This window comes from Globicephala melas, chromosome 18 (genome assembly GCF_963455315.2).
Source record: "Globicephala melas chromosome 18, mGloMel1.2, whole genome shotgun sequence".
In the NCBI taxonomy this organism is placed as follows: Eukaryota; Metazoa; Chordata; class Mammalia; order Artiodactyla; family Delphinidae; genus Globicephala; species Globicephala melas.
In genome coordinates, this window is record NC_083331.1 from 44553353 (window position 1) to 44625441 (window position 72089).

Genomic DNA, 72089 nt, shown 5'->3' on the forward strand with positions numbered 1-72089 from the left:
GAATTGTGTTCCTATCTTGCTAGTCACTTGGCATAGGGTTTCCAGCACTGTATCGTGCTGGTCATTGAGTGGAGCTGGGCCTTAGCATTTAGATGCAAATCTCTGGTAGCCCTTTCACTGTTTGATATTATGTAGAGCTGGAGGTCTCTGGTGGACCAATGTCCTGAACTCAGCTCTCCCACCTCAGAGGTATAGGCCTGACACCCAGCTGGAGCACCAAGACACTGTCAGCCACATGGCTCAGAAAGGGAAAAAAGGAAAGAAAGAAAGAAAAATAATAAAATAAGTTATTAAAATAAAATACAAAAAATTATTAAAAATTAAAATATTAAAAAGTAATAAAAAAAGAAAAAAAGGAAAGAAAGAAGATACCAACCAAACCAAAAAACAAATCCACCAATGATAACAATCGTTAAAAACTATACTAAAAGAAAAAAAAGAGACCACTGATGGGGGCTTCCCTGGTGGCGCAGTGGTTGAGAGTCTGCCTGCCAATGCAGGGGTCACAGGTTCGTGCCCCGGGTCAGGGAGGATCCCACGTGTCACGGAGCAGCTGTGCCCGTGAGCCATGGCTCCACAGCAGGAGAGGCCACAACGGTGAGAGGCCTGCATACTGCAAAAAAAAAAAAAAAAAAAAAAAGACCACTGACAGACAGAACCCTAGGACAAATGGTAAAAGCAAAGTTATAGGAGAGTCTCCTGGGGGGAGGGCTGTCCTGAAGGCCACCGGCACCTTTTCCGTGAGCTTTCTTGGCCGGGTCTCAACTCCCCCTCCCACCTTCTCCCGTTGCTGGTGGGATCCCCTGCTCGCCCCAGGTGGAATGGCTCAGTCAGGGTTAGGGAGGAACCTGGGAAACTGGCATCCTGCTGAGGCCATGGATTGGGCTGCGGAGACGACAGTACTTAAGGGCCTGGGTGAGCTCTGACCGGTGCCAGTGTCCTCTTCCTGGGACAGGTGTCCCCGTGGGGGTCGGCCGGGCATTGCCAGAGCTGCCCTGAGCAGGAGTGAGAGGCGGCCCGGCCACTCCTCCTGCCCCCACGTAAGCCCTGCGACGGGCAGGGTGGGGAGCAGAAGAGAGAATTCCAGGCGCCGCAGGGGTGGCTGGAGAAGCTTCCAGGTCCCACCACTCTTCCCCTTCTGTTCCACATCTGGGTGGCTGATACGGGACACCAGGTGCCCTCTCCTTTGGCTCCCATGGGAAGGTCTAGCCAGCCATTTCTGGACCTGCTTCCATCCTTCCCTCCTCAGCGGCTACATTGTATACATCAGATACATCTACACGGGGAACTGCTCCCATAGAACACCCACTGAATGCTGGCAGAAGACCTCGGACCTCCCAAAAGGCAAGAAACTCCCCATGTACCAGGGTAGGACAAAAGAAAAAACAAAGACAAAGAATAGGGATGGGACCAGCACCAGTGGGAGGGAGCTGTGAAGGAGGAAAGGTTTCCACAAGTAGGAAGGCCCTTTGTGGGCAGAGATGGCAGGTGGCGGAGGGGGGAAGCTTCAGAGTCTCAGAGGAGAGCACAGCAACAGGGGTGCAATGGCAAAGCGGAGAGATTCCCACACAGAGGATCAGTGCCGACCAGTACTCACCAGCCTGAGAGGCTTGTCTGCTCACCCACTGGGGTGGGCTGTGGCTGGGACCTGAGGCTTGGTCGGATGCCGGGAGAGGACTGCTGGCGTGAACACAGCCTGAAGAGGTTAGTGTACCACGGCTAGCCAGGAGGGAGTCCAGGGAAAAGTCTGGACCTGCCGAAGAAGCAAGAGACTTTTTCTTCCCTCTGTTTCCTGGTGCACGAGGAGAGGGGATTAAGCGTGCCGCTTAAAGGGGCTCCTGAGACGGGCACAGCACAGACACCAGAGATGGGCATGAGACGCTAAGGCTACTGCAGCCACCAAGAAGCCTGTGTGCAAGTACAGGTCATTATCCACACTGCCCCTCCCGGGAGCCTGTGCAGCCCGCCACTGCCAGGTTCCCGGGATCCAGAGACAACTTCCCCGGGAGAATGCACTGCGCACCCCAGGCTGGTGCAACGTCATGATGGCCTCTGCTGCTGCAGGCTCGCCCTGCATCCGTACCCCTCCCTCCCCCCGGCCTGAGTGAGCCCCCGAATCAGCTTCTCCTTTAACCCTGTCCTGTCTGAGCGAAGAAGAGACGCCCTCCAGCGACCTACACGCAGAGGTGGGGCCAAATCCAAAGCTGAACCCCGGGAACTGTGCGAACAAAGAAGAGAAAGGGAAATTTCTCCCAGCAGCCTCAGGAGCAGTAGATTAAATCTCCACAATCAACTTAATGTACCCTGCATCTGTGGAATACCTGAATAGAAAAAGAATCATCCCAAATTGAGGAGGTGGACTTTGGGAGCAAGACATATTATTTTGTCCCCTTCTCCTCCTTTTGTGAGTGTGTATGTGTATGCTTCTGTGTGTGATTTTGTCTGTATAGCTTTCCTTTCACCATTTGTCCTAGGGTTCTAACAGTCCATTTTTTTTTAATTAAAAATTTTTTTCTTAATAATTCTTTCTTAGTTTTAATTTTAATAACTTTATTTTATTTTATCCTAATTTAATCTTTTTTCATTCTTTCTTTCTTTCTTTCTTTCATTTTTTCTCCCTTTTATTCTGAGCCATGTGGATGAAAGTCTCTTGGTGCTCTAGCCAGGAGTCAGTGCTACGCCTCTGAGGTGGGAGAGCCAACTGCAGGACACTGGTCCACAAGAGACCTCTCAGCTCCATGTAATATCAAATGACAAAAATCTCCCAGAGATCTCTATCTCAACGCCAAGACCCAGCTTCACTCAACAACCAGCAAGCTACAGTGCTGGTCACCCAATACCACACAACTGGCAAGACAGGAACACAGCCCCATCCATTATCAGAGAGGCTGCCTAAAATCATAAAAAGGCCACAGACAACCCAAAACACACCACCAGACGTGGACCTGCCCACCAGAAAGACAAGATCCAGCCTCATCCACCAGAACACAGGCACTAGTCCCCTCCATCAGAAAACCTACACAACCCATGGAACCAACCTTAGCCACTAGGGACAGACACCAAAAACAACGGGAACTACGAACCTGCAGCCTGCAAAAAGGAGACCCCAAACACAGTAAGATAAGCAAAATGAGAAGACAGAATAACACACAGCAGATAAAGGAGCAAGGTAAAAACCCACAGGACCCAACAAATGAAGAGGAAATAGGCAGTCTACCAGAAAAAGAATTCAGAATAATGATAGCAAAGATGATCCAAAACCTTGGAAATGGAATAGAGAAAATGCAAGAAACATTTAACAAGGACCTAGAAGAACTAAAGAGGAAACAAGCAATGGGGAACAATACAATAAATGAAATTAAAAATACTCTAGAAAGGATCAATAGCAGAATAACTGAAGCAGAAGAACGGACAAGTGACCTGGAAGATAAAATAGTGGAAATAACTACTGCAGAGCAGAATAAAGAAAAAAGAATGAAAAGAACTGAAGACAGTCTCAGAAACCTCTGGGACAATATTAAATGCAACAATGTTCGAATTATACAGGTCCCAGAAGAAGAAGAGAAAAAGAAAGGGACTGAGAAAATATTTGAAGAGATTATATTTGAAAACTTCCCTAATATGGGAAAGGAAATAGTTAATCAAGTCCAGGAAGCACAGAGAGTCCCATTCAGGATAAATCCAAGGAGAAACATGCCAAGACACATATTACTCAAACTATCAAAAATTAAATACTATGAAAACATATTAAAAGCAGCAAGGGAAAAACAAAAAATAACACACAAGGGAATCCCCATAAGGTTAACAACTGATCTTTCAGCAGAAACTCTGCAAGCCAGAAGGGTGTGGCAAGACATATTTAAAGTGATGAAGGAGAAAAACCTGCAACCAAGATTACTCTACCCAGCAAGGATCTTATTCAGATTTGATGGAGAGATTAAAACCTTTACAGACGAGCAAAAGCTGAGAGAGTTCAACACCACCCAACCAGCTTTACAACAAATGCTAAAGGAACTTCTCTAGACAAGAAACACAAGAGAAGGAAAAGACCTACAATAAGAAACCCAAAACAATTAAGTAAATGGGAATAGGAACATACATATCAATAATTACCTTAAACATAAATGGACTAAATACTCCCACTTAAAGACACAGACTGCCTGAATGGATACAAAAACAAGACCCGTATATATGCTGTCTACAAGAGACCCATTTCAGACCTAGAGACACATACAAACTGAAAGTACGGGGCTGGAAAAGAAATTCCATGCAAATGGAAATCAGAAGAAAGCTGTAGTAGCAATTCTCATATCAGAAAAAATAGACTTTAAAATAGAGACTATTACAAGAGACAAAGAAAGACACTACATAATTATCAAGGGATCAATCCAAGGAGAAGATATAACAATTGTAGATATTTATGCACCCAACATAGGAGCACCTCAATACATAAGGCAAATACTAATAGCCATAAAAGGGGAAATTGATAGTAACACAATCATAGTAGGGGTCTTTAACACCCCACTTTCACCAATGGACAGATCATCTAAAATCAAAATAAATAAGGAAACACAAGCTTTAAATGATACATTAAACAAGATGGACTTAATTGATATTTATAGGACATTCCATCAAAAAACAACAGAACACACATTTTTCTCAAGTGCTCATGGAACATTCTCCAGGATAGATCATATCTTGGTTCTGAAATCTAGCCTTGGTAAATTAAAAAAAATTGAAATCGTATCAAGTATCTTTTCCGACCACAATGCTATGAGACTAGATATCAATTACAGGAAAAGATGTGTAAAGAATACAAACACATGGAGGCTAAACAATACATTACATTTTCTTTTTTCTTTTTTGCGGTACGCGAGCCTCTCTCACTGTTGTGGCCTCTCCCATTGTGGAGCACAGGCTCCGGATGCACAGGTTCAGTGGCCATGGCTCATGGGCCTAGCTGCTCTGCAGCATGTGGGATCTTCCTGGTTCGGGGCATGAATCTGTGTTGCAAGCATCAGCAGGCAGACTTTCAACCACTGCGCCACCAGGGAAGCCCCAATACACTACTTAATAATGAAGTGATCACTGAGGAAATCAAAGAGGAAATACAAAAATACCTAGAAACAAATGAAAATGGAGACACAATGACCCAAAACCTATGGGATGCATCAAAGGCAGTTCTAAGAGGGAAGTTTATTGCAATACAATCCTACCTTAAGAAAGAGGAAACATTTCAAATAAACAACCTAAACTTGCACCCAGAGCAATTAGAGAAAGAAGAACAAAACCCCCCAAATTTAGCAGAAGGAAAGAAATCATAAAGATCAGATCAGAAATAAATGAAAAAGAAATGAAGGAAACGATAGCAAAGATCAATAAAACTAAAAGCTGTTTCTTTGAGAAGATAAACAAAATTGAAAAACCATTATCCAGACACATCTAGAAAAAAAGGGAGAAGACTCAAATCAATAGAATTAGAAATGAAAAAGGAGGGCCTTCCCTGGTGGTGCAGTGGTTGAGAGTCCGCCTGCCGATGCAGGGGACATGGGTTCGTGCCCCAGTCCGGGAAGATCCCACATGCCACGGAGTGGCTGGGCCTGTGAGCCATGGCCGCTGAGCCTGCGCATCTGGAGCCTGTGCTCCGCAATGGGAGAGGACACAACAGTGAGAGGCCTGTGTACCGCAAAAAAAAAATTAAATAAATAAATTTAAAAAAAGAAATGAAAAAGAAGTAACAACTGACACTGTAGAAATACAAAAGATCATGAGAGATTACTACAAGCAACTCTATGCCAATAAAATGGACAACCTGGAAGAAATGGACGTTTTCGTAGAAAAGCACAACCTGCTGAGACTTAACCAGGAAGAAATAGAAAATAAAAATGGACGAATCACAAACACTGAAATTGAAACTGTGCTTAAAAATCTTCCAACAAACAAAAGCCCAGGACCAGATGGCTTCACAGACGAATTCTATCAAACATTTAGAGAAGAGCTAACACCTACCTTTCTCAAAATCTTCTGAAATACAGCAGAGGAAGGAGACTCCCAAACTCATTCTATGAGGCCAACATCACCCTGACACCAAAACCAGAAAAAGATTTCAGAAAGAAAGAAAACTACAGGCCAATATCACTGATGAACATAGATGCAAAAATCCTCAACAAAATACTAGCAAACAGAATCCAACAGCACATTAAAAGGATCATACACGATGATCAAGTGGGATTTATTCCAGGAATGCAAGGATTCTTCAATATATGTAAATCAATCAACGTGATACACCATATTTACAAATTGAAGGAGAAAAACCATATCATAATCTCAATAGATGCAGAGAAATCTTTCAACAAATTTCAACACACATTTATGATAAAAACCCTGCAGAAAGTAGGCATAGAGGAAACTTTCCTCAACATAATAAAGGCCATATATGGCAAACTCACAGCCAACATCATGCTCAATGGTGAAAAACTGAAACCATTTCCACTAAGATCAGAAACAAGACAAAGTTGCCCACTGTAACCACTCTTATTCAACATAGTTTTGGAAGTTTTAGCCACAGCAATCAGAGAAGTAAAAGAAATAAAAGGAATTCAAATCGGAAAAGAAGAAGTAATGTTGTCACTGTTTGCAGATGACATGATACTATACATAGAGAATCCTAAAGATGCTACCAGAAAACTACTAAAGCTAATCAATGAATTTGGTAAAGTAGCAGGATACAAAATTAATTCACAGAAATCTCTGGCATTCCTATACACTAATGATGAAAAATCTGAAAGTGAAATCAAGAAAACACTCCCATTTACCATTGCAACAAAAAGAATAAAATATCTAAGAATAAACCTACCTAAGGAGACAAAAGACCTGTATGCAGAAAATTATAAGGAACTGATGAAAGAAATTACAGATGATACAAATAGATGGAGAGATATACCATGTTCTTGGATTGGAAGAATCAACATTGTGAAAATAATTCTACTACCCAAAGCAATCTACAGATTCAATGCAATCCCTATCAATCTACCACTGGTATTTTTTACAGAACTAGAAGAAAAAATTTCACAATTTATATGGAAACACAAAAGACCCCAAATATCCAAAGCAATCTTGAGAATGAAAAATGGAGCTGGAGGAATCAGGCTCCCTGACTTCAGACTATACTATAAAGCTACAGTAATAAAGAAAGTATGGTACTGGCACAAAAACAGAAAGATAGATCAATGGAACAGGATAGAAAGCCCATAGATAAACCCACACACATATGGTCACCTTATCTTTGATAAAGGGGGCAAGAATATACAGTGGAGACATGACAGCCTCTTCAATAAGTGGTGCTGGGAAAACTGGACAGGTACATGTAAAAATGTACCTGTACATGTAAAAGTATGAAATTAGAACACTCCTCAATACCATACACAAAAATAAACTCAAAATGGATTAAAGATCTAAATGTAAGGCCAGACACTATCAAACTCTTAGAGGAAAACATAGGCAGAACACTCTATGACATAAATCACAGCAAGATCCTGTTTGACCCACCTCCTAGAGAAATGGAAATAACAACAAAAATAAACAAATGGGACCTAATGAAACTTAAAAGCTTTTGCACAGCAAAGGAAACCATAAAAAAGACCAAAAGACAACCTTCAGAATGGTAGAAATTATTTGCAAATGAAGCAACTGACAAAGGATTAATCTCCAAAATTTGCAATCAACTCATGCAGCTTAATAACAAAAAAACAAACAACCCAATCCAAAAATGGGCAGAAGACCTAAATAGACATTTCTCCAAAAAAGACATACAGATTGCCAAGAAACATATGCAAGAATGCTCAACATCATTAATCATCAGAGAAATGCAAATCAAAACTCCAATGAGATATCATCTCACACCAGTCAGAATGGCCATCATCAAAAAATCTGCAAACAATAAATACTGGAGAGGGTGTGGAGAAAAGGGAACACTCTTGCACTGCTGGTGGGAATGTAAATTGCTACAGCCATGATGGAGAACAGTATGGAGGTTCCTTAAAAAACTAAAAATAGAACTACCATACGACCTAGCAATCCCTCTACTGGGCATATACCCTGAGAAAACTGTAATTCAGAAAGAGTCATGTACCAAAATTTTCATTGCAGCTCTGTTTACAATAGCCAGGACATGGAAGCAACCTATGTGTCCATTAACAGATGAATGGATAAAGAAGTTGTGGCACATATATACAATGGAATATTACTCAGCCATAAAAAGAAACGAAATTGAGTTATTTGTAGTGAGGTGGATGGACGTGGAGTCTGTCATGCAGAGTGAAGTAAGTCAGAAAGAGAAAAACAAATACCGTATGCTAACAAATATATATGGAATCTAAAAAAAAGAAAACCAATAAAGGTCATGAAGGACCTAGTGTCAAGATGGGAATAAAGATGCAGACCTACTAGAGAATGGACTTGAGCATACAGGGAGGGGGAAAGGTAAGCTGGGACAAAGTGAGAGGGTGGCATGGCCATATATACATGACCAAACGTAAAATAGATAGCTAGTGGGAAGCCACCGCATAGCACAGGGAGATCAGCTCGGTGCTTTTTGACACCTAGAGGGGTGGGATAGGGAGGGTGGGAGGGAGGGAGATGAAGAGGGAAGAGATATGGGGACATATGTATATGTATAACTGATGCACTTTGTTATAAAGCAGAAACTAACACACCACTGTAAAGCAATTATATTCCAATAAAGATGTTAAAAAAAAAAAAAAGGGCTTCCCTGGTGGCACAGTGGTTGAGAGTCCGCCTGCCAATGCAGGGGACATGGGTTCGTGCCCCGGTCCAGGAAATCCCACATGCCGCCGAGCGGCTGGGCCCATGAGCCATGGCAGCTGAGCCTGTGCGTCCGGAGCCTGTGCTCCGCAGCGGGAGAGGCCACAGCAGTAGAGGCCCGTGTACCGCAAAAAAAAAAAAAAAAAAGCAAAGCTTTACAGACAAAATCCCACAAAGAAGCATACACCTACACACTCACAAAAAGAGAAAAAGAAATATATATATATCTTTTGGGAAGTCTGAGCTCTTCCGCCAGCACTCAGTAGGTGTTCTTCAGGAGTTGTCCCACATGTAGATGTATTTCTGATATATTTGTGGGGAGGAAGGTCATCTCCACATCTTACTCTTCTGCCATTTTGACAGTATCTTGCTGCTGCCTGCAGTCCAGCCTTCGGTCGCCGCTGCTGTCCTTATGTCCTGCGAGCCTTGGAGGGAGGACGAAAGAGGTGTCCCCATGGCTGGGTCAGGCTGTCAGAGAGGCTATGGGAAGGACCTGAGTGAGGAGCCAAGGCAGCTACGGCTGCTCGTGCCGTGGATTCTGCCAATTTCCCTGGGCTGGAGGTGTCGGATAGGCCGTGTCCTCAGGATTGCGGCTCCCTGAGCACAGCTCTCGCCTCTGGCTCTGCGGCTGAGTGCCGGGACGTGGTGGGCTGGGGTGGCGAGGCTGGGCTCCTCAAAGATGCTTTTTGAAGAATGTTATGGAAGATAGGTCTAATTCAGCCCTCGATTTCCCTTCATACCAGTTATTGCATTTTTAATTTATTTATGTCTTTGTGTATTTTTTCACTCTGACTCCTTCAGTAGACTGTATGTTTCTTAAGAGTGGCAATTTCGGGACTTCCATGGTGGTCCAGTGGTTAAGACTCCACACTCCCAGTGCAGGGGGCCTGGCTTAGATCTCTGGTCAGGGGACTAGATCCCGCATGTCAGGCATAAGCAAGGCAAGGGAGATCCTGGGCGAGGGGTCCCACCAGGTCACGTAGACTCCTGGACTATCTGATGTCCTTTTATTCCTTTGTAGTTACTCTAGTTTCACTTGCTCATAGGGAGCTGCGTGAAGAGGCCTCGCAGCTTCTCCTTCAGAATGGAGTCGCTTTACTACTTTTTATTCCAAATGTTTCACAAGTTCAAAAGTAAAGTTCTATAGGGCTTCCCTGCTGGCGCAGTGGTTGAGAGTCCGCCTGCCAATGCAGGGAACACGGGTTCGTGCCCCGGTCCAGGAAGATCCCACATGCCGCGGAGCGGCTGGGCTCGTGAACCATGGCCGCTGAGTCTGTGCGTCCGGAGCCTGTGCTCAGCAACGGGAGAGGCCTCAACAGTGAGAGGCCCGTGTACCGCAAAAAAATAAAGTTCTATAAATATATGAACAATTCAGATCATATTTTCAATGAAAACACCTAGGTCACTGAAGGAAAGATATACACTTTACTTAAATTGTTGTAAAGTTAACATTTTTTTGGTTTTACTTAGTTTTTTCAAAGACTGGGCATTTGGTGCCATCATGAATAGGGACTGTGCAGTATGCAGGAAAAACTAAAATGAATAATAAAGGCTGACCAGCTAATCAAGTCTCTCTTATGCTAAATCTCCTAAATCCATTTCACTATTTCAGTCTCACCATAGCCATTGTATTATGTCTGTTCTTTTTTAATAAAGAAACTTGGAATAAAAAATAAGCAAAATGCCAAATGTCTCATAACTAGTCAATAGAAGATCTAGAATCCAAACCCAGGAATACATAATTCCACACTTCTACACAAATATGTAATTTCAATTATTTGAAAGTAGGTGGGAAACCAATATAACTTTTAATTTTTAATTCATTTGCTAAGTCTACATGATTTGGTACATGATTATATCAAATAATCATTAAATATTAAGAAATGTTAAATTAATGAATTTAGGATGAATATACAATTATGAACTTTTATAAACTTTCCATTTGCAAATGACATCTTCCTTTATATTTTGTTATATTTTTTCTAAATTAAGGGAAAACGAATGCCTTGGCAATAATATTTTAAAGATGATAACCTTTTATTTTCATTATGTGAGTAATATTTTTATGCAGCTAACAGTCCAAGATTGCAAAGAAAAAATATTAAAAGGGATAAAAGTATCTATTTGTGGTTTCAGATTCTGCTTCTTTTGAATTTCTGTTATAATATGTTGAAAATGTAAACCACAAGGCTTTTTCTTTCACCTTTGAAAATGTTGCAACTAACATCTAAGAAAAAAAGATATTTAAACATAATTATATTTTTGTGAGTGCTTGATAAGAATGTGGTTTTCAACTACCTTGTGAAATTTTAATACGGTTAGGAAGAGTTTAAAAAAAAAGCCACATATCATATATTTTATTCTTTCATTACTGCATAATGTACAGACCAAAATCCTGTTCTCTCTACTATCAGTTAATAAAACATTTCCTGAATTATTTAACTTCCTTACAAATTCAAACCATTTTTATGTTTTTATCATTTTTCTGTCAACAGTCAAATCCCAAAGGGAAATGCTATTTATGTTCATGTTTGCTTTTATTTAAAATTGTTTGATTTTAAAAGGTGTAGCATGAGCAGTACAGTGTGTGTTCGACTCTGGCTGATATATGTTATTACGGGTTGACTTTGAGTAAATTGCCATCTTGTTTGCTTAGAAAAAGAAAGATAGAGCTAATTGAATGAAAACACCATACAAAGGATTACAATAGTCCATTTTCTTTATTTGAAATATGTCAACACTGAAATATGAATATAAAAGTACTATATGGAAAATATAGCAAAGATTAAAATGGTTCTTGAAGATATTTCTTTTAAAATATGGTAATTTACATGCAAGCAATCATTAATTTTCAGTGCCATGAACATTTTATATTTCAGAAGAAAGTTATTGACTTAATATTCATAGAGGCACTTTTTTCATTTCAAATCATTGTATTATCACTGTTGCTATAGTCTGTTAATGTTTTCTTTATATTAATCAGAAGCTTGCATATTAAATATGTTTACTATCAAATTCCCTTATAGTTAATAAGATAATATTATTCTACAGTTTATTAGGAAATATTTCTCAAGGTTATGACTTTTAAAATTTGATAATATTTCAATTTGTTGCAGAAATTTAAAAACAAAGTTAAGTGATAAAGAGATCAAAAAGATGATGGCTTTTTAAAAGATGTATAATACTGGGAAAAATAAGCAATATCTTTAATAGTCTTTATACTATTATACATTTTCAGTTCATATCACAAAATGTATCAGTTTAAACAACATCCCACACTAATTGTTCTAAATAACTCATTTTTTTGTAAATAAATGTCTTCTTTTAAATAAAATAATATTTTAAACTGCTACAGTAACTATTATTAAAAATGAGAAATTTGAAGAAACAATGAATAATTTGCACTGCAAAATACTTCAAACTTTTATGATTAATTTTTCTCCCTCCATTGGGTTCTCTGTATTGACCAAATGATCCAATCAACCAAGGAAACTACTGTTTATTTAAACTACGTAGGTTCAGATTCAACCCAAATATTGTCTCTTTGGTTTGTAGACACATATTATGCACAAGCATTTCCCTAGACAAACGTTGTCCCCTGAATGATCTTTTCTCCTCATCTTTCTCTTCAGTGTCATTATGTTCCACTTTATTTAAGGTCTCCTCCAGCGCTAGTCTTCTGTAGGGGGGATTTAATTTTTTCTCTAATTTTTTTCTAACCTTGAATTGGTAGAGAATTCTACTGGAATTTATTTTATTTTGAACTTATTTTTTAAATATGATTAATTTTCCTATGTGTTTCTAAATGTTAATGTTTATAATGGATTATTATATCATTTGAAGCAGTAACATATTTGCTCTAACTTATATTTGTATCTAACTTATTCCTAGTCCTTGGATAGAATCAAGGTAAACTGTAAGGAGAAGTATTTGGAGACTGGAGACTCCTTCCTTGCTCTACCCTATACCCCATACTCAGGTACTTAGAGATATTGGTACTGCTGTCAGGCAACCCTAGTGTCTGGGAGAGTTTTAAGACAGAAGTCAGCATGCACTATGGGAGGTCCTCAAGACAGAAACTTCACCATGATCAAGACTCACGCACGTCCTGTCTTATTAACTGCTCTATCCTCTCACATGTATTTCTTCTTTAAATAACATGTATTAAATATAGATAGATTCTGTGTAAAGCATTAAAAAAAGACCTGGATCTTCAGTGTTTATGATAATGAATAAGAAAACCCAGTGTTTCTTTCAAACATATTCTGTTAACTAGAGGCATAATCCTGGATATCCTTGGTCAAAATCACCCTCATAAGTGTAAAGTTTTCTAACACTCACTGTACAATAGGAAACAAAAGAGATTGAAAACATCATGTGATGATCTGTGTACACAGATCTCCAAGATGACAAATTTCACATATTGCAATAAATTAGTACATTTTATAATGTTCCTATGAACAATCTCTCTGCACCCAAATTTGGCTTACTGAAGCAGAAAGCAGGGCCTATTGCTCTAACCCCTCAGTGCCTCATGTCACAGAAGAGTGTCCTGAGCAAAAGTGAATAGAGAGGTTTACTGACTTCTTCAGCCTTATAGCAAGTAAGACAGAAATTGAATTCAAATGTGTTTGACTCAGGCTTTAAGAGTCTTAATTTCTGATTTGGATGGATAGATAAATGGAATAGGCTGAAGGATAAACAGATGACTATAGGTTTGTGTATATCTGTATACATCCACAGAAACACACTCCTGGAATATATAGATCTATAAATGGGCTTATGGATATATAGCATATTTATATATTTTCAGAATAAAGTAATACGATGAACAATAAATACTTTTTGAACAAGTTATATTTAAACATATTTGAAGCCTGGTTTTTAATTTCAATTATTATTACTTAAGTCTATGATTTAGAGGGTATGAAATGGTAGAGAAAATGTGAACAAAATAATTGAAGTGTTTAAGCTGTTTTTATAATATAAGCTTGTGACCTCCCTGAACACAGGATAATGTCTTAGCATTCCTCTGCCTCTAATGTCCAGCATAGTCAATGACATATAACAGGAAATTAAAGGATATTTGGACCCCCATAGACTGGTGATTATATTGTCTATTGAAACACTTTGGAACAAATTCTACAGGCTAACTAGTAATTTTGAATTGAATATTCCAAAGGGACTCCAATTAATACTATCCTTTTATAGGCTATATAAAAATGTGAGCAGAAATTGAGTTCATGGGATCCTCTATTTGGTGAGTACAGAAGCATTTTTGTAAGAAAAGTAATACCATTTACATAATGCCGGTCTTTTCCTGCCTGCTTAATTCACATTTGTTTTACATATTTATTATTTAATTCCAATATTTATCGGTATAAGTGAGAAAACTAAGTTTTAGATGACAAAACTATGTTTAATCACAGTATCTTCAAATCTTAGTGTCAGGCAGTAAACATCACAATCCATATTACATTATGTAAAACAAAAGGCTTTTCATTTCCAGGGATAGTTCTCAGATAACTGAGACTTTAATAACTCTCCAGTAGTTTTTTCAATAGACTTTAATAACTCTCCAGTAGTTTTTAAAAACTACTCAATGATAGAATTGTGTGGATATATGGTCACAAATGCCTATTTTATCATTTGATGATTATGAATTAATGTATTTTATAATCATCAATTCCAAAGTTTATTACTGAATATAGAACCTCTTTTCAAGATAAGATAGTTACAGATTTGTTTTAAAAAGATACTCTGGCATCTGACAAAGGTCATGGTTACATTTAAAAGCAAAACTAAACAAAAAAAAGAGAATAATGTAAAGGAGAGCAACCTGCAATCACACAGAAGACAGATCCATCAGGCTGCATTGTCAGATTTCAGCTCCGGATCAACTAGGCTGCAGGAATCATTATAAATATCTGACATATTTAGGTTAAAGCAAATGTTTGCACATGACAATGGCTAGGAAATAACAGTTGACTGTGTACATGTACAGTACAACTTTAATGCTCAGTATTGTCATAATTATATTAGAATTGTCTTGATACTCTTAAAGAAGGAAATATTACATCTTAAATTGGAGTTAAAAGATTTACATTAGATGTTAGATATTCAAGTAATGAGATTATTTAAGAAGAAACATTGCTTACAATAAGAGAGATTGTCTTTTTTGCTTAATTTTGCCAAATAAATATTTATTTAGTTAAGCATTTTCATAATAAAATGTGTTTTAGATTTGGATACTTTATGAACAAGTGTTTTCCTCCTCAAATACTATGTGTGAGGATAAAGGCAACAAATAGAAAGATTAGCAGTGTCAGTAAAATTCTACAATGTCAGCACATTAGAAAAGTCCTTATATCCAGCTTGCGTGAGAATTCTACAAATCTATATTTCTTTGAATGCTGAACTTCTTTGAGAGAAGGAGCAAAAATCTTTTTGTGTTTATGAGGGGATTTAGGTTCGTTTTTAAAGATCTCTTTTAAAAAGAGAGAGAGATTGTTTAAGACTATAAATATCTTTATTGGAATTATGCTCTTACCCTCATTTATTTTAACAAGATTTGTAATGCATTCTGGCCTTTGATCTCTTAGTTTGAAACACTGCCTGTTGTTCCATTATTCCGCCATCCATTTGCAGATAACAATACATCAGAACCTTTTTCTTGCAACAGAAACAATGCCCTTTGAGAAAGGACATTGTTTTGACAGATAAAGTAGGCATTTGATAAATTGAAACAGGTTCTGAATTATTTTGAGGGGAATATGTGCTACATCTGTCTGCTGATTTTCCACTGAAGTAGTGCTTAACTTTCTTGTCTGTATGTGATTTATTGAGCTACAGAAAAGGTTAGGAAAATTTCATGCCTCTTCTCTTATAATTTGTAAGTGAATCAAACAGCATTTGTTAATGTTTTTGATACTTAAAAGGCAAAATTACTCCTAAACACTTATTCACAATAGATATTGTAGTGACAACTAAAACAAAAGGAAATAGTAAACAAATTGTTATTTCTCCATTAGCAAATTCCATGCTGGAAAAAAAGGAACACCAAGGTAAAACTATCATCCCAGACCAGTAATTTTAAATACTATGGAATTTCACATTAGGTCTCATGTTAATAATTTACTCTTGGAATAATTCAGATATATCAAACTATGAGAAAAATACTAAATGCTACCAGGAGTGACCTCTCAGATTTTAAGAGCTTTGAAAAAATATATTAATAGTTTATATTCTTTTTTTGCTAAATGAGTTTCTAACTTTCAGAATTCTTCCTTTAATAATACTAAAGATTCTACCTGAAAGGGCAGTTATAGCCAAAGACAAAAAGCTTCCCAATTATAAAATCATTTAAAGTGCTAAACAATCCAAAAATCACAAAATTGTATATAGCATTTTCAGGTAAATTAACTGCTGTCTCCCAGAAAAGTGAAAATTAACTCTAACACAGAAAATGGGTTTAATATACAGTATAACTGTATGCTCATAAAGTTAACTATAAAGCATTCAAAATATAAACATCTACTTTTAAAAGTTATTTTTGGATCCAGTAATCCAGTCAGTCTTTGTGTTAATAGAGACAGATTTTTATACCCATTCAGCAGATGAAGACATTGAGGGAGAAAGAAAGAAAGGTCACAGAGTCATGTTAAGGTTCTGTGCTGACACACTTCTGACCTTCTTTTTAATACTCCTTTCAGGGGACACACTGCCAAGAGTTTCTCCTTAAATCTTAAGAATTAGAATCTCTAAATGGACACTCTATAAGAATTGTTAAATACCTGATCTGCAAAGTAGATTGTTGTTTGTATCTTTATGCCAGAAAAAAATAGGCAAAATGTAGTACCTTAATTGTTCTGGCTCCTGGAACATAGCTCTTTGTTTTTTTTTTTTTTGTTGTTGTTGTTGTTGTTTTGGTAACAAGCCAAAAATGCACACTTTTTTTTTGGATAAAAAGCCAAAATTAATACACAAAAATCAAATATTTAATTTGCTATATAAAATATCAAAGTGTACCATACTTTTCAATAAAAAAGTAGGATAAGTTTACAAATAGTGTTATAAGAGGAAAAATTTCTTAGAAAGATTTCCTTTAAGACAAGACTGAGGAATTAAATAAAGAGTAAGTTAAAGTATGATAGCATTGCTGTGATAAGATCTCTTCAATATGTATACCCAATGTATATATTTTGCAAGTCCCTAATACAATACACAATAATATGCCTATAGAGTGTACTTAGCAGAAAGAAAGAAGATATTTCCTATTGCTTTTATATCTTCTTTTTTCTCTATTTCTCTTATCAGAGCACGTCTTTATGTCTCTCTCTCTCTCTCTCTTCCCCTCCCTTCCCCCAACACACACACACACACACACACACACACACACACACACACACTCATGATCCTGAAAATCACAGTCATAGTTTAGCTGAGGTAATTTATTCCCAAAGATCCAAGCATGACTAAATTGTTATCTTTATATTCTTTTTGAATCACTTGTACATAATGTAACTTATTGTATAGTTAATACATTTGTTACCCAAATAGGCAGTCATCAGTGATGTAATTACTGATTATTTTGTTGCCCCTTCCTACCCCTGGCAAATTTTTTGTATGCTCACTAAAGTATGGGAAGCTGGGTGAGGCTGGGTTATTCATTCAATTAATGAATAGTTATTGAACACTAACATGTATCAGACATACTTCTAGTTACTGGGAATTCAGCAGTGCTCAAAGGAGTGAAAAGCTTGCCCTCATAGAGCTTAATTCTGAGCTTTTAACAGATATAACTTCTCCATTTCCTTCCTCCCTCCCTTCCTTCCTTCCTTCTTTTCTTCCTCTTTTCCTTAAATTTCCTTTCCTCTCCTTTCTCTTTTTTTTTTTACTGATCATTTATTTATTTATACAGTCATTCAGTAAGTATTTACCAGGCACTGTGTAAGACACTAACTTAAAATATAGCACCATTGAAGGTAACTAGTAGTGTTTTAAGTACATGTGTCACATATAGAATCACTTTTTAAAAATTTTATGGGCTAAAAGAGAAGTGCTTTTCCTTCCACCTCTTTATCTGGGGCCTAATAAGCAGTTCATCAGATCAGCTTCTTCTAAGATTGCATATTGTGAAGCAGGAGTAGATGTTATCATGTGATGTGGGAGCCCATGATCTATTTCTGATAAAATAAAATAAAATTTGAATAAGTGCACACAAACACACACACACACACACACACACACACACACACACACACACACACACCCCTCTATTGACTTTTGACCAAAAATAATAGACTACATATTATTAGTGACATTTCTCATTTAGTTTCTTTATATTTTAAGATCATGGTATCATTTTACTGAACTACCTATATATCTGTTAATTTTTGTTTCTTTAGAGGACTTAAAGACCCATTCTTATTTTAACATTCTACTACTTTACAAAAAGTGCTGTACTGTACAGAAACAAAGATGTGTCTATTAAAATCTATGCTGCCCTAAAACACAGGCTCTTTTTTCCTCTCTATAATTCAGTGGGCACTCTTGCTCCTTCTGTGCCCAATCCCTCTATACCCATCTAGCAGTTTATAATTTCATAAGTCAGTAGAATGTTTTCCTCCATGTATTTATTCCTTTTGTTTATAATGCCTCTAACCTATAGACTCTCAACCTTGACACTATTGACATTTTGGAACAGGTAATTGTTTTTATTGGGGGGGGATAGGTGGATCTGCTTTTAGGGTGGTAGGATGTTTAGCAGCATCCCTGACCTCTACCCAGTAGATGAGAGTAGCACACACAACCATTCACTCTTGGCAATCAATAATGTCCCCAGACAATGCCAAATATCTTTTGAAATGTTGGATTTGCAGATTGTTGTGAATCACTGTTCTAATCCATCTTCATCTGCCTGGACAACAACTACCCATTTTTTAATATGCACCCTAAATATAAGTTCTGTGAAGCCCTTCCTGGGCTTTCAATGACAAATGAAGAGTCCAGGCTCTGGGCTTCCAATGTAAATTTTTTGCTTTCTCTTGTTTCACTTATTTATTTAACTGTACCCTATACAAGATTACAAGTTTCTCAAGCGAACACATATTTTCTTATTTATTTTTGCCTCCCCAAACTTGTTAGCTAATAAATGTTCATTGCTCACATTCATACATGAGACAAATAAAAAAGAATGAATGTGACTTAAAGATGCAGAAAGAATGAAATGAAAGAATGAAAAAGAAAGAATCCTGTAAACAAATTGTTACCCAAGTCCATGAGTTCATGGATGTACTATTTTTTGATAGCATGATAAGGCTTTGAAAAGTGTAAGGTGCTCTACAAAACAAAGCAGTTTTTACAATGTAACTACCAATGTCTCTTCCTGGACAGTTTGTTATGGAACCAAAAAAAAAAAAACAACAAAAAAAATCAACCAATTTCTATATGTGTTATGTCAGAAGAAAATGTTTCAGATCCCCAGGCTACCTAAAATATTAGCTTCATTGGTGGAAACACTCAAATGGTCTTAAAATGTGTGTGTGTGTGCCTGCACACGTGTATGTATGGGTGTACAAGGAATGGAATTGGCAATTGTAAGTATTAAAATGGCCTGTTGTTATTTAGTTAGGAAATTTGAATTAGGCTATGAGAAAATATCTAAACAGAATTTTCTAGCTTAACTACTGTTTACTTGGCTACTAATAACGTGTTTCTGTGATATATCTCTTACAAGAAATAATTTTTTTGTACTATATTCCCATCAGGTATAAAAGACAAATATGAACCATCAACTGATGAATACTAATTTCAAATTGTTTTCAGCTCAAACTAATGTGGAAACCAGAGTTGTAATCATAAATTGCAACTATTAGGACTCTTAGCTCTAATTTTATATATTTCCTGTGAAGTAGATAATCATTTTTAAAGATTTTAATATATTTGGTCAGGTATCTCTGTAGCATTATCTTTCAATTAATTTTCCATTTTTTTTATTTTCAAAAAGCAACATTTTAGCAATAATTTGCAGTTTTCCTCTCTTAAACAGAGTCACATGACTAAATTCTAAATAGTATTATTCTATGAGAAAGTTACTATTATTCCCTCAAATTTTAAAAATTATAATCATTTTTTGTGCCTCAATATTTTAAGGAAAGTTTCTATAATTGGCTTATGTTCAAAGGGTATAAAAATGTATTCATTAAGATGTCAATTAAATTTCAGAAATAATTTTAGAAGTGGAAAACAGAACAAGCAAGAATTTTGAAAAATGTAATTAGAAACATTGGCCAAGATTGCTGTTGAATGAAATGTCAAGCTGAATTCCCAAAGAATTCCCAAAGCAAGTTGTTTAAATGTTAAATTATTTATGAAGCATTGTAAAGAATAAATATGTACAGAACTTATGATGAATAAAACTATTCAGGATTTAAACCTTATTCCAATAAATTTTAGTAATTAGTCTTCATCTTTCCCTAATGATAATACTATGCAAACTATCAAAGTGAGCGATTGGCTTTGCCATTGTTTCTGAAAATTCTCTCACAGTCAAAAGCAAACCAAAAAAAATGTTTTAAGAAAATTTGAAAGGCTCAATATTCTTAACAAAAGAGTTTTCTTAATATACTTCTCATTTTACTTAGAATCAGATATTGAGTTTAATAACCTTATACTGATTAAGTTTCACTCATTGAATGGCCACCAGCTCTTCCAGTCAACCAGAATATTTAGTTCCATTTATTCTGGAAACTGTTATTTTCCAGAATGAGCTTTCAGCATAGACAGGTGATTTCAGTTGCACCTACACCTGGTTACAAAATTACAAAAATTAGTTCTATAGGTTGCAATCTTTCTGAGAAAAAAAAATGAACATGCCAAAATAATCTTGAATTTTTAAAGATCTTGGAGACATTTTATGCAATCTCCCATTTAAGGTAAAAATCTTATTTCCAACATTCTGAAATTCAGAGATGGCAAAGCAATTTCTTACATAACTGGACAATATTTAAAAAATTTAATTTCATTGGAGCACAGTTGATTTACAATGTGTGTTAGTTACAGATGTACAGCAAAGTGATTCAGTTATACATATACATATATTTATTATTTTTTAGATTCTTTTCTCATATAGGTTATCACATAATATTGAGTAGAGTTCCCTGTGCTATACAGTAGGTCCTTGTTGGTTATCTATCTTATACATACTACATAGTATTGTGTGTGCATTCATCCTAAGCTCCTGATTTATCTCTCCTCCTCCATGTTTCCCCTTTGGTAACCATAAGCTTGTTCTCAATATCTGTAAGTCTGTTTCTGTTTTGTTAATAAGTTCATTTGTATCTTTATTTTTTAAGATTAGATTCCACATATGAGTGATATCATATGACCTTTGCCTTTCTCTGTCTGACTTCACTTAGTATGATAAATAACCTCTAGATCCATCCATGTTGCTGCAAATGGCATTATTTCATTCTTTTTAATGGCTGAGTAGTAGCTCATTGTATATATGTACCACATCTTCTTTATCCATTCCTCTGTTGATGGACACTTAGTTTTCTTCCATGTCTTGGCTATTGTAAATAGTGCTGCACTGGACATTGGTGTGCATGTATCCTTTTAGAAAATGGTTTTCTCTGGATATATGCTCTGGAATGGGATTGCTGGATTATATGGTAGTTCTATTTTTAGCTTTTTAAGGAACCTCCATACTGTTCTCCATAGTGGTTACACCAATTTGCATTCCCACCAACAGCGTAGGACGGTGCCCTTTTCTCCACACCCTCAGCATTATTTATTGTTAGTAGACTTTTTGAGTTTTATTTTTTTAACATCTTTATTGGGGTATAATTGCTTTACAATGGTGTGTTAGTTTCTGCTTTATAACAAAGTGAATCAGTTATACATATACATATGTTCCCATATCTCTTCCCTCTTGCGTCTCCCTCCCTCCCACCCTCCCTATCCCACCCCTCAGGCCGTCACAAAGCACCGAGCTGATATCCCTGTGCCATGCGGCTGCTTCCCACTAGCTATCTACCTTACCTTTGTTAGTGTATATATGTCCATGCCTCTCTCTCGCTTTGTCACAGCTCACCCTTCCTCCTCCCCATATCCTCAAGTCCGTTCTCCAGCAGGTCTGTGTCTTTATTCCTGTCTTACACTTAGGTTCTTCATGACATTTTTTTCCTTAAATTCCATATATATGTGTTAACATACGGTATTTGTCTTTCTCTTTCTGATTTACCTCACTCTGTATGACAGACTCTAGGTCTATCCGCCTCATTACAAATAGCTCAATGTCGTTTCTTTTTATGGCTGAGTAATATTCCATTGTATATATGTGCCACATCTTCTTTATCCATTCATCTGATGATGGGCATTTAGGTTGTAAATAGAGCTGCAATGACATTTTGGTACCTGACTCTTTTTGAATTTTGGTTTCCTCCGGGTATATGCCCAGTAGTGGGATTGCTGGGTCATACGGTAGTTCTATTTGTAGTTTTGTAAGGAACCTCCATACTCTTCTCCATAGTGGCTGAACCAACTCACATTCCCACCAGCAGTGCAAGAGTCTTCCCTTTTCTCCACACCCTCTCCAGCATTTATTGTTTCTAGATTTTTTAATGATGGCCATTCTGACTGGTGTGAGATGATATCTCACTGGAGTTTTGATTTGCATTTCTCTAATGATTAATGATGTTGAACATTCTTTCATGTGTTTGTTGGCAGTCTGTATATCTTCTTTGGAGAAATGTCTATTTAGGTCTTCTGCCCATTTTTGGATTGGGTTGTTTGTTTTTTTGTTATTGAGCTGCATGAGCTGCTTGTAAATTTTGGAAATTAATCCTTTGTCAGTTGTTTCATTTGCAAATATTTTCTTCCATTCTGAGGGTTGTCTTTTGGTCTTGTTCATGGTTTCCTTTGCTGTGCAAAAGCTTTTAAGTTTCATTAGGTCCCATTTGTTTATTTTTGTTTTTATTTCCATTTCTCTAGGAGGTGGTTCAAAAGGACCTTGCTGTGATTTATGTCATAGAGTGTTCTGCCTATGTTTTCCTCTAAGAGTTTGATAGTTTCTGGTCTTACATTTAGGTCTTTAATCCATTTTGAGCTTATTTTTGTGTATGGTGTTAGGGAGTGATCTAAGTTCATACTTTTACATGTACCTGTTCAGTTTTCCCAGCACCACTTATTGAAGGCTGTCCTTTCTCCACTGTACATTCCTGCCACCTTTATCAAAGATAAGGTGACAGTATGTGCGTAGGTTTATCTCTGGGCTTTCTATCCTGTTCCATTGATCTATCTTTCTGTTTTTGTGCCAGTACCATACTGTCTTGATTACTGTAGCTTTGTAGTATAGTCTGAAGTCAGGGAGCCTGATTCCTCCAGCTCCTTCTTTCATTCTCAAGATTGCTTTGGCTATTCGGGGTCTTTTGTGTTTCCATACAAATTGTGAAATTTTTTGTTCTAGTTCTGTGAAAAATGCCAGTGGTAGTTTGATAGGGATTGCATTGAATCTATAGATTGCTTTGGGTAGTAGAATTATTTTCACAATGTTGATTCTTCCAATCCAAGAACATGGTATATCTCTCCATCTCTTTGTATCATCTTTAATTTCTTTCATCAGTGCCTTATAATTTTCTGCATACAGGTCTTTTGTCTCCTTAGGTAGGTTTATTCATAGATATTTTATTCTTCTTGTTGCCATGGTAAATGGGAGTGTTTTCTTGATTTCACTTTCAGATTTTTCATCATTAGTGTATAGGAATGCCAGAGATTTCTGTGCATTAATTTTGTATCCTGCTACTTTACCAAATTCATTGATTAGCTTTAGTAGTTTTCTGGTAGCATCTTTAGGATTCTCTATGGATAGTATCATGTCATCTGCAAACAGTGACATCTTTACTTCTTCTTTTCCAATTTGGATTTCTTTTATTTCTTTTTCTTCTCTGATTGCTGTGGCTAAAACTTCCAAAACTATGTTGAATATGAGTGGTGAGAGTGGGCAACCTTGTCTTGTTCCTGATCTTAGTGGAAATGCTTTCAGTTTTTCATCATTGAGGATGATGTTGGCTGTGGGCTTGTCATATATGGCCTTTATTATGTTGAGGAAAGTTCTCTCTATGCCTACTTTCTGCAGGTTTTTTTTAATCATAAACAGGTGTTGAAATTTGTCAAAAGCTTTTTCTGCACCTATTGAGATGATCATATGGTTTTTCTCCTTCAATTTGTTATTATGGTTTATCACATTGATAGATTTGTGTATATTGAAGAATCCTTGCATTCCTGGATAAAACCCCACTTTATCATGGTGTATGATCCTTTTAATGTGCTGTTAGATTCTGTTTGCTAGTATTTTGTTGAGGATTTTTGCATCTATGTTCATCAGTGATATTGGCCTGTAGTTTTCTTTCTTTGTGGCATCCTTGTCTGGTTTTGGTATCAAGGTGATGGTGGCCTCATAGAAGGAATTTGGGAGTGTTCCCCCCTCTGCTATATTTTGGAAGAGTTTGAGAAGGATAGGTGTTAGCTCTTCTCTAAATGTTTGATAGAATTCGCCTGTGAAGCCATCTGGTCCTGGGCTTTTGTTTGTTGGAAGATTTTTAATCACAGTTTCAATTTCAGTGCTTGAGATTGGTCTGTTCATATTATCTATTTCTTCCTGATTCAGTCTTGGCAGGTTGTGCATTTCTATGGATTTGTCCATTTCTTCCAGGTTTTCCATTTTATTAGCATATAGTTTCTTGTAGTAATCTCTCATTATCTTTTTTATTTCTGCAGTGTCAGTTGTTACCTCTCATTTTTCATTTCTATTTCTATTTATTTGAGTCTTCTCCCTTTTTTTCTTGATGAGTCTGTCTAATGGTTTATCTATTTTGTTTATCTTTTCAAAGAACCAGCTTTTACTTTTATTTATCTTTGTTATCATTTCCTTCATTTCTTTTTCATTTATTTCTGATCTGATTTTTATGATTTCTTTCCTTCTGCTAACTTTGGGGTTTTTTTGTTCTTCTTTCTCTAGTTGCTTTAGGTGCAAGGTTAGGTTGTTTATTCGAGATGTTTCCTGCTTCTTAAGGTGGGCTTGTATTGCTATAAACTTCCCTCTTAGAACTGCTTTTGCTGCATACCATAGGTTTTGGGTCGTTGTGTCTCCATTGTCATTTGTTTCTAGGTATTTTTTTATTTCCTCTTTGATTTCTTCAGTGATCACTTCGTTATTAAGTAGTGTATTGTTTAGCCTCAATGTGTTTGTATTTTTTACAGATCTTTTCCTGTAATTGATATCTAGTCTCATGGCATTGTGGTCGGAAAAGATACTTGATACAATTCCAATTTTCTTAAGTTTACCAAAGCTTGATTTGTGACCGAAGATATGATCTATCCTGGAGAATGTTCCATGAGCACTTGAGAAAAATGTGTATTCTGTTGTTTTTGGTTGGAGTGTCCTATAAATATCAATTAAGTCCATCTTGTTTAATGTATTATTTAAAGCTTGTGTTTCCTTATTTATTTTCATTTTGGATGATCTGCCCATTGGTGAAAATGGGGTGCTAAAGTCCCCTACTATGAATGTGTTACTGTCAATTTCCCGTTTTATGGCTTTTAGCATTTGCCTTATGTATTGAGGTGCTTCTATGTTGGGTTCATAAATATTTACAATTGTTATATCTTCTTCTTGATCATTATGTAGTGTCCTTCTTTGGCTCTTCTAATAGTCTTTAGTTTAAAGTCTATTTTGTCTGATATGAGAACTGCTACTCCAGGTTTCTTTTGGTTTCCATTTGCATGGAATATCTTTTTCCATCCCCTTACTTTCAGTCTGTATGTGTCTCTAGGTCTGAAGTGGGTCTCTTGTAGACAGCAAATATATGCGGCTTGTTTTTGTATCCATTCAGCCAATCTGTGTCTTTTGGTGGGAGCATTTAGTCCATTTACATTTAAGGTAATTATCGATATGTATGTTCGTATTCCCATTTTCTAAATTGTTTTGGGTTCATTATTATAGGTGTTTTCCTCCTCTTGTGTTTCTTGTCTAGAGAAGTTCCTTTAGCATTTGCTGTAAAGCTGGTTTGGTGTTGCTGAACTCTCTCAGCTTTTCCTTGTCTGTAAAGGTTTTAATTTCTGCATCAAATCTGAATGAGATCCTTGCTGGGTAGAGTAATCTTGGTTGCAGGTTTTTCTCCTTCATCACTTTCAGTATGTCCTGCCACTCCCTTCTGGCTTGCAGAGTTTCTGCTGAGAGATCAGCTGTTAACCTTATGGGGATTCCCTTGTGTGTTATTTGTTGTTTTTCCCTTGCTGCTTTTAATATGCTTTCTTTGTATTTAATTTTTGATAGTTTGATTAATATGTGTCTTGGCGTATTTCTCCTTGGATTTATCCTATATGGGACTTTCTGTGCTTCCTGGACTTGATTAACTATTTCCTTTCCCATATTAGGGAAGTTTTCAAATATAATCTCTTCAAATATTTTCTCAGTCCCTTTCTTTTTCTCTTCTTCTTCTGGAACCCCTATAATTTGAATGTTGGTGTGTTTAATGTTGTCCCAGAAGTCTCTGAGACTGTCCTCAGTTCTTTTCATTCTATTTTCTTTATTCTGCTCTGCAGTAGTTATTTCCACTATTTTATCTTCCAGGTCACTTATCTGTTCTTCTGCCTCAGTTATTCTGCTATTGATCTCATCTAGAGTCTTTTTCATTTCATTTATTGTGTTGTTCATCATTGTTTGTTTCATCTTTAGTTCTTCTAGGTCTTTGTTAAATGTTTCTTTCATGTTGTCCATTCTATTTCCAAGATTTTGGATCATCTTTACTATCATTATTCTGAATTCTTTTTCAAGTAGACTGCCTATTTCCTCTTCATTTGTTAGGTCTGGTGCATTTTTATCTTGCTCCTTCATCTGCCGTGTGTTTTTCTGTCTTCTCATTTTGCTTATCTTACTGTGTTTGGTGTCTCCTTTTTGCAGGCTGCAGGTTCGTGGTTCCCATTGTTTTTGATGTCTGCCCCCAGTGGCTAAGGCTGGTTCAGTGCGTTGTGTAGGCTTCCTGATGGAGGGGACTAGTGCCTGTGTTCTGGTGGATGAGGTTGGATCTTGTCTCTCTAGTGAGCAGTTCCACGTCTGGTGGTGTGTTTTGGGGTGTCTGTGGACTTAGTATGATTTTAGGCAGCCTCTCTGCTAATGGGTGGGGTTGTGTTCCTGTTTTGCTAGTTGTTTGACATAGGTTGTCCAGCACTGTAGCTTGCTGGTCGTTGAGTGAAGCTGGGTGCTTGTGTTGAGATGGAGATCTCTGGGAGATTTTTGCCTTTGATATTACATGGAGCTGGGAGGTCTCCTGTTGACCAGTGTCCTGAAGTTGGCTCTCCCACCTCCGAGGCACAGCACTGACTCCTAGCTAGAGCAACAAGAGCCTTTCATCTGCATGGTCAGAATAAAAGGGAGAAAAAGTAGAGAGAAAGATTTAGTAGAAGTAGGAAGAAGGAAAGAAAGAAAGAAAGGAGGGAAGGAAGGGAGGAAAGAAGGAAGAAATAAAGAAAAAAAGAAGAAAAGAAGGAAAGAAGGAAAGAAGGAAAGAATGGAGGGAGGGAGGAGGGAGGAAGGAAGGAAGGAGGCAAGGAAGGAAAAAAGAATGAAGATACAGTAAAATAAAATAAAATATAATAAAGTTATTAAATTAAAAAATAATTATTTAGGAAAAAAAAAGGTCAAATGGAACCTTAGGACAAATGGTGGAAGCAAAGCTATACAAACAAAATCTTACACAGAAGCATATACATACACCCTCACAAAAAGTGGTAAAGGGGAAAAAATCATAAATCTTGCCCTCAAAGTTTACCTCCTCAATTTGGGATGATTCGTTGCCTAAAGGAGTGAAGGGAGGAAAGAAAGAAAGAAAGAAAGGAAGAAAGAAAGAAAGAAAGAAAGAAGTAAGGAAAGAAGGTAAAGTATAATAAAGTTCTTAAAATTAATTAAGAAAAAAATTAAAAAAAAAAAGGACCGATAGAACCCTAGGACAAATGGTGGAAGCAAAGCTATACAGACAAAATCTCTCACAGAAGCACACACATACACACTCACAAAAAGAGGAAAAGGGGAAAAAATCATAGATCTTGCTCTCGAAGTCCACCTCCTCAATTTGGGATGATTCGTTGTCTATTCATGTATTCCACAGATTCAGGGTACATCAAGTTGATTGTGGAGCTTTAATCCGCGCTTCTGAGGCTTCTGGGAGAGATTTCCCTTTCTCTTCTTTGTTCTCACTGCTCACAGGGGCTCAGCTTTTGATTTGGCCCCGCCTCTGCATGTAGGTCACTGGGGGGCATCTGTTCTTCCCTCAGACAGGGCGGAGTTAAAGGAGCCGCTGATTCGGGGGCTCTGGCTTACTCAGGCCGGGGAGAGGGAGGGCCGCGGAGTGCGGGGCAAGCCTGCGGCGGCAGAGGCCGGCATGACGTTGCACCTGCCTGAGATCCGCCATGTGTTCTCCCTGGGAAGTTGTCCCTGGATCCCGGGAACCTGGCAGTGGCAGGCTGCACAGGCTCCCCGGAAGAGGGGTGTGGATAGTGACCTGTGCTCACACAGAGGCCCCTTGGTGGTGGCAGCAGCAGCCTTAGCATCTCCCGCCCGTCTCTGGGGTCCGCGTTTTTAGCCACGGCTCGCGCCCGTCTCTGGATTTCCTTTAAGCAGCGGTCTTAAACCCCTCTCCTCACGCACCAGGAAACAAAGAGGGAAGAAAAAGTCTCTTGCCTCTTCAGCAGCTCCAGACCTTTTCCCGGACTCCCTCCCGGCTAGCCGTGGTGCACTAACCCCTTCAGGCTGTGTTCATGCAGCCAACCCCAGTCCTCTCCCTGCGCTCCGACCAAAGCCCGAGCCTCAGCTCCCAGCCCCGCCTGCCCTGGCGGGTGAGCAGACAAGCCTCTCGGGCTGGTGAGTGCCGGTCAGCACCGATCCTCTGTGCGGGAATCTCCCCGCTTTGCCCTGCGCACCCCTGTTGCTGCGCTCTCCTCCGCGGCTCTGAAGCTCCCCCCTCCGCCTTCCGCAGTCTCCGCCCGCATAGGGGCTTCCTAGTGTGTGGAAACCTTTCCTCTTTCACAGCTCCCTCCCACTGGTGCAGGTGCCGTCCGTATTCTTTTGTCTCTGTTTTTTCTTTTTTTCTTTTGCTCTACCCATGTACGTGGGGAATTTCTTGCCTCTTGGGAGGTCTGAGGTCTTCTGCCAGCCTTCAGTAGGTGTTCTGTAGGAGTTGCTCCATGTGTAGATGTATTTATGATGTATCTGTGGGGAGGAAGGTGATCTCCGTGTCTTACTCTTCTGCCATCTTCCCCTCCGCCCCTATTTGTAGACTTTTTGATGATGGCTCTTCTGACCTGTGTGAGGTGATACCACATTGTAGTTTTGATTTGCATTTCTCTGATAATTGGTGATGTTGAGCATCTTTTCATGTGCTTTTTGTTCATGTCATTACTGGACAATTTTAAATGTTAAAGAAAACAGCTGTGTTTAAAATAACTTTTCACATGTCCTCTACTCACTGGTCTTGGATCTTTCATGTAGAACGTTGAAGATATCCCTAAAATTACAACTTTTAATCTTAATTCTAAATAACAATTGTAACTGCTTTTTGGTTTAATTAATCTTTTCCTTTTGCCTGACAGATTATTTTTTTAGAGTATTGTAGGCAAGGACACATTGTTATACATTAGGGCAAAATGCCAGAAGAATGCTAACTGTGCAGTATTATTATGGTTCCTATTACCTCAGTTTGGTTGTTCACATATATAATTCATAGGAGTTGGGATCTTTTACCCCCGGATACAGAAGATTGATCTAAACCAGTTTTTAAACATAAGATAACACTGATGATTTCAAATTACTCCATTTGCTTCATATTAGATCTAGATCCACTATGATTCCTGTGTAGAAATTGTTGAGTTTTCTAACTTTCTTCCTCAAAATTCTTGCTATCTTAGGATAATAGATCAGAGACCCATATTACCCATGACTTGAGCCATATTTAAGCAATATGGAACTAATACAAAAGAAATTCTAGAATGAAAATTTAAACTAAGGACAGACTTGCAGTTGACCCATGGTTTTTACAATTTTTCAAGGTATTTTGTCGTATGTATTATCGTGTGTTTGTATTATCCTTACTAGCTATTTGAAATCTCAGAATTTACCAGATTTCACCAAATTTCAGTCTCATTATCTATGAAATGAGGAATAGAGACATCAGCTCTTCAGGACAAACTAAAACTTGAGTGGGTGCAGAGATTAATAGTGTCCCTGTACAAGGTAAAATGAAAAGTTGTAGAAAATTCTTTATATTTTAAAAATAAATAAATGTTAAAAGAGATGTGAGAGTGGGATACACACTTGTCAGCATGCTCCTCTGCAAGGGTCTACAAGAAAATGTTCCTAGCCAATTTCCCAAAGCCCTCTAAAATTACTTGCAAAACTTTGAACTTCTTATGTTGATCTGTATCCACATGACTCACCCATGTCTTGATCAATGACATCAACATGTTTCTTCCCTGTTGTACTTCCCTTGCTCCTTTCTCCTTCCTAAGATATACTCAGATGCTGAGATAGTCATTGTGAGATTAGGACAAACGTCTACCAAGAGTAGATTCAGTTCCCATATGCTCTAAGCAGGCCCTACCCACAACTTCTGGATGTAAGGATCCTTGAACAAGAGAATGTCTTCTCCAGACATTGTCAAACACCAAACCAGATGTAGACATATTATTTTAGCCTTCTGCTAAATGCCCAAAGAGCTGGTATGCATACTTCCTAGATAGTCAACATACTCAAACACAATCACTGAAGCATTAAACACATCAAGGACACAGAAGGGTTTTCTAGGGCCTTCCATCTGCAGTGATCCTCCATTTCTCTGTCTCCAGATATTGCCAATGCGTTTACTCCAGAATAAATAATAAGCAGGAGAAATACTGCTTATTCCTCTAACTAGAGTACATGTTTCTCAAAAAATACAATCTTTTACTAACATTCTTTTTTCAGTAATATGCAAGAATAAGATTCTCAAAGCCATGCCCTAATTTTGTGTCACTTTAGAACATGGGAGAGTAGGTGGTAGCTTCTAAATCTGTGTGAAAATACCTGACTAAATCATCATAACTTCTAGGGAGCTTTGATGTCTCCTTCTAGGAATGAGGATATTTATTTTTAAGAAGATTTTATAAAAGAGTCTGACCTTTATCTCAACTTTCATGGGAAAATAATTTTTTTTAAATTCAACTTTAGTTAAATAGCAGCAACTAAAGTAAATTTATTGATTTATTAATATACCTAAGATGTTCAAAAGAAGGATCTGGCTTCAGAAAGTACTTCAAGTATGTCTTCCAGGATCTGTGATGCTCTCTCTCTCTCTCTCTCTCTCTCCCTCTGTTTTCTCTGCTTTCTTCTGTGATAGCTTTATTCTTAAGCAAGCTCTCTTGTTGCAGTGGCTAATATGACCACCTGCAGATCTAAATTTATGTTTTTCTTCCAACTAGTATCCCCAGAAAAAAGAAACATCTCTTTTTTGATAGTTTGAGGGAAAGTCCTGGGTATGTACTTTGTTCAGCTCACCTTGGGTTATGTGCTCATGGCTGAGATTCCACATTTTAACTGCTCTTAAGTGATAGAGATGAAGAGGGATAATAATATGGAGAAAGCTAATAATAATAATGATACTAATGATGGTGAAGATATTTCCATTTGTTTGTGCCTTTCTTTTTTTGAAGATTTTCAATATGCATACATTATTTGAACCTAAAATAGCACTACCAATACATAGACTAAAATTGTAACTCCAGCAAGGATAAGGAAATGTTAATGAGAGTTGTGTAATTTGTCCTTAGTCACATAATTGATTTGAGTTATTTGCATTTAGTGGTGTTATTTCTGAGTTATTTCTACAAGTTTGACTGTGCTGTTAAGGAGAAATTTGGGGAAAGTTAGGAATGTGTGGATCAGAGCACCCTGAACAAATGGACTGCTACCCCCTGTTTCAAAGTGAGCAGCCCCCAGTTTTATTGTGATTTTTAGTATTAGATTTAATAAATGAGTGTGTTAGGTGAATATGAGATACAAACAGCCTTCATTTTTCCAGTAAAGGATTCATGATTCTTTTATGTATTTATTGATAGATTGATTGCTTATTCATTTGTTTTTCTGGTTGGATAGAGTAACTTGGGCATTGACAGATGACTAGCTGTCTTTCAAGACAAATAAAGTGAAAGACAAACACAGGCTGTACAAAAATATTTGTAAAGGATTAATAATCATGATAAATAAAGAACTTCTAAAAATCAATAAGAAACCATATAACCATATGATAAATACATATAAATCAGGAGTGAAAAAGATGAAAATAAAATAAGAAATAGAAACCGCAATGGCCAATAAATATACAATGTTTACTAAACTCAATAGTATTTAGGGAATTGAAAGGTAAACCTTTATGAAATACTATTTTATATTTTTAAGTTTGGCGAATTTTTAAAATTTGTGAAAATATCAGGTGATGGTAAGAGAAGGTGGAGGAATGTGTACCAGAAGGAAAATTTAAAACTATACTAAAAATATTCAAAAAGCCTAATACCATAGAGCAGTCAAAATAAATAAATGTTACATATGCTAACATGGGCAAATGTCAAAAGCATAATGATGAGGGAAATAGAAACATATGGAAAAATATAAGACTTTAGAGCATACAAAATAATAACAATTATTATTTATAAATGCTTGCATGCATGGTAAAATATGTAATATCCATAAAAGTGATTAATATCAAACTTAGGGAAGTGGTTATATTTAGAATGGAGAAAGATGAATGAAATTGATTTGGGGTAAGTAAAGCTTCTCATTAAATTCCTAATATTTTTAAAAGATTAGAAGCAAATCAAAAAAAGTTGCATGTTTAGAAGTAAAAATAAAAGCTGGGCATTTTATATATATTTTGCTGTTTACTGAAATATTTCATTGTAAAGAAAAAGCTAGGTATCAATTTGTAGGTGGAGATTTGAAATCACCACACTTGACAGCATAAGATATAAAACAGATTTAATCCTTTTAGTGTGGCATAATGTGGTAATCGGAGCAAACCAGACTTTTCTGCACCCAAAGAATTCTGTTCCTCTCTTGAGAAATTAAGATCCCTTGGCTTTGGCTGCTATAGTCTTGGTATCCAGAGCCATCTGAGGATAAGATCATGACTAAAATGGCTGTCCTCTAGCAATTGTCATGCTGCTCCAGGTAATAGGCTCTGAAACAAGACCACGTGGATTAGAAACCCAAGCCTTCCTTTTCTTAGCTATGTATCCCTTGGCCAGTTACTTAACAGTTTTATGGCCCATCTCACATTGTTGTAAAATGGTAACAGCGTCAAAGTGTCTTTCTTCCTTGGATAAGCTCCTGGTCAATCTCCATCCCTGACTTTAACCACCTTCTTTGTTTCCAGTTTTATGCAAAAATCCACTCACTCCCCAAATCAGAGAAAAGTAAGCCCACTCCCAACCCCTGGTATAAAAACTGGTTATTCTAAGTCAAGCTATGGTATTTCTCTAGGCTCTGTTATTCAACCATAGTGAGCCTATAGCCTAAGCAGACCAAATCATACTGAAGGAAAGCATTATACTTCATTGACCCTTGAACAGGGGCGCAGATCCTCCAAGCAGTGGAAAATCCATATGTAACTTATAATCAGCCCTCCATATACTGCAGTTCCTTCATATCCATGGTTCCATATCGGCAGTTCAAACAACAATGGACCATGTAGTACTGCAGTATTTACTATTGAAAAAATCCATGTATAAGTGAACTTGTGCAGTTAGAATCCATGTTGTTCAAGGGTCAACCGTATATACTTGACTTCCTCCTGTCCTTCCTACATGGAGCCATTTGCCTTCAATTTCCATTGGTGATCACCTTCTACCATGAAAGAAACTAGACTGAAGTAAGATGAAGGGTTAACAAAGCAGAGCAGAGGGGCAGAAAGATTGTGAGTTTTTGATGATATAAGTAAGCCCCAGACAGAACTGCACCCAAAGTCTGCCTTATCTCTGAAATTCCAATTATGGTGAGATATTAAATTTCTTTAATATTTAAACCAATTGACTTAGTGTTTTCTGTTACTTGCAGAAGAACACAATAACTGATACACTATCTCATATATTGAACTGAAAAAATAAATGAGAAAAAATTTCAAATGCACCCAGCAATGTGCTCAGCACATGGCTATTTTTAGCTAGAACAGGTTGGCCTTTAACCCTCCTTTGTCAACACATTTCTTCTGAATTTTAGGTAAGTAGCTTCTATCACTTAGCCTGTTCTTCATATAACCTTTGCCTTCTTCCTCAGTTTTAACTGTCACTATACATATTATGTTTTATAAACATTATTATTGACATGCAGTTAGCTTGTATTTTGTAATTCAGTAGCTGAAATAGTATTGGACACAAAGAAAGCACTCAATATATATTTTTAAAGGAATGGTCTTATTTGCCTACATCTAGCTTACTAAGCCTCCTCCATGGAAATATTTTATTTATACATAGTATCCTATATTGGAAATAAAAGAAATGGATAATTAATTATATATTTACTGATACAAAAGCTTTTAAAAGCTAATATTTTATCATACAAACTTTGAATCTTTGTACAAGTTTGTTCTTCAATTCTGATATAGTCACACACTAAAACTTATCCTCCGAAGCCATAGCTTAATGAGAGGTTATTCTACTATTGTTAACTTTCCTTCTTTAATTTAAGATCAAAGTTAAACAGGATAATTAGATACTCAGAAATGTCTAAGGAAGAAGTATGTCCTGAATAAAAACAAAAACAAAACAAAATTTTATATATAAGCAGTATTTGGGAAATTTAATAATAAAATATTAATTGTACCAGCTCTTAATGCCACTTCCTAGAAGGAGTTACAAGCTATAATTTAAGAAAGAAGAAAAAATATGGTATATGAAACTAAAATATTGAAAATACTATTTTAATGATAGCAAGCACAAAAACACTTAGCATGTTCACTCAAACACAAATGTTTAATCCCCCTGAATTCTTTAGATCTCTGATCTCCTTTGGGAATGAAAGAACTTCAGGGCTCAATTTGTACTGGTAGCTTAATGATTAAAGATGAAAAAGTCTTCGCCTATGCATCTGATTTTTATATGCCTTGTTTTACTGCAAATCCTATTAAAATAAACTCCGCTTTTAGTTGCTGTGAGTAATTGGATCCAGTACTTCAGAATTGAAAACTGTTGGCTTCCAATTTTAATCTTTTTTACTAAAAGATGACACTAGAAAACAAGAGTGCTGTAAGTACTCTAGAAGATACAGTTGTTGAAATAAAGTGTAGAAATAGTCAACTCAGTTTGTAAATTGTGTCTGGCTATATGTAAGGGACAACTCAAAACCATTTGCAACAGTACTTTTTTGTTTGCTATAAATAAAATGAATGCTGCACTTTTTCTATTTAATTTTCTGTCAATAAAGTAACAACACATTTTTAGGCCCAGAATAAGGAATCTAATGCTGATCTTTGTGCTGTATGTTTCATATCCTAACAAATAGCCTGATTTAAACATAATTCTGTACTGTCTGTGTGGGTACTTGTGTGAAAGAAAGACTTACCTTGATTTTGCTCACTGTGTGCACCAATATTTGACATTTAGAATGTCTTTTTTTTTTTTTTTGCCAGAATCTTTGTGCAGGGAATAAAAACTTTTGTTTAAAATGACTGAACACATATTATGTAAGGAGAAATGTATGCTGGTTCCTGTGTACAAAATTGTAGGTGATACACAGGTGGTTCTGATAGCAGATTCTAGTTCCTTCCATAAGAGAACACGGACCAGTCCCAGTGTGTGCAGGACAGTTCAGTCCTTTACTTTCTCTCTGGTTTGGTATCTCTTCTGCATATTCATATTGCCCTTGTCCCGTTTAGTCTTGTCTTTTCTAGAATAATCATTTCCTCCTGCCTCACCTTTCTTATTATATCTTTGTTTTTATTGTTTCCCTCATTTAAATAAATTTGTAAGCAATGAATCTCTCACAATTTCTCCTTGCTTTTAAGAGCATGAGATCATCTTTTTTAAAAAATGTTACTTCTTATATATAATTCAAGCAGTATAGCAAAGTACAAAGAAGAAAATAAAGGACACCCTCAATCCCACCAAACAGAAATAACCATTATTAAATTTTTAACCATTATTAAATCTTTAAACCATTTTAAAATTAAGACATAAGACAGATATGTCTTAATGCCTAATAAATTGATGGATGGATAAATAAAATAGATTAGTAGTTCTTAAAGTTTACTTTGCAATGCCGTGTGTATATTCAGGGATCATTTTAGGGAATAAAAAAGCCCAAACCATTTTTATTATAACACTGAGACAATATGTGCCTTTTTTACTGTATGGTCTTTGAACTGATGATGCTAAAACAGGGATCAATGAAACTGTTGCCTCCTTTTCACAAATTAAGGCAGTGTCTCCAAACAGCATTTGCAGTCATTGTATTCTTCACCACAATGCACTAGCAGTTAAAAACAAATCCAGCTTCACTTAAAAATGTTCTTGAAAAAGGAGCATATTGAATATCCTCGTTACCTCAAAGTAAAGCTTTTGTGTACTTATATGAGTTTGCACTACCCTAGCCCCATTTTCCATGGAATTTTTTTTTTTTATCTAAAAGAATGACTGACAGACAAAATAGGTGGAAATCTGCCTCTGTGAAACTTACAGCATCCTTGTCCTTGTAGATATATCTGATGAGGATGAAGGCAAAATTAATGTGATTTATTTTTATTTTGTTTAGGAAAATGTTAATATTAAGAACTATATAACTTATCAATATTTTCAAAATGATCAACACATGGTATTACAAAATTTTGCATTTTAGAGTTATTCAAAGTATAAGACAGACAAGTGGATTTTAATGTGACAGTTTATGAAAAGTTCATTGATATCATTTCACATTGCAACTAGTCTTTGAGAAACTTCCTCTTGTTGAGTTTTAGTGTAGTATCAGATGTAATTATTTTTCTCATTTTTCCAACTACATATCTCTATGAGGTTGGAGTTTCTTTATCTATTTCAGATACACACAAAGGTTGCAACAAATTCATTGCAGAAGCTTTTTTTTTTTAATCAGACATTATGGAAAATTATAAAAATATAAGAAAATGCCACTCTTCTTACTAAATATTTTTGTTTTGGAAAATATAGTTATTTTTCATAAAAAATATGTTAACATTTGAGGTTTTAATTTTACATAGGTTAAATAGATTACATATATTAAAAAAATATATTTTTGAATGCTCAGGTTTGTTTTCCAATATGATAAATAACTATAGATAAAAGTCACATAAACAAAAGACTTTTGGTGTTCTCAATAATTTTTTAGTGGAAAGAGTTCCTGAGAACAATATGTTTGAGAACCATTGGAATAAGTAGGTATGCTAACATATTTTAAAAATAAGAAAGAAAGAAAGAGAGAAAGAAAAAGAAAGAGAGAAGGAAAAGAAGGAAAGAAAGAAAAGAAGGAAAGAAATAATACTATAAAGAGGGTAAATTTTTGTATATTATATTTTAATAAAATATTTAAATGTAATATTTTTCCACTTTATCAAAGTCAAAAAAAGGTGAATTAAATTGAATAAATTCCTCAAATTAAAAAAAGTTTATGTATATAAGAAATATTTCCTAAAATTTACAAGGATAGATAGGAAAAGAAATTGCAAAAAGTGTTCAGAAGTTGAAGGAGTTTTAAAAAAATTATTTCAATTTCAGATAATATTGGTTGATTTATGTTTGAAAAGAGGAGAATATTAGAATTTTTCACATCTTCCACTTACTGACCCACAAATTTTTGGTTACATATGATTTTATTATTTACTGACAAGGTTTAAACATTCACAGTAGGTCCTGAAACCACAATTGCCACAGTTATTTCACTCACAAAGGGATTTGGTATTTACCAACACTGCTTCTCCATTCTCCATGAGCTTTTTAAAAAATTTTTTCTCATTATCAGAACATTTCAAGAAAGTTACAAAATTACCCTTAATTATTGTGGCTAAACCAGTAGTGTCTGTGCTTCCCCCTCACCTGCTTGGGACTACTGTTTCTCTTTCACATTATTATTCATACTATACTAACTTTTTACGTTGCAGTTAAATTTTCTTCTATTTGAATTTTGAACAACTTTTGTTTCATTCTCCAGATTTTATCTCTATTTATGCCTCATATCTGTATCGTCTCCTCATTACATTAATTTCTCAATATTATTCATGGGTATTCCCTTTTATTACCACAAACATTTTATGTCAGTAATTTGAATTGTAGTTCCTCTAGATTTTTCTAATGTGTATGTTAATTTTATTATGCTGATATCAATTTCCTTTAGTTTATTTTGCTTCACAATCTTCCCTTTTATTCCAGTTTTTTGGTTTGTTTGTAATGTGATTTTTAAATTATTGTTACACTGAATTATCTTAATGTTTCCAATTATATTACAAAACACTCATCAAAAAATTTCTTCTTACTTTGGGTTATATTTTCTTTGAAAATTAGTTATTTTGTGAATTTTTTTATGTTATGTATTTTCCTCCATCCTTTTCTTCTTTCTCTTTCTTTCTCCTCCTTTTCCCTCCCCTCTTTTCTCCAAATTCATCTTATTCTTGCTACATTTGCTTGGTCTTTTTCTTTGCTTGATTTATATAATTGTCATATCATATCCTGTATCTTACTTGTGGTTAAACTGAGAAGATACATCAACCAGAATCTATTTGGTTCCCTTAAATCTTTCTGAGACAAATTTCTTTACCTATGTCACTTTTCTACAGCCCAAACCCAAACTTTCTTGGAGGCCTAAGGTTCTTCTCGTTTGGTGTATTCTTCTAGTATGGCCTGTATCTCATATTTATAAGACAAAAGATAAAATTTCATAGAATTATGAATTTTTTCCCTTCATTGTAATACACTGTATCTTGTGCTTCCATCAGTGCAAGTAAATTTAGGTTGTCACATCCCCTGTTTTATCAGTCTCTTCTCCCATCTGGTCCTTCCCTTCTGTCCCAAGGTTACAGAAAGAAAACAATAAAGAATATTGATGGCTCATCATTTTCCATATTAGGGGCCTTAATGAAACCTTTCAGGTTTCTGTTGACTCTGTATTCTCTGTTCTGGAGAGTGGAGTTTGGGTTGGGAACTGAGCCTTGTCTCTGGAAACTAGAATATTCTGTTTTCTTTTGCTGTTGTCCTTGAAATGTTATGGCATGATGTTGCCCCATTCCTCTCTTGGATGCTGCTTCTGCTTTTTCTTTTTCCATTAGTGCTATTTTTAATTTCTATTAGATGTTGGAGCAAGAAATATTTATGGCCTATTTTATTATAGGTTTTATAGAAATTTCCCTCTCAAACTTCAAATTAATTTTTGAAAGCTTAACTTCAATTTATTTAAAGTATAAATTCTGACCATCTTTTTTTTTTTTAACCGTAGAAAAGACTTAGTTATTGTCTCTCCAGTCAGAATGCTCCATGACTCTTGGACTTTATGTCATTGTTGAGTTGATGGTCTAGTGTCATCAGTTTCATCTATAGGTAAATATTATGGGAGACTGGAGAAGGGCTAATTTCCAAACTTCTTTGGAAAGAGACTACTCTTCTCCTCTAGTTTGGAATATAACCCCAAAGCAGATTTTTTCTGTTATCTTAGCACCTTGAGACATACCTTATAATATTAAGCTTTTCCCACACAATAATAACACAGGATGCAACCATTTTATGTAAAAATGACTTTGTGGGTTTTACATGTACATGCACAATGACATGGACAATTAAGTAATTCTTTATATAATGCTTGCCTTTGGACCTGCAATGCTCAGGTTTATTTACCAATAAAAATCCAATTCATTACATATTTTATACATTTACAATTCATTTTGTTGAGTGTTGACACCTTTTCAAGATCTAAGAAAATGTTTGGATGGAAGAACATATGGATTACTCTCCTAAGGTTGAAAGTTAAAATCCTGTTCAATGTTTAAAATATAAACTGGCTTTTGAAGTAATGAAATTACTCTGAACAGATTTAATACACTTGTTCTTTTTAATGTAAGGGCATTATATATTTTGTGAAATAAATGTAGAATAAGTTTTAAAATAAATATACATGGTTCATTTACAATACTCCAGTGAAATACATGGGTGTTTCACGACATGTTTCACTGACAAAAAATAATCACATAAATCTTCCACACACAGCTGCAATTTAGTAAAATATGCAGTTTTCTGTTTTCTATTACTGTATACAGTATAAATTCTTCTGCTGGAAGACAGATTGTGACAAATTTGCAAACAGCATCTGTATTCATACATTTGAAACATTAATTTATCCAGCTATAAAAACTTTGATTTCCCAAAAGGAGAGTCATGTCTGAGAACTAATGCCTATTTTTGAGACTTAACTGAGTTTTCAATGTTAGTCATTTTCTCATGAGTTACGTGCTCCCATGGAAAAATATACAACTTAACAGCAAGCACAGAGAGTTAAAAGGGTCACACAAAACATAAATCTGTATGCCTAGTTTATGTTTGTGTATAATTCATATAAATAAATTTTTGACTACCTACAGTTTCCATTGTGGAAAATGCTTTTGTTAGCAATGATATCAAAGGAATAACAAGGAAAGCTCTATAATATATACACTAAATTAAATGCTTATGTACTACATTTTTTGAAATGATAAATATTTCTCGGGGCATAATAGTGAAACGTTTTGAAAGTGAAGAATAAAGCCTATGTTTTTTGGCTGATCCTATGGTTTATTTCTAGATATAGTATTTTCAAAAGAACTATATAAAAATAAAACAAAGTAGAGTTCTGTAAATGCAATTCTAACTATTGAAGGTGCTTTTTAAAAAAATTACTTGGAAACTTACATATCATTCAACAAGAGCCACTTTCAAACTCCCAGCTTTATAAATAATGCCACAGCATATAATTTCAGCAATAAAGAAACTGTTCATTTAGACAATTTCTATTTATTTTGTTTTGTTTCTTGTTTTTGTTTCTTCTTCCTCAGTATCAGTTATTTACATAGTTCATTCCTAAGATCTCCTTGAGGTTATTTGATTTCTTACCAATTTCTTTTCATTCAATAACTGATTTACAAAGAAAAAAGATATTTGACTAGGTTACTTACAGCAATTTTAAGAATACTTACTTACCAATATAATTTTCTCAGGAAACAACCAATCTCACCAAAACCTAAGTGAACCAACCTCTAACAGCTCCCCACAATATAACATGCAAAGATCAACCTTATTCTGATTTTTTCTGTTTCTACTGTGACCTTATAAACATTGATCAAATCATATTTAAATACATGTAAAAAATCTTTTAAATGACATACTATGAGGTTTTAAAATTCAAACAGCTTTCTCAGCTATTTGAATAGTGAGGATCTGAAATTTGCATCCATGCTGCTTTTTTAATTAAAATTTTACCCAAAGGAAAACAGTATTTAACAGTTTGTGAGCTTCTTCTCTCTAGAAATTGGGTAGTGAATTGTCTGCTCATACCATAAGGTGCTCCAGTGTCTTGGGCTTTTGCTTTACTGTCAGATCTTTTTTTTTTTTTCCCACTGCTGTTACACTTTTGACCTAATTTAATTGACAGAGGCAACAGCATTCACATTGTTCTCTGATTGATTACCTGAACAGGTAGTGAAAAAAAAGGCAAGCCACAATGCTGGCTGGAACAACCATTTCAGTCACACTAAGTGGCAGAGAGGGAGTCTCACTCAGAGAGAGCCTGAAGAAACTTTACTTGCAGGAAGGGAGTGACCCGAGAGAATTCTTCAAACTGCACGTTTATACATTTCTTTTCTTTTCTTTTTTTTTTTTTTTGCAGTATGCGGGTCTCTCACTGTTTGGCCTCTCCTGTTGTGGAGCACAGGCTCCGGACACGCAGGTTCAGTGGCCATGGCTCACAGGCCCAGCCGCTCCGTGGCATGTGGGATCTTCCTGGACTGGGGTACAAACCCGTGTCCCCTGCATCGACAGGTGGACTCTCAACAACTGCGCCACCAGGGAAGACCCCAACATTTCTATTTTTAATTAATTTCTATTTTCAAGTCAATACATTTTCATATATCATTGTCTCAGCACTGCTGTAGGAATAGAAAAATCTGAACTGCTTCACTGTTGGCATATGTGTTAGAGGTGTCTCACTCTCACCTTTTATACTGGAGGTGAATGTAATATTAACATCTCATTTTAAGAATTTATCACTTATTTCTCTTCATTGATTTCTACTTACTCTAAAAATCAAGGAATCAGGAGGGGTTTGTTTGCATTGGTTTAGTTTTTGTTTTCTTTTCTTTCTTCCTTTCTTTCTTTAATATTCTTTTTGTTAGCCATAAAGAGAATTAGAAAATAAACTAAGTTTTCCTGGTTCTTTATAAAATTCCAATTCATCACTTACAGTTACCTGAATTTAATGCATTGTTTAGCTATCTTAAGCTTCCTTAACTATGGGAACAACTTTCCATAATTTGCGTTTCATCATTCTTTCAAGAAATAGAACATGAGAAAAATGCATTCATTACAACATGAATGCACTTTGTTATTTTATTTTTTTATTTTTTGCACTTTGTTATTTTAATGATGGAGGAAATTCTTATGAATGCATTGCTTAAATTAAGGTAAGCTTATGTACGGATTGAGTTAAGGGACTTTAGGGGCCCTTAGAAAGGCAATATTTTTCCCAAACGCCTGCCTTAGACTTGGGTTATTTGCTGTATTGCCCTCAGAGCTGAGCAAGAGGTTACAGCATCTGGGATCCATGCATTAGAGGACCTTGCTCTGACCTTTCTCTGGCTTTGCCATTCACTATAGAAGTAATAATTTAGAGGAGCCAATGGGTTGTGTCTACTTAGTAGAAACCCAACCCCATCTGCACCATTCCAAGCACCTAGGACTCCAGAATTTCCTACCAAATGTCTCCGAGCCCATGTCCAGGACAGGTATCAGCTACAACTCAATCCCATCTGCCCCACTCCAAGCACCTCTGAGCCCATTTCAAGGGCAGGTACAGACTTTTCCCCATGGGTCTACACTACAAAGGGCAGATTGTACCACACCATAAGGAGAAGCAAAGGGGAGTGACTGTGGCCAGAAACTATTGATAAAGGAGAGAGGAAGGGGGTGTTAAGATCCCCTTTGATAGATAACTTTGTAACATGATCTATAACGTGAAAATATTTAGACACTTAGTCAACTGCCCTCCATTTATACACGTACCTAGATGAACATTAGGGGAGAGCTGCCACAAAGTCTATTTTATTGTTTGTATTAAGTCAACTACTCCAAATTGTGTCAAGATGATATAAAGGGGGAAAAAAGTCATCCTAGCATGAAATGGATTTGAGTTCAAATGTTTTCCTTACACCTCATAAATTCTGTATAAAAGGATGAAAAACCTGAGAAGTCCAGATAAGGAAATTCATATACACAGAAAGAACAACAGAGGTTGCTAAGAGAGAAAGGGGAGTGACCACTAATGTTTACGGAGCTTTGAAGGGAGATGAGACATTCTAAAGTTAAATAGGGAGGAGCTTCAAGACAGTGGAAGAGCAAGACTTGGAGATGACCTTCCTCCACAGAAATACATCTACATGTGGAACAACTACAGAGCACCTACTGAATGCTGGCAGAAGACCTCAGACCTCCCAAAAGGCAAGAAACTCCCCACATACCTGAGTAGAGCTAAAGAAAAAACAGAGACAAAGGAATAGGAATGGGAACTGCTCCAGTGGGAGGGAGCTGTGAAGGAGGAAAGGTTTCCACACACTAGGAAGCCCCTTCCTGGGTAGAGACTGCAGGTGGCAGAGAGGGGAATCTTCAGAGCCATGGAGGAGAGCTCAGCAACAGGGTTGCAGAGGGCAAAGCAGAGAGATTCCCACAGAGAGGATCGGTGCCAACCAGCACTCACCAGCCTGAGAGGCTTGTCTGCTCACCCGTCGGGATGGCTGGGGGCTGGGAGCTGAGGCTCCGGTTTCATAGATCAGATCCCAGGGAGAGGACTGGTGTTGGCAGCATGAGCACTGCATGAAGGGGGCTAGTGAGCCACAGCTAGCCAGGAGGGAGTCCGGGAAAAAGTCTGAAATGGCCAAAGAGGCAAGAGAATTTTTCTTGCCTCTTTGTTTCCTGGTGGGCGAGGAGAGGGTATTAAGAGCACCACTTAAAGGAGCTCCAGAGATGGGCGCAAACCACGGCTATCAGCATGAACCCCAGAGACCAGCATGAGATGCTAAGGCTGTTTCTGCAGCCACCAAGAAGCCTGTGTGCAAGCACAGGTCACTATCCACACCTCCCATGCTGGGAGCCTGTGCAGCCGGCCACTGCCAGTGTCCCATGATCCAGGGACAACTTCCCCAGAAGAGCACATGGGGCACCTCAGGTTGTTGCAACGTCACTCCAGACTCTGCCACTGCAGGCTCGCCCCTCACTCCATACCCCTCCCTCCCCATGGCCTGAGTGAGCCAGAGCCTCCGAATCAGCTGCTCCTTTAACTCCGTCCTGTCTGAGCAAAGAACAGATGCCCTCAGGCGACCTACATGCAGAGGCGGGGTCAAATCCAAAACTGAACCCCAGGAGCTGTGCAAACAAAGAAGAGAAAGGGAAATTTCTCCAGCAGCCTCAGGAGCAGTGGATTAAATCTCCAAAATCAACTTGATGTAACCCGTATCTGTGGAATACCTGAATAGACAACGAATCATCCCAAATTGAGGAGGTGGACTTTTGGAACAATGATATATATATTTTTTGCCCTTTTCTCTTTTTGTGAGTGTGTATGTGTATGCTTCTCTGTGTGATTTTCTCTGTATAGCTTTGCTTTTACCATTTGTCCTAGTGTTTGGTCTGTCCATTTTTGTTTCTTAAGGATTTTTTTAGTATAGTTTTTAGTGCTTGCTATCATTGGTGGATTTGTTTTTTGGTTTGATTGCTCTCTTCTTTCCTTCTTTCTTTCTTTTATTTTACTTTAAAAAAATTTTAATAATTAATTTTTATTTAATAATTTTCTTAAATTTTTTCTGGTTCTTTCTTTCTTTCTTTCTTTCTTTCTTTCTTTCTTTCTTTTGTGGTATGCGGGCCTCTCACTGCTGTGGCCTCTCCCATTGGAGAGCACAGGCTCCAGATACGCAGGTCCAGTGGCCATGGCTCATGGGGCCAGCTGCTCCGCGGCATGTGAGATTCTCCCAGACCGGGACACAAACCTGTGTCCACTGAATCGGCAGGCAGACTCTCAACCTTTGCGCCACCAGGGAAGCCCTCTTTCTTTCTTTTCATTTTCCCTTTTATTCTGAGCCTTGTGTATGACAGGATCTTAGTGCTCCAGCCAGGCATCAGGGCTGTGCCTCTGGGGTGGGAGAGCCAAGTTCAGGACATCCATCACCCTGATACCAAAACCAGACAAAGATGTTACAAAGAAAGAAAACTACAGGCCAATATCACTGATGAACATAGATGCAAAAATCCTCAACAAAATATTAGCAAGCAAAATTCAACAGCATATTAAAAGGATCATACACCATGATCAAGTGGAGTTTATCCCAGGAATGCAAGGATTCTTCAATATACGCAGATCAATCAAAGTGATACACCATGATAACAAATTGAAAGAGAAAAACCATGTAATCATCTCAATAGATGCAGAGAAATCTTTCAACAAAATTCAACACCAATTTATGATAAAAACCCTCCAGAAAGTAGGCATAGATGGAACTTACCTCAACATAATAAAGGCCATATATGACAAACCCACAGGCAACATCATCCTCAATGGTGGAAAACTGAAACCATTTCCACTAAGATCAGGAACAAGACAAGGTTGCCCACTCTCACCACTATTATTCAACATAGTTTTAGACGTTTTAGCCACAGCAATCAAAGATGAAAAATAAATAAAAGGAATCCAAACTGGAAAAGAAGAAGTAAACCTGTCCCTGTTTTCAGATGACATGATACTATACATAGAGAATCCTAAAGATGCTACCAGAAAATTACTAGAACTAATCAATGAATCTGGTAAAGTAGCAGGATACAAAATTAATGCACAGAAATCTCTTGCATTCCTATACACTAATGATGAAAAATCTGAAAGTGAAATTAAGAAAACACTCCCATTTACCATTGAAGCAAAAAGAGTAGAATATCTAGGAATAAACCTACCTAAGTAGACAAAAGACATGTGGGGGCTGGGAACTGAGGCTTGGGCTTTGGAGTTCAGATCCCAGGGCAAGGACTGGGGTTGGCTGTGTGAAAAAATCCTGCAAGGTGTAGTGCACCACAGCTAGCTGGGAGAGAGTCCAGGAAAAAGTCTGGAACTGCCTAAGAGGCAAGAGACCATTGTTCAGAGAGTGCGAGGAGAGGGGATTCAGAGTATCACCTAAACAAACTACAGAGATGGGAGTGACCATGGCTATCAGTTCAAACACCAGAGAAGGGCATGAGATGCTAAGGCTGCTACTGCAGCCACCAAGAATCCTGTGTGCAAGCACGGGTCACTATCCACACCTCCCCTCCTGGGAGCCTGTGCAGCCCACCACTGCCAAGGTCCCTTGATCCAGGGACAACTTCCCCAGGATAACACCTGGTGTGCCTCAAGCTGTTGCAGCATCATGCTGGCTTCTGCCACTACAGGCTGGCTCTGCATTCTGTACCCCTCACTCCCTCTGGCGAGAGTGAGCAAGAGTGCCCTAAGTAGCTGCTCCTTTAACACCATCCTGTCTGAGCGATAAACAGACACCCACAGATGACCTAAATGCAGAGGTGGGTCCAAATCCAAAGATGAACCCCAGGAGCTGTGCAAACAAAGAAGAGAAAGGGCAATCTCTCTCAGCAGCTGCAGGAGCAGCGGATTAAATCTCCACAAACAACTTGATGTACCCTGCATCTGTGGAATACCTCTTTAGACAATGAGTTATCCCAAAATTGAGGAGGTGGACTTTGGGAGCAAAGATATGTATTTTTTTTTCCATTTTCATTTTTGTGAGTGTGTATGTGCATGCTTCTTTGTGTAATTTTGTCTGTATAGCTTTGCTTTTACCATTTGTCTTAGGGTTCTGTCTGCACATTTGTTTGTTTTTTTCTTAGTATAGATTTTAGCACTTGCTATCATTAGTGGGTTTGTTTTTTGGTTTGGTTGCTCTCTTCTTTCTTTCATTTTTTTTCTTTTTTATTACTTTTTAATTTTTTATTTTTAAAAATTATTTTTTTATGTTTTATTTTAATAACTTTATTTTATTTATTTATTTTCTTTCTATCTTTATATTTTCTCCATTTTATTCTGAGCTGTGTGGTTGGCACTGTCTTGGTGTTCCAGCCAGGTGTCAGGCCTGTGCCTGTGAGTTGGGAGAGCCGAGTTCAGGACACTCGTCCACCAGAGCCCTCCCAGCTCCATGTAGTATCAAATGACGAAAGTTCTCCCTGAGATCTCCATTTCAGTGCTAACTCCCAGCAACACTCAATGTCCAAAAAGCTACAGTGCTGGACCACAATGCCAAACAACTAGCAAGACAAGAACACAACCCCACCCATTAGCAGAGAGGCTGACTAAAATCATAATAAGGACACAGACACACTAAAACACACCACTGGATGCTGTCCTGCCCACCAGAAAGCCAAGATCCAGCATCATCCACCAGAACACAGGCACCAGTCCCTCAACCAGGAAGCCTACACAACCCAGTGAAACAACCTTACTCCCTAGGGGCAGACACCAAAAGCAACACAAACTACGAACCTGCAGCCTGTGAAAAGGAGACCCCAAACACAGTAAGTTAAGCAAAATGAGAAGACAGAGAAATACACAGCAGATGAAGGAGCAAGGTAAAAACCCACCAGACCTAAAAAATGAAGAGGAAATAGGCAGTCTACCTGAAAAATAATTCAGACTAATGATAGTAAAGATGATCCAAAATCTTGGAAATAGAATGGAGAAAATACAAGAAATGTTTAACAAGGACCTATAAGAACTAAAAAGAAAACAAACAATGATGAACAACAAAATAAATGAAATTAAAAATTCTCTAGAAGGAATCAATAGCAGAATAACTGAGGCAAAAGAAAGGATAAGTGACGTGGAAGATAAAATAGTGGAAATAGCTATTGCAGAGGAGAATGAAGAAAAAAGAATGAAAAGAATTGAGGACAATTTCAGAGACCACTGGGACAACATTAAATGCACCAACATTCAAATTATAGGGGTGCCAGAAGAAGAAGAAGAAAAGAAAGTGACTGAGAAAATATTTGAAGAGATTTTTTGAAAACTTCCCTAATATGGGAAAGGAAATAGTTAATCAAGTCCAGGAAGTGCAGAGAGTCCCATATAGGATAAATACAAGGAGAAGCACTCCAAGGCACATATTAAACAAACTATCAAAAATTAAACACAAAGAAAAAATATTAAAAAGGAAAAACAACAAATAAAAAAGAAGGGAATCCCCATAAGGTTAACAGCTGAACTTTCAGCAAAAACTCAGCAAGTCAGAAGGGACTGTCAGGGCATATTCAAAGTGATGAAAGGGAAAAACCTACAAACAAGATTTCTCTACCCAGCAACGATCTCATTCATATTTGACAGAGAAATTAAAAACTTTACAGAGAAGCAAAAGCAAAGAAATTCAGCACCACCAAACCAGCTTTACAACAAATACTAAAGGAACTTCTCTAGGCAGGAAACACAAGAAAAGGAAAAGACCTAGAATACAAAACCAAAAACATTAAGAAAATGGATATAGGAACATACCTATCGATAATTATCTTAAATGTAAATGGATTCAGTGCTCCAAGCACAAGACATACACTGGCTGAATAGATACCAAAAAAAGACCCATATATATGCTGTCTACAAGAGACTAATTCTGGCCTATGGACACATACAGACTGAAAGTGAGGGTATGGAAAAAAATATTCCCTGCAAATGGAAATCAAAGGAAAAATGGAATAGCAGTTCTCCAATCAGACAAAGTAGATTTCAAAATAAATACTATTAAAAGAGACAAACGACACTACATAATGATCAAGGGATCAATTCAAGAGGGTATAACAATTGTAAATACTTATGCACCCAACATAGGAGAACCTCAATACATAAGACAAACGCTAACAGCCATAAAATGGAAATCGACAGTAACACAATCATAGGAGGAGACTTTAACACCTGACTTTCACCAATGGACAGATCATCCATATTGAAAATAAATACGGAAACACAAGCTTTAAATGATACATTAAACAAGATGGACTTAATTGATATTTATAGGAAATTCCATCCAGAAACAACAGAATACACTATCCTCTCAAGTGCTCATGGAACATTCTCCAGGATAAATCATACATTGGGTCATAAATCAAGCCTTGGTAAATTCAACAAAACTGAAATCCTATCAAGTATGTTTTCTGACCACATTGCTCTGAGACTAGATATCAATTACAGGAAAAAATCTGTGAAAAACAAAAACACATGGAGGTTAAAAAATACACTACCTAATAACCAAGACATCACTGAAGAAATCTAAGAGGAAATTTAAAAAATACCTAGAAGTAAATGACAATGAAAACTCAATGACCCCAAACCCTTGGGATGCAGCAAAAGCAGTTCTAAGAGGGAAGTTTATAGCAATACAATCCTACCTCCATAAACAAGAAACATCTCAAATAAACAACCTAACATTACACCTAAAGCAATTAGAGAAAGAAGAACAAAAAAACTCCAAAGTTAGCAGAAGGAATGAAATAATAAAGATCAGATCAGAAATAAATGAAAAACAAATGAAGGAAACAATAGCAAAGATCAATAAAACTAGAAGTTGGTTCTTTGAGAAGATAAACAAAGTTGATTAGCCAGACTCATCAACAAAAAAAGGGAGGACTCAAATCAATAGAATTAGAAATGAAAAAGGAGAAGTAACAAATGACGCTGCAGAAATACAAAGGATCACGAGAGAATACTACAAGCAACTATATGCCAATAAAATGGACAAGTTGGAAGAAATGGACAAATTTTTAAAAAGCACAATCTTCTGTGATTGAACCAGGAAGAAATAGAAAATATAAACAGACCAATTCCAAGCACTGAAATTGCAACTGTGATTAAATATCTTCTAAAAAACACAAGCCCAGGACCTAATGGCTTCACAGGCAAATTCTATCAAACATTTAAAGAAGAACTAACACCTGTCTTTCTCAAACGCTTCCAAAATATAGCAGAGGGGGAACACTCCCACACTCATTCTATGAGACCACCATCACCCTGATACTGAATCCAGACAAAGATGTCACAAAGAAACAGAACTACAGACCAATAACACTGATGAATATAGATGCAAAAACCCTCAACAAAATACTAGCAAACAGAATCCAACAGCACATTAAAAGGATTTACACCATGATCAAGTGGGGTTTATCCCAGGAATTCAAGAGTCTTCAATATATGCAAATCAAACTGTGTGAGAAACCTTATTAACAAATTGAAGGAGAAAAAACATATGATCATCTCAATAGATGCAGAAAAAGCTGCTGACAAAACTCACCACCAATTTATGATAAAAACCCTCCAGAAATTAGGCATAGAGGGAACTTATCTCAACATATTAAAGGCCATATATGACAAACCCACAGCCAACATCGATCTCAATGGTGAAAAACTGAAACCATCTCCTCTAAGATCGGGAACAAGACAAGGATGTCCTCTCTCAACAGTATTATTGAACATAGTTTTGGAAGTTTTAGCCACAGAAATCAGAGAAGAAAAGGAAATAAAAGGAATCCCAATTGGAAAAGAAGTAAAACTGTCACTGTTTGCAGATGACATGATACTAAACACAGAGAATCCTAAAGATGCCACCAGAAAATTATTAGATCTAATCAATGAATGTGGTAAAGTAGCAGGATACCTAATTAATGCACAGAAATCTCTTGCATTCCTATACACTAATGATGAAAAATCTGAAAGAGAAATTAAAGAAACACTCCCATTTACCACTGCAACAAAAAGAATAAAATACCTAGGCTAAAACCTACCTAAGGAGACAAAAGGCCTGTATTCAGAAAACAATAAAACACTGATAAAAGAAATTAAAGATAATACAAGCAGATGGAGAGATGTAGCATGTTCTTGGATTAGAAGAATCAACATTGTGAAAATGACTGTACTACCCAAAGAAATCTACAGATACAATGCAATCCCTAACAAACTACCAATGTCATTTTGCACAGAACTAGAACAAAAAAATTCACACTTTGTATGGAAACACAATAGACCTCAAATAGCCACAGCAATCTTGAGAAAGAAAAACGGAGCTGGAGGCCTCAGGCTCCCTGACTTCAGACTATACGGCAAGGCTACAGAAATCAAGACAGTATGGTACTGGCACAAAAACAGAAATATAGATCCGTGGAACAGGATAGAAAGCCCATAGGTAGGGCTTCCCTGGTGGCGCAGTGGTTGAGAGTCCACCTGCCGATGCAGGGAACACGGGTTCATGCCCTGGTCCAGGAAGATCCCACTTGCCATAGAGCGGCTGGGCCCGTGAGCCATGGCCACTGAGCCTGCATGTCCAGATCCTGTGCTCTGCAATGGGAGAGGCCAGAACAGTGAGAGGCCCGCGTACCGCAAAAAAAAAAAAAGAAAGCCCAGAGGTAAACCCACACACTTACGTTCACCTTATTTTTATTAAAGGAGGGAAGACTGTACAATGGGGAAAAGACAGCCTCTTCAATAAGTGGTGCTGGGAGAACTAGACAGCTCCAAGTAAAAGAATGAAATTAGAACACTCCCTAACACCATGAACAAACATAAACTCAAAATGGATTAAAGACCTAAATGTAAGGCCAGACACTATCAAACTCTTAGAGGAAAACATAGGCAGAACACTCTATGATATAAATCACAGCCAGGTCCTTTTCGACCCACCTCTTAAAAAAATGGAATTAAAAACAAAAATAAACAAATGGGACCTAATTAAACTTAAAAGCTTTTGCACAGCAAAGGAAAACATAAATAAGACAATAAGACAACCCTCAGAATGGGAGAAAATATTTGCAAAAGAAGCCACTGACAAAGGATTAATCTCCAAAATTTATAAGCAGCTCATGCAGCTCAATATAAAGAAACAAAAACCCAATCCAAAAATGGGTCAAAGACCTAAATAGACATTTCTCCAAAGAAAATATACAGATTGCCAATAAACACATGAAAGGATACTCAACATCACTAATCATTAGAGAAGTTCAACTCAAAACTACAATGAGGTATCACCTCACACCAGTCAGAATAGCCATCATCAAAAAATCTACAAACAATAAATGCTGGAGAGGATGTGGAGAAAAGGGGACCCTCTTGCACTGTTGGTGGAAATGTAAATTGATACAGCCACTATGGAGAACAGTATGGAGGTTCCTTAAAAAACTAAAAAGAGAACTACCATACGACCCAGAAATCTCACTACTGGGTATATACCCTCAGAAAACCATAATTCAAAAAAACCTAGTGTACCACAATGTTCATTGCAGCTCTATTTACAATAGCCAGGACATGGAAGCAACCTAAGTGTCCTTCGACAGATGAATGGATAAAGAAGATATGACACATATATACAATGGAATATCACTCAGCCATAAAAAGAAACAAAAGTGAGTTATTTGTAGTGAGGTGGATGGACCTAGAGTCTGTCATACGGAGTGAAATAAATCAGAAAGGGAAAAACAAATACCTTATGCTAACATATATATACGGAATCTAAAAGAAAATATGGTTATGAAGAATCTAGTGCTGGACAGGAATAAAGATGCTGACGTAGAGAATGGACTTGAGGACATGGGTAGGGGGACATGTAAGATGGGACGAAGTGAGAGAGTGGCATATGTAATGTAAAATGTAAATGTAAAATAGATAGCTAGTGAGAAGCAGCCGTATAGCACAGGAAGCAGCCGTATAGCACAGTTCAGTGTTTTTTGACCACCTAGAGGGGTGGCATAGGGAGTGTGCAAGGGAGACGCAAGAGGGAGGAGATATTGGGATATAAGTAAATGTATAGCTGATTCACTATGTTATAGAGCAGAAACTAACACAGCACTGTAAAGCAGTTATACTCCAATAAAGATGTTAAAAAAAAAAAAGATGGGTGAAATTAACAATATCTGCATCTCTTGTTATTTCTTACATCCAACCATAAACAATTTGTTGTGACAACCCTAGGCTGGGATTATGGCATTTCGGATGAGGTCTTGTTATAGCTAAAAATAGACTCGTGTATTGAAAATCCACATAAGAATAATAAATTGAAATTTTGTGAAAAAAATAATTTTTATGGCATACAATATTACAGTCAATAATACAGTATTGAAAACATTGTTATATTTTTTAAAAATGGAAACGTTATATTTTTTTAAAAAAACACCTGTGATCATAGGCTTATACACAGTTTCTCCAAATAAAAGAGAGAGAGGCATTCTACAAGGTAACGTAAGTGTTTGAAAACAAAGTAAAACAATAATAAAACTAACCTATTATTAATTTTATGTTAAATATAGCTCCCCTTTTGTCTATGTAAGGATAGGCTACCCACTTCAATGGCATTCTTGCACACAATATTCTACGCATACATTTTTGTATATTTATTGAAAAAAATCCATGTATAAATGGACCTATGCAGTTCAAATCTATGTTGTTCAAGGGTCAACTGTATATACTGCTTAAGAGTTCTGTTGTAGGTTGGTTTCCCCTAGAAACAGTCTCTAAGATAGAGATTAGAATGCACTCAGGGAGTGCCTTTGGAATCACCACCTATGGATAGGCCAGGAAGGAAGTGGGATTTGGCAGAGAAGTAAACTGAGCTTGATGTATTCCCAATGATGAGTTAGCCAACCTTATATGTTGACTTCAACCTTATAGGCAGCTTGAACTTGGCATGGCCCTTCAGAGTTTTCCTAAGTTGGGGGAAAGAAGGGAGTCATCTATGTTGATCAGGCACTGGATACCACTGTCCCATGAAAACAGGTATGACTTTGGATAAGGAAGATGTATTTAGGTGAGGCAGTCCTCAAACAGGCTGAATCTGAGAGACATTTTCTATTATACTAATAGCAGTTGAGGACAAATAATTTCATTCCTGAAAGGGGATCTGGGCAACACATCAGAATCTACCATGTTCTCTTAACCAGTATTTCTTTTGTTAATGATAGCATAGACATAATTCAATGAAAGAATGTAAGTCCAAAGGAATGAATATATTATCATTGAGAATTGAATGAAATAATTTGTGTTGGAGATTAATGGGAGATATACTTAATATGTACTATTGGAACTGACTTTAGGGTTATAAAATCTGGAAGAGGAAGTTGGATTTGATACAAGCAAGCAATATAGTGGTCCTCGTGCTTTCATGATCGGATTATTACAACAGTGGAATGTTGATTAAGTTGAAGAACAGAAGACTGGAAGTCAGGAGATCAAATAAATGACTCTAACAGTAACAGGTTTTAGTAAATGTAGGTATAGACTTGTTAATATTGATGATAAAAACAGAAAACACATATATGAGAAACATTTTAACAACCAAAAAGGCATAGCAAGAAGAGAGAAACAATGATTTGGATTTTGTTGTTACGTTAATAGGAAAACTTAAAAGATATTGGCACCACTGAAAAGACATTTGTATTTTTATAGACTTTGACATTAAAAAATGAAATTCTAATGTTGAAAATTGCATTATCAGGGGGATGGAAATTTTGGATATATTAAAGCAAGGGATTTTTAAATAGCATAATATAGATAGATTTCTACAACAATTATATATGGATGGCATTCCAATAAATTGATTTTACAGTGTGTTTAGGACAGGCAACGCCAGGATTGATTGCTTTTAGAGGAAAAGACACCAGTAGATATTAATAACCCATGCCTTAGCTGTGTTGCATCAGAAGTTGATTATGCAAGGCTCAGTAGCTGCCAGGAAAAAGATTATATCCACAGACCCACTGCTTCTTTTCCTGTATTATAAGACAGGTCCACTAGGCTCTGAATGAGTAAATGATAACAGGCTATATAAGTAGCTGATGCATTTGGGATTTTTCCAGAATCTTCAGTGAGGATTAGGAGATATTGTTCTCTTAGCTACCATGTAGTAAACTATAAAAACAGCACTGTGCTACACAGTCAGAAGGAAAATGACTGTCCACATTGAAATATATTTATTTCACGGAGTGAATTTAAATTGAAATTTCTACCAAGGTTCAATCTATTCTTTGAAGTTATTTTTTAAAATAACACCACTATTGAGATAAAATTCACATATAAGTTACTCTTTTAACCATTCAACTTAATGGTTGTATTATTATTCATAAGGTTGTTCAATAATCAGCAGTATTTAACTTTAAAAATTTTTTTTATTATTATTTTTAGGTTTACAGTATTTATTATTTACTTATTTTGGAATTGATATTTGAGTGACATTTTTAAATTTATGTAAACTATCTGGTTTGGATAAGTACAGTCATTTCAAGATAATTTACTTTATCAATAAAATTCAGCAAGAAAAGTCTTAAAATAAACAATGATCTATAAAAAGACCAATATTTTCACCTGTTATTCTTCATGTATTAAAAATTCTAGCATAAACAATTTTCCCAGAATTTTCTAATGATCTTTCAATAACTGAAAACTATTCAGTACTTGAGCACTTATTTTTATAAGATTATATATTTATTTTAATTAATTAATTATTTATTTTTTTGACAGTTTAGGTATTTATTTTTTTTAACATCTTTATTGGAGTATAATTGCTTTACAAGGGTGTGTTAGTTTCTGCTTTATAACAAAGTGAATCAGCTATACACATACATACATCCCCATATCTCTTCCTTCTTGCATCTCCTTCCCTCCCACGCTCACTATCCCACCCCTATAGGTGGTCAAAAAGCACCGAGCTGATCTCCCTGTGCTATGCAGCTCCTTCCCACTAGCTATCTATTTTATATTTGGTAGTGTATATATGTCCATGCCACTCTCATTTGTCCCAGTTTACCCTTCCCCCCTCCCTGTATCCTCAAGTCCATTCTCCAGTAGGTCTGTGTCATTATTCCCATCTTGCTCCTAGACAATTCATGACATTTTTTTTTTCTTTCTTAGATTCTATATATATGTGTTAGCATACGGTATTTGTTTTTCTCTTTCTGACTTACTTCACTCTGTATGACAGACTCTAGGTCCATCCACCTCACTACAAATAACTCTATTTCGTTTCTTTTATGGCTGAGTAATATTCCATTGCATATATGTGCCACATCTTCTTTATCCATTCATTTGCTGATGGACACTTAGGTTGCTTCCATGTCCTGGCTATTGTAAATAGAGCTGCAATGAACATTGTAGTACATGACTCTTTTTGAATTATGATTTTTTCATGATATATACCCAATAATGGGATTGCTGGGTCATATGCTAGTTCTGTTTTTAGTTATTTAAGAAAATCCCAAACTGTTATCCATAGTGGCTGTATCAACTTACATTCCCACTAACAGTGCAAGAGGGTTCCCTTTTCTCCACACCATCTCCAGCATTTATTGTTTGTAGATTTTTTGATGAGGGCCTGTCTGACCAGTGTTAGATGATAACTCATTGTAGATTTGATTTGCAATTGTCTAGTGATTAATGATGTTGAGCATTCTTTCATGTGTTTGTTGGCAATCTGTAACTCTTCCTTGGAGAAATGTCCATTTAGATCTTCTGCCCATTTTGGGATTGGGTTGTTTGTTTCTTTGATATTGAGCTGCATGTTTTGCTTGTAAATTTTGGAGACTAATCTTTTACCAGTTCCTTCATTTGCAAATATTTTCTCGCATTTTGAGGATTGTCTTTTTGTCTTGTTTATGGTTTCCTTTCCTGTGCAAAAGCTTTTAAGTTTCATTAGGTCCCATTTGTTTATTTTAGTTTTTATTTCCATTTCTCTACGAGGTGGGTCAAAAAGAATCTTGCTGTGATTTATGTCATAGAGTGTTCTGCCTATGTTTTCCTCTAAGAGTTGGATAGTGTCTGGCCTTACATTTAGGTCTTTAATCCATTTTGAACTTATTTTTGTGTATAGTGTTAGGGAGTGTTCTAATTTCATTCTTTTACATATAGTTGTCCACTTTTCCCAGCACAAATTATGGAAGAGGCTGTTTTTTCTCCACCGTATATTCTTGCTTCCTTTAGCAAAGATAAGGTGACGATATGTGTGTGGGTTTATCTCTGGGTTTTCTATCCTGTTCCATTGATCTATATGTCTGTTTTTGTGCCAGTACCATACTGTCTTGATTACTGCAGCTTTGTAGTATTGTCTGAAGTCCAGGAGCCTGATTCCTCCAGCTCCATTTTTCTTTCTCAAGATTGCTTTGGCTATTCATTGCCTTTTGTGTTTCCAGACAAATTGTGAATTTTTTTTTCTAGTTATGTGAAAAATGCCACAGGTACTTTGATAGGGGTTGCTTTGAATCTGTAGATTGCTTTGTGTAGTGTAGTCATTTTCATAATGTTGATTCTTCCAATCCAAGAACATGGTATGTCTCTCCATCTCTTTGTGTCACCTTTAATTGCTTTCACCAGTGTCTTATAATTTTCTGCATACAAGTCTTTTGTCTCCTTAGTTCGGTTTATTCCTAGATATTTTATTCTTTTTGCTTCAATGGTAAATGGGAGTGTTTTCTTGATTTCACTTTCAGATTTTTCATCATTAGAGTATAGGAATGCCAGAGATTTCTGTGCATTAATTTTGTATCCTGCTACTTTACCAGATTCATTGATTAGCTCTAGTAATTTTCTGGTAGCATCTTTAGGATTCTCTATGGATAGTATCATGTCATCTGAAAACAGTGACAGGTTTACTTCTTCTTTTCCAGTTTGAATTCCTTTTATTTATTTTTCATCTTTGATTGCTGTGGTTAAAACATCTAAAACTATGTTGAATAATAGTGGTGAGAGTGGGCAACCTTGCCTTGTTCCTGATCTTAGTGGAAATGGTTTCAGTTTTCTTCAATTGAGGATGAAGTTGCCTGTGGGTTTGTCATATATGGCCTTTTTTATGTTGAGGTAAGTTCCATCTATGCCTCCTTTTGGAAGGTTTTTTATCATAAATGGGTGTTGAATTTTGTCAAAAGATTTCTCTGCATCTATTGAGATGATCATACTGTTTTTCTCTTTCAATTTGTTATCGTGTTGTATCACATTGATTGGTTTGCATATATTGAAGAATCCTTGCATTCTTGGGATAAACCCCATTTGATCATGGTGTATGATCCTTTTAATATGCTGTTGGATTCTGCTTGTTAATATTTTGTTGAGGATTTTTGCATCTATGTTCATGAGTGATATTGGCCTGTAGTTTCTTTCTTTGTGACATCTTTGTCTGGTTTTGGTATCAGGGTGATGGTGGCCTCATAGAATGAGTTTGGGAGTGGTCCTCTCTCTGCTATAGTTTGGAAGAGTTTTAGAAGGATAGGTGTTAGCTCTTCCCTAATGTTTGATAGAATTCGCCTGTGAAGCCATCTGGTCCTGGGCTTTTGTTTGTTGGAAGGTTTTTGATCACGGTTTCAATATCAGTGCTTGTGATTTGTCTGTTCATGTTTTCTATTTCTTCCTGGTTCAGTCTTAGAAGGTGTGCATTTCTAGGAATTTGCCCATCTCTTCCAGGTTTTCCATTTTCTTGACATATAGTTGCTTGTTGTACTGTCTCATGATCCTTTGAGTTTCTTCAGTGTCAGTTGTTGCTTCTCCTTTTTCATTTCTAATTCTATTGATTTGAATCTTCTCCCTCTTTTTCCTGATGAGTCTGGCTAATGGTTTATCAACTTTATTTATCTTCTCAAAGAACCAGCTTTTAGTTTTATTGATCTTTGCTATCATTTCCTTCATTTCTTTTTGACTTATTAGAGATATGATCTTTATGATTTCTTTCCTTTTGCTAACTTTGGGGTTTTTTTATTCTTCTTTCTCTAATTGCTATAGGTGTAAGTTTAGGTTGTTTATTTGTGATGTTTCTTGTTTTTTTGGTAGGATTGTATTGCTATAACTTTCCTCTTAGAACTGCTTTTGCTGCAACCCATAGGGTTTGGGTTGTCGTGTTTTCATTGTCATTTGTTTCTAGGTATTTTTTGATTTTCTCTTTGATTTCTCCAGTGATCTCTTGGTTATTAAGTAGTGTATTGTTTGGCCTCCATGTGTTTGTATTTTTTTCCACTAATTTATATCTTGTCTCATAGATTTGTGGTTGTAAAAGATATGGGATACAATTTCCATTTTCTTAAATTTACCAAGTCTTGATTTGTGACCCAAAATATGATCTATCCTGGAGAATGTTCCATGAACACTTTAGAAGAAAGTGTATTCTGTTGTTTTTGGATGGAATGTCCTATAAATATCAAGTCCATCTTGTTTAATGTATCATTTAAAGCTTGTGTTTCCTTATTTATTTTCATTTTGAATTATCTGACCATTGGTGAAAGTGGGGTGTTAAAGTCCCCTACTACGATTGTGTTACTGTTGATTTCCCTTTTTATGGCTGTTAGTATTTGCCTTACAGTATTGAGGCAGAGTATTGAGGTGTTCCTATATTGGGTGCATAAATATTTACAATTGTTATATATTATTCTTGGATTGATCCCTTGATCATTACGTAGTGTCCTTCTTTGTCTCTTGTAATAGTCTTTGTTTTAAAGTCTCTTTTATCTATGAGAATTTCTACTCCAGCTTTCTTTTGATTTCCATTTGCATGGAATATCTTTTTCCATCCCATCACTTTCAGTCTGTATGTGTCCCTAGGTTAGAAGTGGGTCTCTTGTAGACAGCATATATACGGGTCTTGTTTTTGTATCCATTCAGCCAGTCTACATCTTTTGGTTGGAGCATTTAATCCATTTACATTTAAGGTAATTATCTATATGTATGTTCCTATTACCATTTTGTAATTGTTTTGAGTTTGTTATTGTAGGCCTTTTCCTTCTCTTGTGTTTCCTGCGTAGAGAATTTCCTTTAGCATTTGTTGTAAAGCTGGTTTGATGGTGCTGAATTCTCTTAGCTTTTGCTTCTCTGCAAAGGTTTGAATTTCTCTGTCAAATCTGAATGAGATCCTTGCTGGGTAGAGTAATCTTGGTTGTAGATTTTTCCCCTTCATCACTTTAAATATGTCTTGCACTCTCTTCTGGCTTGCAGAGTTTCTGCTGAAAGATAAGCTGTTAACCTTATGGGGATTCCCTTGTGTGTTATTTGTTGTTTTTCCCTTGCTGTTTTTATTATTTTTTCATTGTATTTAATTTTTGATAGTTTGGTTAATATATGTCTTGGCATGTTTCTCCTTGGATTTATCCTTAGGACTCTCTGCTTCCTGGACTTGATTAACTATTTTGTTCCCCATATTAGGGAAGTTTACAATTATAATCTCTTCAAATATTTTTTCAGTCCCTTTCTTTTTCTCTTCTTCTTCTGAGGCCCATATAATTCAAATGTTGATGCGTTTAATGTTGTCCCAGAGGTCTCTGAGACTGTCCTCAATTCTTTTCATTCTTTTTTCTTTATTCTGTTCTGCAGTAGTTATTTCCACTATTTTATATTCCAGGGCACTTATCCATTCTTATGCTTCAGTTATTCTGCTATTGATCCCTTCTAGAGGATTTTTAATTTCATTTATTGTGTTTTTCATCACTGTTTGTTTGCTCTTTAGTTCTTCTAGGTCCTTGTTAAGCATTTCTTGTATTTTCTCTATTCTATTTCCAAGATTTTAGATCGTCTTCACTATCATTAATCTGAATTCTTTTCAGGTAGACTGCCTATTTCCTCTTCATTTGTAAGGTCTGGAGGTGGGGCTTATTTGCTGCTTCATCTGCTGTGTGTTTCTCTGTCTTCTCATTTTGCTTAACTTACTGTGTTTGGGGTCTCCTTTTTGCAGGCTGCAGATTCGTAGTTCCTGATGTTTTTCATGTCAGGCCTCAGTGGCTTAGATTGGTTCAGTGGGTTGTGTAGGTTTCCTGGTGGAGGGGACTAGTGCCTGTGTTCTGGTGGATGAGGCTGGATCTTTTCTTTCTGTGGGCAGGTCCTCATCTGGTGGTGTGCTTTGGGGTATCTGTGACCTTATTATGATTTTAGACAGACTCTCTGCTAATGGGTGGGGTTGTGTTCCTGTCTTGCTAGCTGTTTGTCATGCGTGTCCAGCACTGTAGTTTGCTGGTCATTGAGTGGAGCTGGGTCTTTGCATTGAGATGGATATCTCTGGGAGATTTTCACCATTTGATATTACATGGATCTGGGAGGTCTCTTGTAAACAAATGTCCTGAACTTTTCTCTCCTAACTCAGAGGCACAGCCCTGATGCCTGCCCTGATAACAGCACCAAAGTCCTGTTATCCACACGGCTCAGAATAAAAGGGAATATATAAAGAAAGAAAGAAAAAATCAGATAAAATTTAAAAAGATTATTAAATACAAAATAATTATTAAAAATAAATTTTAAAGTAATAAAAAAAAGAAAGAAGGAAAGAAAAAAGCAACCAAACAAAAAACAAATCCACCAATGATAATAAGCACTAAAACTATACTAAAAAATCCCCCAAGAAAAAAAAATGGACAGACCGAACTCTAGGACAAATGGTAAAAGCACAGCTATACAGAGAAAAATCACACACAGAAGCATACACATACACACTCACAAAAAGGGCAAAAAATATATATATCATTGTTCCAAAATTCAACCTCCTAAATTTGGGATGATTCATTGTCTATTCAGGTATTCCACAGATGTGGGGTACATCAAGTTGATTTTGGAGATTTAATCCGCTGCTCCTGAGGCTGCTGGAGAAATTTCCCTTTCTCTTCTTTGCTTGCACAGCTCCTGGGATTCAGTTTTGGATTTGACCCTGCCTCTGTGTGTAGTTCACCTGAGGGCATCTGTTCTTTCCTCAGACAGGACAGAGTTAAAGGAGCAGCTTATTCAGGGACTCTGGCTCACTCAGGCCGGGGTGAGGGAGGGGCACAGAATGAAGGGTGAGCCTGCAGCGGCAGAGCTTGGAGTGATGTTGCAACAACCTGAAGTGCTCCATGTGTTCTTCTGGGGAAGTTGTCCCTGAATCACGGGACACTGGCAGTGGCGGGCTGCACAGGATCCCAGCAGGGGAGGTGTGGATAGTGACCTGTGCCCCCACACAGGCTTCTTGGTGGCTGCAGCAGCAGCCTTAGCATCTCATGCCGGTCTCTGGGGTTCGTGCTGATAGCCGCGGCTTGCGCCCTTCTCTGGAGCTCCTTTAAGCCGTGCTCTGAATCCCCTCTCCTCGCGCACCAGGAAACAAAGAGGCAAGAAAAATTCTCTTGCCTCTTCGGCCATTTCAGACTTTTCCCCGGACTCCCTCCTGGCTAGCTGTGGTGCACAAATCCCCTGCAGGCTGTGTTCACGCAGCCAACCCCGTCCTCTTCCTGGGATCCAATCTATGAAGCCCGAGCCTCACATCCCAGCCCCCATCCATCCCGACGGATGAGCAGACAAGTCTCTCGGGTTGATGAGTGCTGGTCGGCACCGATCCTCTCTGTGGGAATCTCTCTGCTTTGTCCTCTGCACCTCTGTTGCTGCATTCTCCTTCGCGGCTCCGAAGCTTCCCTCCTCCACCACCCACAGTCTCCACCTGAGAATGGCCTTCCTAATGTGTGGAAACCTTTCCTCCTTCACAGCTCCCTCCCACTGGTGTAGTTCCCGTCCCTATTCCTTTGTCTCTGTTTTTTTCTTTAGCCCTACCCAGGTATGTGGGGAGTTTCTTGCCTTTTGGGAGGTCTGAGGTCTTCTGCCAGCATTCAGTAGGTATACGGTAGGAGATGTTGATGTATTTCTGATGTATTAATGGGGAGGAAGGTGATTTCCACGTCTTACTCCCCCATAAAAATGTTATAAAGATTCTTTCATTAGCGTACAAACTAGGCTACCATTAGGCAATTGTATTAATTACACTAGGCGAGGGGAGACCTGCAAGATGAGACCTGCAAATCAATTACACTAGGTGAGGGGAGACCTGCAAGATGAATGAGGAGTAAGACGTGGAGATCACCTTCCTCCACACAAATACATCAGAAATACATAAACAACTCCTACCGTATACATACTGAATGCTGGCAGAAGACCTCAGACCTCCCCAAAGAAAAGAAACTCCACACTTACCTGGGTAGGGCAAAAGAAAAAAGAAAAAACAGAGACAAAGGAATAGGGACCGGACCTGCACCAGTGGGAGGGGGCTGTGAAGGAGGAAAAGTTTCCACACGCTATGACGCCCCTTCATTGGCAGAAACAGGGGTTGGCATGGGGGAAGCTTTGGAGGCATGCAGGAGAGTGCAGCAATAGGGCTGCAGAGGGCCAAGAGGAGAGATTCCCACACAGAGGATCTGTGCCAACCAGCACTCACCAGCCTGCGAGGCTTGTCTGCTCACCTGCCAGGGCGGGCAGGGGCTGGGAGCTGGGTCTCGGGCTTCGGAGGTCAGATCTCAGGGAGAGGACTGGGGTTGGCTGCATGAAAACAGCCTGAAGGGACTAGTGTGTCACAGTTAGCAGGGAGGGAGTCCAGGAACATGTCTGGACCTGCCAAAGAGGCAAGAGACCATTGTTTCGGGATGCGCGAGGAGAGGGGATTCAGAGCACCGCCTAAATGAGCTCCAAATACTGGCACAAGCCATGGCCATCAATGCGGAGACCAGAGACAGGCCTGTGACACTAAGGCTGCTGCAGCCACCAAGAAGCCTCTGTGCAAGCATGTGTCACTATCCTCACGTCCCCTCCCGGGAGCCTGTACAGCCCACCACTGCCAGGGTCCCTTGATCCAGGGACAACTTCCCCACGAGAATGCACAGTATGGCTCAGGCTGGTGCAACGTCACACCAGCCTCTGCTGCTGCAGGCTCACCCCACATTCCATACCCCTCCCTTGCTACAGCCTGAGTGAGCCAGAGGCACCTAAGCAGCTGCTACTTTAATCCTGTCCTGTCTGGGCAGGGAATAGACACCCTCAGGTGACCTACACGCAGAGGCAAGGCCAAAACCAAAGCTGAACCCCAGGAGCTGTGCAAACAAAGAAAAGAAAGGAAAATTTCTCCCAGCAGCCTCAGAAACCTCAGATTAAATCTCCACAATCAACTTGATGTACCCAGTATCTCTGGAATACTTGAATAGACAATGAATTATCCAAAAATTGAGGCAATGGACTTTGGGAGCAACTGTAGACTTGGAGTTTGCTTTCTGCATCTAATTTGTTTCAGGTTTTATGATTATCTTAGTTTAGCATTTAGAGTTTATTATCACTGGTAGATATGTTTATTGCTTTGGTTGCTGTTTTCTTTTTTTTAATGTATAGATATATAATTTTTCCCCTTTTTCTCTTTTTTTGAGTGTTTCTGTGCATGCTTCTTTGTGTGATTTTGTCTGTATAGCTTTGCTTTTACTACTTGGCTGAGGATCCTGCCTGTTTGTTTTTTTTTTTTTAGTATAGCTTTAGTGCTTGTTATCATTGGTGGATATGTTTTTTAGTTTAGTTGCTCTCTTCTTTCTTCTTCTTCTTTTATTTTTTCCTTTTTCTTTTTAGTTTTTAATGTTTTACTTTTAATTTTTTTATTTTAATAACTTTGTTATATATTTTCTTTCTTTCTTCCTCTTTTTCTCCCTTATCTTCTGATCCATGTGGCTGACAGGGTCTTCGTGCTCTGGCTGGGTGTCAGGAATATGCCTCTGAGATGAGAGAGCTGAGTTCAGGACATTTGTTCACCAGAGAGCTCCCAGCTTCACGTGATATCAAGGGGCAAAAGCTCTTGCAGAGAACTCCATTTCAAAACTAACACCCAGCTCCACTCAATGACCAGCAAGCTCCAGTGCTTGACCACTATGCCAAACAACTAGCAAGACAGGAACACAACCCCACCCATTAGCAGAGAGCCTTCCTAAAATCATAATAATGTAACAGACATACCAAAACACACCACTGGACGCATTCCTGCCCACCAAAAGACAAAATCTAGCCTCATCCACCAGAACACAGGTACCAGTCCCCTCCACCAGGACGCCTACACAACCCACTAAACCAACCTTAACCACTGGGAGCAGACAACAAAAACAACGGGAACTACGAACGGGCAGCCTGTGAAAGGAAACCACAAAAACAGTAAGCTAAGCAAAATAAGAAGACAGAGAAACACACAGCAGATGAAGCAGCATGGTAAAAACCCACCAAAGAGATGAAGAGTAAATAGCAGTCAAACTGAAAAAGAATTCAGAGGAATGATAGTAAAGATGATTCAAAATCTTGAAAATAGAATGGAGAAAATACAAGAAACCATTAACAAGAACCTAGAAGTACTAAAGAGCAAACAACAATGATGAAAAACAAAATAAATGAAATTAAAAATTCTCTAGAAGGAATCAATAGCAGAATAACTGAAGCAGAAGAATGGATAAGTGACCTGGAAGATAAAATAGTGGAAATAACTACTGCAGAGCAGATTAAAGAGAAAAGAATGAAAACAATTGAACACAGTGTCAGAGACCTCTGGGACAGCATTAAACACAACAACATTCAAATTATAGAGGTCCAAGAAGAAGAAGAGAAAAAGAAAGTGACTGAGAAAAATTTGAAGGGATTATAGGTGAAAATTTCCCTAATATGGGGAAGGAAATAGTCAAGTCCAGGAAGGGCAGAGAGTCCCATACAGGATAAATCCAAGGAGAAACACACCAAGACACATATTAATCAAACTATTCAAAATGAAATACAAAGAAAATATACAAAAAGCAGCAAGTGCAAAACAACAAATAACATACAAGGCAATCCCCATAAGGTTAACAGCTGATGTTTCAGCAGAAACTCTGAAAGGCAAAAGGGACTGGCATTACATCTTTAAAGTGATGAAAGGGAAAAACTTACATCCAAGGTTACTCAACGCAGCAAGGATCTGACTCAGCTTCAAAGAAGTAATTAAAAACTTTACAGACAAGCAGAAGCTAAGAGAATTCAGCACCACCAAACCAGCTTTACAACAAATGCTAAAGGAACTTACCTAGGCAGGAATAGCAAGAGAAGGAAACGACCTACAATAACAAACACAAAACAATTAAGGAAAAGGTAATAGGAACATACACATCTATAACTACATTAAATGTAAATGGGTTAAATGCTCCAACCAAAAGACATAGACTTGGTGAATGGATACAAAACTAAGACCTGTATATATGCTGTCTACAAGAGACTAATTCAGGCCTAGGGACACATATAGACTGAAACTGAGGGGATAGAAAGAAATATTCCATGCAAATGGAAATCAAAAGAAAGCTGGAGTAGCAGTACTCATATCAGAGAAAATAGACTTCAAAATAAAGACTATTACAAGACACAAAGAACACTGCAAAATTATCAAGGGATCCATCCAAGAAGAAGATATAACAGTTGTAAATGTTTATGTACCCAACATAGGAGCACCACAAAACATAAGGCAAATGGTAACAGCCATAAAAAGGGAAATTGAAAGTAACACAATCATAGGAGGGGACTTTAACACCCCAGTTTCACCAATGGACAGATCATACAAAATGAAAATAAATAAGGAAACCAAGCTTTAATGATACATTAAACAACATGGACTTAATTTATATTTATAGGACACTCCATCCCAAAACAAGATAATACACTTTCTTCTCAAGTGCTCATGGAACATTCTCCAGGATAGATCATATCTTGGGTCACAAAACAAGCCTTGGCAAATTTCAGAAAATTGAAATCATATCAAATATCCTTTCCAACCACAAAGCTATGAGATTAAATATCAATTACATGAAAAAATCTGTAAGTAATACAAACGCATGGAGACTAAATAATACACTATTAAATAACCAAGAAATCACTGAAGAAATCAAAGAGGAAATCAAAAAATACATAGAAACAAAGGACAATGAAAACAAGGCGACCCAAAACCTATGGCATGCAGCAAAAACTGTTCTAAGAGGGAAGTTTATAGCAATATAATTCCAGCTCCATAAATAAGACACATCACAAATAAAAAACCTAACCTTACATCTAAAGCAATTAGAGAAAGAAGAACAAAAAAACCAAAGTTAGCAGAAGGAAAGAAATCATAAAGATAAGATCAGAAATAAATGCAAAAGAAATGAAGGAAACAATAGCAAAGATCAATAAAACTAAAAGATGGTTCTTTGAGAAGGTAAACAAAATTGATAAACTATTACCCAGACTCATCAGGAAAAAAAGGGTGAAGACTCAAATCACTAGCATTACAAATGAAAAAGGAGAAGTAACAACTGACACTGAAGAAACTCAAAGGATCATGAGACAGTACAACAAGCAAATATATGGCAAGAAAATGGAAACCCTAGAAGGAATGGACAAATTCTTAGAAAAGTACAACCTTCCGAGACTGAATGAGGAAGATAAAGAAAATATAAACTGACCAATCACAAGAACTGAAATTGAGACTGTGATTAAAAACCTTCCAACAAACAAAAGCCCAGGACCAATGGCTTCACAGTCAAATTCTATCAAATATTTAGAGAAGAGCTAACACCTATCCTCTTCAAATTCTTCTAAACTATATCAGAGGGAGGAACACCCCAAACTCATTCTATGAGGTCACCATCACCCTGATACCAAAACCAGACAAAGGTGTCACAAGGAAAGAAAACAACAGGCCAATACCACTGATAAACATAGATGCAAAAATCCTCATCATAATACTAGCAAACAGAATCCAACAGCACATTAAAAGGATCATACACCATGATCAAGTGGGGTTCTCTCAGGAATGCAAGGACTCTTCAATATATGCGTATCAATCAATGTGATAAACCATATTAACAAACTGAAAGAGAAAAAAACATATGAGCATCTCAAGAGATGCAGAAGCTTTTGACAAAATTCAACACTTATTTATGATAAAAATCCTCCAGAAAGTAGGCATAGAGGGAAATTTCCTCAACATAATAAAGACCATATATGAAAAACCCACAGCCAACATTGTTCTCAATGCTGTAAAACTGAAAACATTTCCTCTAAGATCTGGAACAAGACAAAGTTTTCCACTCTCACAACTATTATTCAACACAGTTTTGGAAGTTTTAGCCACAGCAATCAAAGATGAAAAAGAAATAAGAGGAATTCAAATCGGAAAAAAAGAAGTAATGCTCTCAATGTCTGCAGATGACATGATACTATACATAGAGAATCCTAAAGATGCTACCAGAAAACTACTAGAGCTAATCAATGAATTTGGTAAAGTTCCAGGATACAAAATTAATGCACAGAAATCTCTGGCATTTCTATATACTAATGATGAAAAATCTGAAAGAGTAATTAAGGAAACACTCCCATTTACCATTGCGCAAAAAGAATAAAATACCTAGGAATAAACCTACCTAAGGAGAGAAAAGACCTGCATGCAAAAATGTATAAGACACTGATGAAAGAAATGAAAGATGATACAAACAGCTGGAGAGATATACAACACTCTTGGATTGGAAGATTCGATATCGTGAAAATGACTATACTACCCAAAGGAATCTATAGTTTCAATGCAGTCCCTATCAAACTACCAATGGCATTTTTCACAGAACTAAAACAAAATACTTCACAATTTGTATGGAAGCACAAAAGACCCTGAATAGCCTAAGCAATCTTGAGAAAGAAAAACGGAGCTGGAGGAATCAGGCTCCTTGACTTCAGACTACACTACAAAGCTACAGTAATCAAGACAGTATGGTACTGGAACAAAACCAGAAACATAGATCAATAGAACAAGATAGAAAGCCCAGAGATAAACCCATGCACATATGGTCACCTTAGTTTTGATAAAGGAGGGAAGAATATGCAATGGAGAAAAGACTGTCTCTTCAATAAGTTTTGCTAGGAAAACTGGACAGCTATATGTAAAAGAATGAATTTAGAACACTCCCTAACACCATACACAAAAATAAGCTCAAAATGGATTAAAGACCTAAGTGTAAGGCCAGACACTATCCAACTCTTAGAGGAAAACATAGGCAGAACACTCTATGACATAAATCACAGCAAGATCCTTTTTGACCCACCTCCTAGAGAAATGGAAATAAAAACAAAAATAAACAAATGGGACCCAATGAAACATAAAAGCTTTTGCACAACAAAGGAAACCATGAACGAGATGAAAAGACAACCCTCAGAATGGGAGGAAATATCTGCAAATGAAGCAACTGACAAAGGATTAATCTCCAAAATTTACAAACAGCTCTTTCAGCTCAATATCAAAAAAACAAAAAACTCATTCCAGAAATGGGCAGAAGACCTACATAGACATTTCTCCAAAGAAGATATACAAATTGCCAGCAAATACATGAAAGAATGCTCAACATCATTAATCATTAGAGAAATGCAAATCAAAACTACAATGAGATATCATCTCATACTGGTCAGAATGGCCATCATCAAAATATCTACAAACAATAAATGCTGGAGAGGGTGCGGAGAAAAGGGAACCCTTTTTCACTGTTGCTGGGAATGTAAATTGATACAGCCATTATGGAGAACAATATGAATGATCCTTAAATTCTAATAGTAGAACTACCATACCACCCAGCAATCCCACTACTGGGCATATACCCTGGTAATACCATAATTCAAAAAGAACCATGTACCACAATGTTCATTGCAGTTCTGTTTACAATAGTCAGCACTTGAAAGCAACCTAAGTGTCCATCAACAGATGAACTGATAAATTAGATGTGGCACATATATACAATGGAATATTACTGAGCCATAAAAAGAAATGAAATTGAGTTATTTGGGTGAGGTGGATGGACATAGAGTCTGTCATACAGAATGAAGTAAATCAGAAAGTAAAAAACAAATACCATATGCTAACACATTTATGTGGAAACTTAAAAAAGAAAAAAATGACCATGAAGAACCTAGGGGCAGGACAGGAATAAAGATGCAGACCTACCAGAGAATGGACTTGAGGACACAGGGAGGGGGAAGGGTAAGCTGGGATAAAGTGAGAGAGTGGCATGGACATATGTACACTATCAAATGTAAAAATGATAGCTAGTGGGAAGCAGTTGCATAGCACAGGGAGATCTGTTTGGTGCTCTGTGACCACCTAGAGAGGCGGGATAGGGAGTGTGGGAGGGAAGGAGATGCAAGAGGGAAGAGATATGGGGATATATGTATACGTATAACTGATTCACTTTGTTATAAAGCAGAAACTAACACGCCATTGTATAGCAATTATATGCCAATAAAGATGTTAAAAAAGTAAATAAATAAAAAATAAAATGCTTCATAAACACAAATAAACCAATGTCAGGTATAATTGCCTTAATGTGGTCTCCCTTGCCATGGTAGCAGGAACCATGCTTTTAATTTTCTTTTCTCTGTCTCTCCTGCTCCTCTCTCCACCCACATATTCTGGTACAATTGAAATACAAACTATATTTTAGGTAGATTTTCTTAAAAGTACAGAATTTACATCTTACTGAATACAGGTAATTTTAAAATCATAGTGGTAACCAAGTAAAATTTGGAGAAATGATTAATTTTGGAGTATTTCGTTGATGATCTCGTCTCATGATATATAGATGTAACATGAACTTACTAAGTATTTGAGAAATTATTGAACCATATATGGAGAGTAAATACAATTACAAGTGTCTATTTTTCTAGTGATAGCCAAAAAACTGCACTACCTTCACTGCTTCTTTTTGTCACCACTTGTTATTAGGAAAGAAAAGGAAGAAAGGAAAGAAGGAACAAAGGAAGGAAGGAAGAAAGAAAGGAATGCAAAATGAAATCTGTTCCTTATCTGACCAGCCAATGATGTGTGATCTATGATGGCAACATAAGCCTAGCTCCTGAATGAGCCACTGGTCTTTGAGGAAGGACACAGGTCCCTCAAATCCAAGCTCAATTAAGAGAGTCGGTAGTTGGGATTTTTTTCAACTGATACTGCAGTGGTTGTCCATTGCTCCACAAAGCTTAAACCTTAGGTATAGAGGTTTGGGAGAATTTTCAGTATTGGACAGAATTTGTGTGTGTCTATGTCCATGCCCATGGGTCTTTAGGTCCTTTATTGAATCTAAGTGAACAAATTTACTTTAAGAGAAATTAATTTCACATGCTCACTGTTTGTGCTTGCAGCTGCTCATTGATAAGAAACACTCTGGCACATCATTGTCCTAGAATGACAAAGTCGAGGTCATTGACCCCTCTGATCCACATCCCCTCCAGCTTTGCAATTTAGGGATGTCAAGGAAGTCATCCCCTTTGGTATTTAATTAAATACAAAAGAGTTGATAATTCTCTATTTCTAGAACAATGACTGTTTATTCTTCCTATATTTATCTGAAAAGCATACATAAATAACTGTTTCAGACATTTAAATTCTGTTTGTTTAGATTAAGAAATCGAACAAATCTGCCTTGATAAATCTAATTGTTTACACATACTGATGGGAATGCTTACCTCCATTTTACAGAGGAAAAAACAGAACTGAAAAGATTAAGTAACTTACTCAACATTAGTTAACTATGATGGAAAATAGTACTATCTCACACCGAAATATTAATTTCTTATACTATTGTATACATTAAAAAAGTCAAGAGATACTAATATGCATTCCAAATACTTTAATATGTAGAGTTGGTTGTCAATATTAGTGTAATTGAAGTTTGAGTCGTCATTTTATGATTCTCTAATAAGAAGCATTTACATTTTTTCATGAGTTTAAGATGTCCACTGAATAAGATCATAATTCATATTTATTGGAAAAAGACGGGAATGTTTTAACTTCTCTGCCTACAAATTGCTTTTTGAAAGATAACTACTCTTCACTCACAAGACAAACTAGATGCGAAGAAAAAATAATATTTGGATGCTTTGTATCTAACATTTCATTTCCTCTTGGCAGCTCTTGGAATTCTGTCATTAGGCTGTCATCATATTGTGCTTATTTCATCCTGATAGCAAGATACATGTTTATATAAAGAAAACCAGAGAACTATTTAGCTGAATAAGAATGCCTTCAAAATTAAAAGTAAAATTAAGGTTTATTTTTTAACTACTAAACACACAGCAGTTAATCAATAAAATTTCTTTGAATAAATAGATGAACAAATGAATTTAAGAATTAAAGTGTTGTTCTAATCTTTTTAAGTAG